This window comes from Gossypium hirsutum, chromosome D11 (genome assembly GCF_007990345.1).
Source record: "Gossypium hirsutum isolate 1008001.06 chromosome D11, Gossypium_hirsutum_v2.1, whole genome shotgun sequence".
Lineage (NCBI taxonomy): Eukaryota > Viridiplantae > Streptophyta > Magnoliopsida > Malvales > Malvaceae > Gossypium > Gossypium hirsutum.
Window position 1 is genome coordinate 31,040,845 of NC_053447.1, and position 72,089 is coordinate 31,112,933.

The 72,089-nt window shown below is 33.2% G+C and overlaps 3 protein-coding genes, 1 long non-coding RNA gene and 1 pseudogene across 4 annotated transcripts; 1 reads left to right on the forward strand and 4 right to left on the reverse strand.

Moving 5' to 3' along the window:
- Positions 1-29,296: 29,296 nt before the first annotated feature.
- LOC107891836 (protein BRICK 1) lies at positions 29,297-30,078 on the reverse strand. The gene is made up of 2 exons (XM_016816757.2): positions 29,710-30,078; positions 29,297-29,633 (listed from the first exon to the last, which is right to left on the reverse strand). The coding sequence occupies exons 1-2, from the start codon at positions 29,840-29,842 to the stop codon at positions 29,509-29,511; spliced, it is 258 nt and encodes an 85-aa protein (XP_016672246.1). The 5' UTR covers positions 29,843-30,078; the 3' UTR covers positions 29,297-29,508.
- A 482-nt stretch (positions 30,079-30,560) lies between these two features.
- LOC121223070 (uncharacterized) lies at positions 30,561-33,907 on the forward strand. The gene is made up of 2 exons (XR_005920422.1): positions 30,561-30,990; positions 31,360-33,907. It is a non-coding gene; the product is annotated as an uncharacterized lncRNA (long non-coding RNA).
- Positions 33,908-43,086: 9,179 nt separating this feature from the next.
- LOC107891835 (probable cytosolic oligopeptidase A) lies at positions 43,087-50,475 on the reverse strand (annotated as a pseudogene).
- Positions 50,476-51,904: 1,429 nt separating this feature from the next.
- On the reverse strand, positions 51,905-57,044 carry LOC107891834 (serine hydroxymethyltransferase, mitochondrial). Its single transcript, XM_041104035.1, has 15 exons — positions 56,485-57,044; positions 56,349-56,399; positions 56,142-56,228; positions 55,714-55,835; positions 55,501-55,577; positions 55,224-55,348; positions 54,199-54,291; positions 53,970-54,062; positions 53,668-53,865; positions 53,415-53,585; positions 53,151-53,228; positions 52,915-53,026; positions 52,733-52,843; positions 52,298-52,464; positions 51,905-52,126 (listed from the first exon to the last, which is right to left on the reverse strand). Exons 1-14 carry the CDS (start codon positions 56,572-56,574, stop codon positions 52,319-52,321), a joined length of 1,554 nt encoding a protein of 517 aa, XP_040959969.1. The 5' UTR covers positions 56,575-57,044; the 3' UTR covers positions 51,905-52,126; positions 52,298-52,318.
- Positions 57,045-62,796: 5,752 nt separating this feature from the next.
- Positions 62,797-63,613, reverse strand: LOC107892625 (protein MAINTENANCE OF MERISTEMS-like). The gene is made up of 3 exons (XM_016817689.2): positions 63,557-63,613; positions 63,113-63,443; positions 62,797-63,050 (listed from the first exon to the last, which is right to left on the reverse strand). The coding sequence occupies exons 1-3, from the start codon at positions 63,611-63,613 to the stop codon at positions 62,797-62,799; spliced, it is 642 nt and encodes a 213-aa protein (XP_016673178.2).
- Between the last annotated feature and the right edge of the window lie 8,476 nt (positions 63,614-72,089).

Consider the following 72,089-nt stretch of genomic DNA (forward strand, 5'->3'; position numbering starts at 1 on the left):
AATAAGTGAGTTTGAAGCATTCAAACACGGATTTGTTACTCCATCATAGACTCTTTTAGCATCAGCAATAGCTTCACAATTAGAATAAAATTCAATGAGTGCACCACCAATTAATTGATCAAATTCAAATCCATATTTGATCAAAATCCCGTGAATAAGCCTCCCTTCACGTAAATCAACAAACCTGCTACAAGCCCTTATAACAAAATCCAAAGTGGTGCCGGCCACCACAAAGCCAAAATCTAAAATTTCTTTTAGATACTGGAAAAAAAATACATGGGTGCCGGCTATGCAATGGCCTACACCAAAAAATTTATTTTTTAAAACACTTTTCCAATCATTAGGTGATTTGTTTTGGAGATTGAGGATATATGTGTCAGCCATGGGGTGTCCAAAACCCCTCAACACTATTCATTTCAGATCATTTAGGTGACTGTTTTTACAGTTGAGCTATTGTTGTAAATATTTTATTTTTTGAGTTATTTTGACAAAATAGCTTCCTCTCCGAGTTTCTCCTCATTGATTTTCCATTTATACTAGAAAATAAAAAGCTTGTAATGGCCATGGATTTCTCCAAAGAACGTGAAAACTTCATTTGAAAATGACCACATAAAATAAATTAACTAAGTTTGAGCTTCAAATTTTAATATATATCATTTTTGTTAATACTTGTTATTTTTTTCAAAATACTTGATAGTATTTCAATGATGCAACTATGCCTCACTAATTACTCCATTTTTATGAAGAAAAAAAGGGTTTAATTAACCGTGATGAACATTAAGTCTTAGAACAAAGTTGATGTTGACATAATAAGTTTTTTGAAGCAAAGTAATTGGAAAATGCTTTAATTCTTAATGGAAACAAAGGTTTTTAACTTTCTAACAACTGAAAACTAGCAAAAATAATGTAAGGTTGATTTGCTGAATGTTGCATGAAAGTGTAGACATGCATCCAAACAAATGGGTTAAAAGGAAGGAAAATCTAAAGCTACAATGAAGAACTGATAAAGGAAAATTGAGAGGATAAAGAGTACAAAAAGTCCTTTTCTTATTGATCAAAACGACTAGAATCGAACTCTTCAATGAAGACAACCTCGTATAAGCTTTGGAACTACCTTCTTAATCTACCCCACCAACTGTAAACCCCCATTTTCTGTTGATCATCCCTCCTTTTAATTCCCCCAATCACCTTATCAACTATAGTTAGAAGTTTATTAAGGAAAAAAATCACATTATTACCCTACTTCTGTTTGTTAAATATGTTATTTCAGTCAAATTTGAGAAATAATCTTCTAGTTAAACTCTATTTATTTGTTTCAATGAAACTCTGATTAGTCTAGATTATTTTTTTATTATTTGACCTATGAATTTAGCCTATAAATAGGCTTTTTTATAGCCTTAGAAAATATACCCATTAGAGATTAAAACTCATAACACTTTTAGAGAATTTTGTGTTTATGTTTTAAGGGTTCTTTGTTTTCTAGTTTTTGGGGTTCAGTTTTATCTCCATCTTTTATACTATTCGTTCTTTTTCCATTATAGTAAAATTATTTTTACCCGTGATTTTTTATCCTCTTTGAAGGGGGTTTTCCATATTAAATTTGTGTGTTCAATTTCTTAATTTTTTCTGCTATTTTTTACTTGTTGCTTAATCGGGTCGATCTCCAACAAGTGGTATCAGAGCTAGTTCAATTTTTTGTATATCAGCCCGTTCAGAGATGGTAGCAACAATGTTTGAAATTGAGAAGTTCAATGGTGTCACGAATTTCAATTTGTGGCAAATTTAGATGATGTCAATTTTAGTTTAAACCGGCCTAAAAAATGTTGTTACCGAGAAAAAGCATGAGAATCTAAATCAAACAGAATGGGAAGAGCTTGATGAAAAGACCTTGTCTACAATTCAGTTGTGCCTCGCGAATACGGTATTGCAGAAGGTATTGATGGAGAAGACCTCATCCACCTTGTGGAAAATGTTAGAAACTCTTTATGTGACTAAGTCTCTGGCTAACCTTTTAGTGTTGAAACAACGTCTATTTACGTTTCTTATGAACAAATGTGAGCTTCTTATAGATCACATTAGTCAATTCAATACTCTTTTAAATGATTTAAAGAATGTTGAGGTTCAAATTGATGATGAAGATCAGGTTATGCTATTATTGTGCTCTTTACCCCATTCATACAAGTCTTTCAGGGAGACATTGATTTATGGCAGAGACAAACTCTCGTTCAAAGATATGAAGGGTCATTTGTTGAGTAGAGACAAACTAGACAATGAGTTTTGTTTAGTTAGCAAGGCATATAGGCAAGCTTCTATTTTGGTAGCATCAAAGAAGAGAGACAAAAGGTGTTGTTATTGTTAAAAATTAGGTCACATCAAAGTAGATTGTTATAAACTACAAAATAAGATAGCTACTAAGAGTAATGAGAAAGATATAGCTAGTGCTAATTTGGTCGATGAAAGCGGTGATAATTTCTTGTTAGTGTCAACAAGCGATAACTCCAAGCTTACGTCCGAGTGGATCCTAGATTCGAGATGTTCTTTTCACATATGTCCCAATAGAGAATGGTTTTCTACATACAATTCGGTTGAAGGTAGAGTTGTGCGTATGAGAAACGATTCATCCAGTAAGGTAATTGGTATTGGTATTGTTAAAATTAGGATACACAATGGGACGATTAGGACACACTCAGATGTCAGGTATCTACCTGATTTACGAACGAATCTTATCTCATTGAGTATTTTAGAGTTGAAATGATGCAGAATCAACATCGAGTTTTTTCATCTCCTTAAGTATTTTAGAGTTGAAATGATGTAGAACAAACATAGAGTTGAGCAGCATTAAAGTATCTCGTGGAGCTCTCGTCTTGTTAAAAGGTAAAAGAACTGGCAATCTTTATATTCTGGAAAGTTCTACAATGACCGGTGAAATCGGACATCCCTCATCCGTTACAGAGTCGAAGTCAACTCGTTTGGAGTGAAGGTAACTTGGTCATAGGAGGGAAAAATGTATAATCGTTTTGTTGAAGAGAGATTCTCTTTTGGATGCAGGTTTTGAAAAGTTAGGGCACTATGTTCGTGAAAATTAGACCCGAGTTAGTTTTGATTTGGCAGTGTACAAGTCAAAGACTAAAAGTCTTCTAGTTTCTAAGTACAGATTCGACTCAGTTAATTCGCTACATAGTTCAAGATAGCCCGTGGCGGGCTTTGGCAAAGATGGGGTTGTGGAAATATGAGTCAATGTGGAGATTTATTAAGTATGGCTCCTATTTCAGTTAAATTTAAGAAATAATCTTCTAGTTAAACTCTGTTTATTTATTTCAATCAAACTCTGATTAGTCTAGATTATTTTTTTATTATTTGACCTATGAATTTAGCATTTAAATAGGCTTTTTTACAACCTTAGAAAATATACTCATTAGAGATTAGAACTCATAGCACTTTTAGAGAATTTTGTATTTATGTTTTGAGGGTTCTTTGTTTTCGGGGTTTAGTTTTTATCTCCATCTTTTGTACTCTGCCATTATAGTAAAATTATCTTTGCCCGTGGGTTTTTAACCTCTTTGGAGGGGTTTTTCCACGTTAAATTTGTGTCTTCAATTTCTCAATTTCTTTCGCTATTTTTTACTTGTTGCTTAATCAGGTCGATCGTCAACAGTGTTAAAAATGGATCATAGATATGGTTATCCTCCTGCTACAGTGATTGATATAAGAGAGGGGCCACTAAATTTCACTAAAGGGCTTCAATACATTAACCTTACATACACTGTGACAAAGAAGGTAGAAGGGAAATGGATGAACCAAAAGGTGGACTTGTTGAATAGGATTACTGGGTCTGCACCAAAGTGCATCACTGCAATCATGGGGCCTACTGGTGCAGGCAAATCCACTTTCTTGGATGGTTTGGCTGGGCGTATTGCTAGTGGAAGCCTTAAGGGTATGGTGTTTTTGGATGGAAAGCCAATGAGCCCAAGTTTGATTAAAAGGACTTCAGCTTATATAATGCAAGATGATAGGTTGTTTCCGATGCTTAGGTTTATGAGACCCTGATGTTTGCTGCTTATTTTTTACTCGGACCCATCTCAAGAGTCGAGAAGAGGCAACGCGTCGAGAAGTTGATTGATCAGCTTGGATTGACAATAAGTACCTTTTCCAGTTTCAACCATGACTCTATGTTGATCTTATTAGTAGCCTAAAAATTAATTTTAGAAGGGTTAATGTAATATTTGCCTCCTAAATTGCACTAAGTTATCATTTAGGTACTTAAAAGAATTATTTATATCAGTTTGGTATCTAAAGTTTCCAATCTTGTATTGCTTTACTTGAGTCGTTAACATTGTTAAAAAAAATGATGTGCCATGTAGAAGAGTCCGAGGTTTGGGCTAAGGCACGATTTCAATAAAAATTTAAGTTCAGGCTCGTTTTTAGCCTCGCCTAACCCGCCAAAAAAGTTCGTTTCATTGTGAAAAAATTAATAAAATATTAAAAATATATTTTAGTTGATATTTTATATAGTTTTACAATTAATTTTTTTAAAATATTTTTATTATTTAAATTGAATTCGGATCGAGCCGGACCGGGATGCAAAAATTCTTGGATTGGGCAGACTACCCGACTCATGAACAGGTCTAGCGCCACATTACCCATATGGAAAAATAAAAAAGTTATTAAAAATATACCTTCGTTTTAATATATTTAAAATATGAAAGAAACACAAAAATCTCAAATTTTTTGTAAAAAGCTTTCCAAAAAAATAAAAATATATTTTCCTTTTTTTTAATATACACATTCCTTTTTAAATATATAATAAAAAAAGCAACATTTTTAAAAATAGTAACTTTTTTTAGAAAAATCTAAAAAAAATTAAACATATCTATTGAACATAAAATTGAATGTAGATTTATGTATTTTTTTTAATAACCTTGAATGTCTTCTTTTTCAAGAAAAATCGAATTTTTTAGGAATAAAAATAATTAAAAATAGCCAAAACAAAGTCAGAAAATAGTTTATGGTCATGCACATTTTTACTTAAATATATATAACATATTATATGCGTATATATATCATATATAGATACATATATTAAAAGTACCTTTTTTTAAATTTTTTTATTTTGTTTAAATTTTTTTGTTTTATTAATTTTTTACAATTTTTTTTAAAATTTTTTCTCTTTTTTGTATTATAATTTGTCGTAATTTGATACGTCAAATTAAGCTCTCTATTATAATTAACGAGTTTATTCTTGAGTAATATATTTTCTTTACTTTTGACGATTTTTAGTTCTTAACGTTAATAAATTATTTTTGTTAATTTTAAATCATTTTTTAGACCCAAATTAGTCAAACACGCCATGGGGAACTAACGATATGATTGAGTGGTGTAAAAAGTCGAGGATGGCCCGAAATCAAAGATATCACCTCTCGGAAGGGGGTATTGCGATACTGAGTCATGGAAGTCGTGATACCCCTGATAGTGCTGAAGAGTAGAAAATTGAAGTTATTTCCAGTTATATTGCGATATTGAAACATCGAGGACCCCCCAATGTATGACTAACGTGGGTGTCGCAATACCAAAGCCTGGGTATCGCAATACCGATGCCTGACAAGGAGAAAAATGACTTAATGAGGTAGTTTTTGTCCAATACCAACACCAATCAAAATACAACTTCCAGGGGCATTTTGATCCAAAATTTTAGGTTGTAATCAGATGTTAAAAGCCACTTTTGGCTATGAACTAAAGGGAGCTACTTTATTTTTGTTCCATTATCTTTTTAGCTTAGGGTTTAGTTATTTTCTTCATCTTTTTAAGGTTTAGACTTTAACTTTTCTGATTTTTGGTTAAGTAGTTAGTTAGTTAGTTAGTCAAGTTTACTATAGCTTGGTGTTAATTGCTATTTAGTACCTTAAACTTTATTTGCATTTGCACTTTAATCCTTAGTTCTAATATAACTCAACTTTTTTGTATTTTTATCTGATAAAAATCTTATCTTTTGTGCTTTTATTTATCACAATTGTTGTCATTGTTGTTTTCTTCAAGTTTTTGCAATAAAGCTTGTATTTTTATCAACTTTCTTTTAAGTTTACTTTGATGTTCCTTTTGCTTGAATGTTGGATAGTTGCTTGTTTAGGAATGAGTATGAGTAGCTAAATCCTAGGTGGTTGGTTGATGAAATTTTTATTTAGTTAATTTTTGGTTCAGAGACTAAATTGCAAAATCTGGACTAACTTGAATAGATTTCATAACTTAGGATTGACGTCCCTAAGGGGAAATTTAGATGAGTGAGATCGAGGGGAGATCCCATTGGACACCAATTTGATAGTCCTGAATTAGTTTGGTAAGGTCAAGAGATAAACTGGACTAATTTGTCTAACTTGGTAAAATTGAGACGAAGAGATAAAATTAAGCCAATTTAGAAGTGCAAGCGATTTAGATCCCTAACCCAAAGGTTAATTAATAGCATGTAAGTCAATCAACTTATGTCTGTTATTGATTTGTTGATTTCGTAATTTTACTTGTTTTACAATTTAATCATTTTTTGTTTTAAGTAATTAATTAACATAATTAACCTCAATTATGGTCTGCCTTAATATGACACTTAGTGAGTACTTAGGTAGACTCCTTAATTGCATGCCAATTGTTTAGGGATCACTTAATCCCTGACTCCTGTGAGTTCGATCCTTAGAATACTTGGGTGTTTCATTGAACATTACAAATATTACAATTGACATGTACACTTGTAGCATACCGCACTATATTTGATTGTTTAGTGTTGATTCTTTGTCCCGGTACATGCACACCGGTGGCGGAAGTGGTCATATTATATATTTAAAAAGGAAAGCTTATATATTTAAAAAAGAAAATATATTTTTTTAACTTTCTGGAAATTTTCTATATATTTTTTTATTTTTTCAAAAATTGATATTTGTTTATGCTATTTTTTGTGTTTCTTTTGTATTTTATATATTTCTAAAAAGAAGGTATATTTTTCAAATTTCTCGAACTTTTATATATATATTTTTTTATTTTTTTTAAAAAATTGAATGATGGTGGAACAAATTTGCAACTCCACCAGCAGAAAGGGAGTGTTTTAGTTAAAAATTGAATGTTTTAGCTAAGCTGTGGATATGAAGGATAATAATTGAATGACAGTCAATGTGTAATTTAATGGTTGTTAAGGTGGACCAAATGCTTAGTTTTATTCTGTTATGTGTAAAAATTAGATATAAATATGATGGTTGTGAATTGATTATTGGAACTTTAAATCTAATTTTCGTGGACTTCCCCTTACGCAACCCAACACCCTTTTACACTTTTTTAAGACATTTTGAATACATCTATTAAATTACATGAAAAAGAAAACCTTAATTATATGATTATAACATTTGTATTTTTGCGTATGATGTCTATCAGCTTTCTTTTTAGTAACTGATCCAAACTGAATCTAACATTGTTATTATTATTATTATTATTATTATTATTAGGTTTAATTCAACAAGAAGTACTTAAATTATTAGGTTTGTTTGAATTAGATATTTAAATTATATTTTAGTCAATTAGGATACTTAAACTTTGATTTCATTACTGTAATTAATACATGTTGTCAATGTCGTTAAAAGATGTGTTAACCAATTAAATTTTGCCACATCATTATCTTATTAAAATATAATTAAATAAAAATTTTATTTTAAATTTTAGATTAATATTAAATAATAAAAAATTTTACCTCTCCCCTCCCCCACCTTATCCATTGTCCTTCCACCGCCACCCCCTCGGCCCCAACCCCATCCCTCTCCCTCCCTCTCCCCTATGTCCCCTCCCCCTTACCCTTACCGTCCCTCTCCCTAAAATGAGGAAAAAAATTCAATTAAGATTGCAAACTACTCAAATATAGGATACTCAAATTTAACTTGTCCCTCAATTTGACCATGATCAAGCTAAAGTTAAGCTCTTTTTTTTAGACAGAACCTAAGTACCTACAACACCAAATTCTCACTAGCACCAACAAATAAACTACATACCGCATTACAGGGTATTAAAACGAGGGCTACTCATGAGCATAGAGATGCCCTAAATATTTGTACTTTTAGTTACCATACATCCCCCTAATGTCCGGAAAAGTAGCAACTTGGTTGAGCCATGACATAAAAGAAGGAGAAACCACTAAGCAAAACAACCTGTGTTGAGAATATGTGAGTTGAGAAGGAAATATCATGAAACTCCATAAAAAACCAATAGATTATATAAAATGGGGGAGAGAGATGGTGGGGGTAAGGGAGGAGAGGGAGAGGGATGGGGGAGGGTTGGAAAAATCTAGTTCAAAAACGAGTTTTTTGCACACCGAAAAATAAAAATTTTCAAAATCGACCCGGTTTATGATATTTATAGCAATAAACTCTAGATCGAAATCATATATGTGTTTTCCGATAAACAGATCCTTTCCATTCACGACTTTCAACCAAACAATCTTCTCCGCTATTCTCGTACCACGAATTGCTTCTAGTGTAGACTCGAACGATTCAAATCAAACACAAAACTACAAATAGTTTCTTTTCTTTTGGGGTGAAAACAAAAATTCTCTTCTCAAATAGAAACTGACATAATCGTTATTTCGGAACATATATTTAATTCTTAGTAAATAAAAGTCTTTCTATTTTCGGGCAAAATAACGATATCCAAAAGTTGTGTGTCAATAGCTCTACTAGTGTCATATATTTATAGGGAAAGAAGGTAGAACCATTGTTGAATTGTAGAAGTTTATTTCAACTAAAAAACGAAATCCTAGTTAACTAGTTAAACTAGGATGTAGGGGGCGACAATGTAACACACCCAACCCGTATCCCTCACTGGAACCGGGTTACGGAGCATGATACGATCTCTCCTCAGTATGGTGAGTTGAGTCGTAGTTGTGCCCGATCGTCGAACGTAAAAGTATCGTTCCAATTTGCTAGCTAAGAGAGTAATTGATTAAGTATGTAGATACGAGATGGAAATAGGTTCAAAAATGGCTAGGAAAGATAGGGATGGAATCGGCTAAGTAAGGAACAGAAGGATTCAAATGGATAGTGAGAATGGGATGGAAGATAGGCTTAAGATTCAAGAGTGAACCAACATTATAATGAAGTGCTGGCAGAAAACTTATATGATCTTAAGGTGATTCAGGTTATGGAATTAGGACCTTGACCCGTTACCTAGAGAGGTAAGAACCAAAGGTATAGTTTGGTCAACGCCACACTACGAGAGTGATGAGTTCGATAAAAGACAAGGGTTGACGCCACTGACTAGCAGATTAGCCAACTAAGTCTTTGGACAAAATTTGAGAGAAAGAAATCTCACAAAAAATGACAGAATTTCATTCAAAGTTTCAAAAGTCCATACAACTAGAAATTAGCTAAGTATTTATAGTAGAATTCCTAAGGTAGCCAAATAGGCACTTTGGGTAGCCAAATGGATAGCATGTATTAGCTTAATAGAGCTGGAAACTTCCTTGAACCTTCCAAAACGTCCATTGATGCTTCCTAGGCCAGCTTGATTAATTGAAATGAAAAATGAGTTGAATGGAGCCGAATGGACTAGGCTAGACTCGGCCAAGAGGTGTGAAAAGGCTTTAATGTGCTGCCTTGAGTATTTGAATAGGCTTGAACTCTTAAATATCAGCTTGGGCACTTCAATGGTCTTTGGGTCTGAATAAACGAATTTGAGCAGCCCTTGAGTGTGAAAGGAACCTCTAGCAAGTGTGAAAACACTTAAGGCTGTCGGAGAACATAATGGCCAGCTTGGGAAAAAGGAATCAACAGTTGGTTGTGGCTAGGGTGAGCATTTGATCGAATAGAATCGAATCGAATCGAAAATTTTTGAGTTAATCGAGTTTTCGAATCTCATTTTATCATCCAAACTTTATTTGAAGTTTTATCGAATCGAATCGAGTGAGATAGAGTTCGAATCGAATCGAATATATTTGTTCGAGTTAAATTTAAAAATAAAATAAAATTAGTGTTGTTTATTTATATGTAATTTTTCAAAAAATAACTTTCTTTAAAGTTTTTAAACATGATCATACAACAAAAAATTGAAGTAAATAAGTGAATAAATAAAAGCAACACAACATCAACCCAAATAAACAACATGATTCCAAATAAACAACAAAAATAATACAAAAAGATTATAATAAAAAACATAAGTAAAAGTCCAAGTAAATAGCATGAGTCGAAATAAACAACAACATTATAATACAAAAAAAAACATAAGCAAAAGTCCAAAATACAATAGAAACCTACACCAAAAGAACACAACAAAAGTCCAATTAACCAACAACAATAACAAACCAAACCAAACTAATAACAATAACACATCAGTTCAAAAACCATTATAGAAACATTTAAGTTTTTTCTTGTGCTTCAAACACCGTTGATAATCTTGAAACATCTAGTAAAAGTATTGAATGAGTTAGTTAAATAATAAAAAAAATTTGCAAAAATAAATTAAATAAACATTTAACTTTATAAACTAATGCTAAGTATGTTACCTTCTTGATTTTCGGGTATTTTGGATAAGTCTAGCAATTTTAAAAACAAAAGTGTTAGTTAAATTATGGGAATGCTTACTAATATAAAGAATACAAAAGCTTATTTTATAAATTAAAATTTATATATTACCATCTTCCATTGTTTGAAGTTCATAAAAATAATCTTCAAGATTGATGGCATCATTAGATTTCCGAAGCCAATCTTGTGTGCAAACCAAAGCTTCGACCATGAGAGGAGTTAGAGTACTTCTAAAACTATTGAGAACACGTCCACCCGTGCTAAATGCACTTTCTGAGGCAACTGTTGAGATAGGAATAGCAAGAATATCTCGAGCCATTTGTGCAAGAATAAGAAATCTAGGACTGTTCATTTTCCACCACAATAGTAAATCAAATGAACTTAAATTGTTTACTTCTTCATCCTCACCCAAATATCTATCCAACTCAAATTTGCTTTCTAATACAACTTGTTTCTTCTTCTTAAAGTATTTTTGTTTGGCCAAGCCTGTTTTCATTTCTGACTGATCTATTTCCATTGAACTGCAAAGATTTGTCGAAGAACTAAATCTACTTTCAAGCAATGCAAATCTTTATCAATCATTTTCATAATGTCATTAACAGCATTAGGAAAAACCAAGTTGACCCCAAAGTCCAAAAAACTCATTTTACATTGCGAATCAAAGATGACCGCCAAGTAAACTAGCATGTTGATCTTGTTTCCTTCACCCCAATACTTATTATATTTCTCTCTCATTTTGGAAGTCATAGAAATTATGTCTAGATCTCCACAATCTTGCCACCCATCAAAAAGACAATGCACATCCGTCAATACTTCAAAAAGTGAATAAGAGGTAACATGCAAAGATCCGGACACCTTCAATGTCAGATGATAAAAAGGCTCTAATACTTTTATAATTCTTCGAACAATTTCTCAATCATCAAATGTAGGAACTCCATCTTTAGCAGTAAGGTCAAGAAAAAAATTATGGTCATCATGTACATATGATTCAAATGCACGCTCATATTTTTCGGCCACCATCATATATGTTGAGTTCCATCTAGTAGGCACATCTAAACATAATTGAGCCTTACTATCTATCATTTCTTCTTTTACCCGTTGGTTGAATTTTGTCAACCTCGATGGTGATGCTCTTATATACCTCACAGCACCTCTAACTCGATCCACAAACACAAAAGCATCCTTAATACCGTATTGCACAATGAGATTAAGAATGTATGCAACACATCTCATATGAATAAATTTTCCATTTGCAACAGAAGCATTTCGATGATTCAATTTCGTTCTCAAATATTCAATGGCAATACTATTGGCGGATGCATTATCAACTGTAATAGTGAAGACCCTCTCAATCCTCCAATCTCGAAGACATTTTTCAATGGCTTGACCTATGCTTTCACCTCTATGAACGAATATTGGGCAAAAATTTATAATCCTTTTTTGCAACCTCCACTCATCATCCACCCAATGTGCTGTTAAAACCATATAAGATATCCTCTGCAATGAAGTCCAAGTGTCTGTCGTCAAACAAACTCTACTTATATCTTTTTCAAAAAAAAATTTCGTCACACTCTTCATGGAGTTATATAAATCAAGACAATCCCTTCTAATTGACCAACGAGATGGAAGACTAAACCGTGGGCATGCTATAGAAAGAAAGTATTTGAAACCCTCTCCCTCTACAATTTTAAAAGGTAGTTCATCCATAATTATCATACGAACCAATGCTTTTCTAACAGCATCTTTATCAAACACCCAAGTTGATAAATTCGTTGTTTCTTGGCTAACCTTCACAAATGTTAATTTTGATTGCTTCGAATTAGAAGTATTACCTCGAGGTCTTTTTAGGCATGCTTTCAAATGGTTATTCAAATTCTTTGTAGAACTCGAAGTTGATTCCATTGTGTAAGTAACATCACATGCATTGCACCTTGCTCTCTTCTCCCCCTCTTCAGTCACAAATTTGGTGAAATGGTTCCAACAAGCTGCCTTTGGAGTAATCTTTTTTCGAACATTTTCCTTGGTTGTTGTTTGATCATCTCTACTTGGGGAAGAATTTTGTGAACTTTGAGTTGAACCATCTCGCTTTGGATCACTCATCTACAAGTAAACAATTATATAAAAATGTGTTGCAATTAGTAACCATGACCAAAAATTGGTTTAAAATCAAACTTAATAAATCGATTAAATTGAAAATTAATTAATATAATAGTACAGCAGCACAAATTAAACAAAAAAAAAGTATGTTAAACTACATCTTTAAAAAATGGTTAAATTGTTTTATTTTTATAATTATAAATTTTTGAATATATAAAATAATAACTAAATTGGAATTTTTTTTAAGAGCATAATAATACAATACAAAAGAAGAAGAAGCCAGATGTGGCCAGTAAACAAATTAAAATTAAAAAAAGAACCCCTTATTGAAGAAAAAAAAGTTTAGAAAAAACCCCATGAAGATGAAAGTTACAGCTCATTTGACTGTCAGCAACCCTTATGGAATCGAAAAGAAAATTAAAATATAATTTCAAAAATACATATCTGAATAATTATAATTAAAATTACGAACTAAATACATAAATATATGCAATTTTATATAAAAATAAATTTGAATATAGCTCACGTTATTGAATTTAAACCTATGATATTTATGCAAAAAAATTGTTAATTGAGTTTATCTATAGTCACTTAAAAAACTTCAACTGTTGCATTTAAATGATGAATGTTACAAAAATATATATTATTTTGCTCGTTTTTCTAACATATGACGTATATATATATCTGTAATCTAACTACAAATTTTTTGAGTAAGATGGTAATTTTATCCCGTTTTCTCATTTTAAAATTATAAGAATCAAAATGCATTTCGTGTTATAATACAAGGGCTTGTACAATATTTTTACCATAAATTAAGAAGGAACAAATACAATCTCCTAAGAGTTAAAAATGAGCAACCAAAACTGGTTATAAAAAGGGGGTTCTCATGAATGGAAATGGCAGTGATTTTGAAGACTAAATATCCACTTAGGTACTGAAGAAAAGGGGTTGAAAGAAAGATCAAGAACAACCAGTGATTTTGAAGAATTAATACTGTTGAAAGATGGATCATCTTCTAAACCACAAGCTGACAAGTGCAACTCTAACAAATATGGAAGTTTGAATGTTACCTGTACCCAATCAGTTGCTTTCGAAAGATTCACAGAGCTCAAATCAAGGTATTGCAAGGAAGAAAGTCTAGAAACCCATTGAAGGCTTTTGACCGTATAAATACAGTGTAAGGAAAGGAATAAAAGTTAACATACCTTTGAAATTCAAAGGTAGAAGACGTAGAAGCACCGCTCTAAGCCTCTAACCTCTGATTCTGGAATTGGGTGGAGCCGTCAGCCGTGGAGGACCGGAGGTGGATCGGTGGAGGTGAAGATTTTCGAATTGGGAAAAAAAGGGAGGAGGGAGGGCACGGGCTTAGTTAGGGATTTTGGAAGTGACTTTTGTTTTAAATATTAAATGTAGTGTATTTTAAAAATAAAAAATAAAGTTTATATTCGATTTATTCGAATTATTCGAGTTCAAAAATTCAACTCGACTTGAACTCGAAATTCCAAAAAAATTCGAGTTGATTCGATTAACTCGATTCGAATAATTCGAAATTCGAAATTTTTTTCAATTTTTTCGAATTGAATCGAATTTCGCTCACCCCTAGTTGTGGCTTTTGCAATGATCGAACCATCATCTCACTTGGAAGAAATAAATCAGCAGCTCACTTGTATTTATGTCGTCCCAAGCATGTACCTGCACCTAATTAATTCAGCAAATTAATTCAATTAAGACATAATAAATTCGGCAGCTCAAAAGACACATTAAAAACAAGTTTTAAACTAGGACAAATTTATAACATGTATTTAAGCTAAGAGACCAATTAAATTCAGCTGTAGCTAGACATATTAAAAACATGTAGTAACTCAAACACAAATTAAATTTGACTGCACCTAGGACACATTAAAAATATGTATTAAACTAGGACACATTTAACACTCTAATTTAACATGTTCAGATTAAAGACATATTTATTAACACTTATTTATTAACTTAAACTAAATTAACTATAATTTATTCCAGCAACTAAGTGAGCTAAAGTGAGCTAAAATTCAGCTTGTAATAAGCTACACGGAACAACCATTGAGCTGGTCCAAGCTCTCTCGTTGTGTCCAGCCAACGTCTCGCCCCACACTTGGTTGACTAAGACCGATAAGGCCTCTTTGAATAGCTTGGATCGAGCTCCTGTGATAGGACCTTGTGGCAGCTCCAATGGGTCCTTGTTCGAGCTAGGTGCACTCTGGGTTGTGGCCGCATCAGAGCATTACCGGAGTTTACAGATCAAACAAACAGAAATTTCAAACATTTCATATCATCAAAACAAGTCATCAAAGCATCATTTTAATCCAAATTATAAACATACTAAATCCAAATCAATTTGCCTAGTTCATGAGCACTTAAACATAGAATTAAATTCACATGCACCTATCTAGATTTAGTTCAATTTATCATGCCATAATATGGCTTCAAAAACAAACACATATTTATATGTATAAAAACAACCAAAATTAAACTTATAACCTCATTTACAATCAAACCACAAAATAACTATTATTTAGGCACCCTAGGTACATACCGACGCAAAGGATAAACATCACCACATTTGAGTTCGGGATCGTTGTTGGACCAAAAGTTAAGTACCTAACCTACGCACAGGAAATAAAACCATACGCTGAGTATAAACTTAGTGGTATTTTTATAATCCGAATATTTAAAGATAAGAAATTACAAATATATAATTGAAATATAAACACATATTAATATTTAATTATTAAAACAACCATATCATATTTCATTTGTTTCACAATTATCTCAATTCTCATACTTGCTATATAAATCGCTTTTCACAATTTATTTCACATTCCATTATACAATTGCAATATCCATTCCATAGTCATTTCATGAGTATATAACTCATATATTCCATATATTTGCAACATATTTCACCTTCTATTTTCAATTCACTATTTCACTTCCATTTCTCATACCATACCATTTCAATATCAATTATAGAACTTTATTATTTATTTACCCCTATTAACACGACTCAGACTTGGACGGATACACGGATCCAACCAAAACATACCAGTTTGGCACCCAGTGCCTCATCGGATAATTCGAAGTAATAATTTGACACCCAGTGTCTCATCGGTTAAACCGAAGTGAATTGGCACGCAGCGCCTCATCGAATTAATCCGAAGTAGTAAATTGACACCTAGTGTCTCATTGACTTGCAGTTGAAGAAATCTCTAAACTCTTCCAGTCCTATGGCATGCCATCTATATCCGACTCAGTCCGATACAGTTAATAGGGTTTCAATTCATTTTTCAAATACAACCAATATTCATTTCAATTGAAATAATCAATATATTCAATATATATACCAATTCAATCAATATAAATTCAATAAATTCATCACATACTAAATCAATCCATTTCAATTGCAAAACACAATAATTCTCACCTCAACACTTACCATATACATTAAATTGAATGATAACAATTAACAACTAAATTCGGATTATGGAAATACAAACCAGAAATTCCGAGCTATTCCTCGTCGACTTTATCTTTCCCCTTTTTAGTCTAGGATTCTGGTACGAAGTTAGCTATGGAATTAAAACAATTAAAATTCATCAATACAATACAATACAATTTCATATTGCATATTGCATATTTCAATTTTTACTCAACATTTGTCTAAATTCCAATTTAGTCCCTAAATCGATACTAATTTTATTTCTTCACAATCAATTCTATATTTTCATTCAATTTCCACTTTAAACTAGATTTAACTCTCTAATTTCACTTAAATCCCTAAATTTTTAATTTTTCACAATTTAGTCCCTATTACTCAAAATTTACAATTTATTTTACAATTTAATCATTTTTCATTTCTAGCTTAAAAATCTATCAATTTAATCTCTAATACTAAAATTATTCAACATTAATAACATTTAAAAACTCAATAATTTCTAAAATTTTGACATGGGTCGGGTAGTATTTAATATCAGGATTCCATAAACATAAAAATTAAAAGAAAAAGGGACTAAATTGACTAACCAATTGAACTTGAAACTTTGAAACCCTAATTTTCTCCTTTCTTTCTTTTTCTCCTGCTTCATTTTTGCTTCTCTATTTATTTTTCTTTTATTTCTTTGTTTTATTATTATATAATATAATATATATAATATATATACTTAAACATTAAGATATAATATTATAATATTATAATATTATAATATATATTTTAAATTTAAATTTTTTAATAATAAACACTTATGTCGCCTCATTTATAAGCAATGGCATAATTGCTTCTTTAGTCCTTTTACTTTTTCTTTAATCTATAATTCAACTTTCACCCTATATGCAATTTAGTCCTTATACTTAATTACTTTTAATTCAAGCAAATTCACTTAATCGAAACCTAATTAACTATACAAATAGCTTCGTAAATATTTATTAAAAATATTTACGAGTTCAATTTACGAGAACAGAGTCCCGAGAATGCACTTTTTTTAAATTTGATCATTTTTAATTAATTAACCATCAAAGCAGTAAAATTTCTTAACGAAACTTTAATACTACCTTAATGACACTCCGTAAATATTTATAAAAATATTTACGACTCAGTTTAAAAAAATAAGGTCCCAATTCCTTATTTTCTAAAATCACTTGAACTTAATAAATCACTTATATAACATAAATTATCAAATAAAAAAACTTTTTAAAAATCACATTTGACTCGTAAATATTAAATGATAATATTTACGAACTTACTCGTCGGATTTGGTGGCCCCGAAACCACTATTTTTGACACCAATAAAAAACAGGCTGTTACAGACATCCCTAGTTAATGATACTAAAGTTTGTCATCCCCCTTGTTACATAAGGGGCTTTTGGGCCTTTTCCATATCGAATTCAATTACAAGTACTTTTCGGACTTTTTACTCAATACTTTATAATTTGATCCAACCCAATATTTGTTTTTCTATTTCCAAAAAATAAACTTCAATATATTTCTAATTAAATAATTTTCTCAACCCAATTCTAATTCCGTTAAATCATGACAACTTTACCGTAAAAGAATATATGAGAAAATATATTTAATATTTCCGCATTCAATAGTTCATTATGACCAAATGATTTATTTTCATTTTCGAACTTCATTTAATTCAAAAAATATAAATTCATTTTTCATTTTCATTTTCATTTTCATTTTCATTTTGGAGAAAATCACATTTATTTCCAAATGATTTCATTTCTCCATTTTCATTTTCATTTTGGAGAAAACCTTAATCATTTCCAAATGTTTCTTATTTCTCCATTTCACCATTTTTGTTCATTTGATTCAACATGAAATTCATTTCTAGTTTCAACGAGTTAGAAGAGGGACCGATTGGACATATTCAATTAAGGCTCAAATGATTTATAATTAAGTTCCAACTTTTCGCCTATTAATTATAAACTTATTTAGTCACCTTGTCATATTGTGTTATTCTCATAGGATATCCTTAATCTCTTTAGGATAATATTTGTTCTCTCAATATGATACTATTTTATCTCATGGTAATCATTACATCTTCCTTTATAAAAAGTTAATTACTATCAAATAGTAATCAAGTCATTCATCACAAAGACAAATGATCCATGGCCATGTTTACTTTTCATCAACCATGTAATGCCAATTAGAGGATATCATTTACCCATGTCTCGAGTTATGAATTTCACTATTGTGAATGACGCCACATACTGCAAAAGTTGTACACCAAACGCACTGACTTTCGTTTCCTTATCTATCCGAACTCAGGCTTTTACTTACATCAAAGTGTATGAGTCACGCATACATAGTCTGTCATCCACTTAGGATTTATGTATGCGACATTATGAACATCACAAGTGAATAAATCATAAATAGATTCAAGATCTATTTTTCTTAGGTCCTGTCCAATATACTGTCAGTCCAGTCAGTCACATCTATGTCTCTATCTTCTGGAAGTCATTTGCTCTGATGCCCAAGAGAAATTATATCCACAACTGGACTTGATAAACAACATATCAGTCTTTAAATTGTTTTGCTCATTACCGACTAGATTAATGATGTGTTTAGGTTCATCTACTAATATAAGTTATCTTTTCGTATTACGATACGACCACGTAATACCACTTAGTATTAGTTTAAAATTAGACAAGCAATGAGTAACGTTTGCTTCTTTTTTTTGCTTTGCGCGCAAAAATCATATGAGGGCAATTATACAAAGTATATTAATGTAATCAATGGATTTATTTTATTAACTAATCTGTTTGAAAAAAATTAGAAGTTTACAAATGAATATACTACACTTAGGACACCAAATCCAACAAAAAGAATGAGGGAGAAGAGAGGGGGATGGTGGGAGGATATTTTTTATTTTATTTAATATTAATATAAATATTAAAAATTTTTCTTATTTAATTATATTTCAATGAGATTATATTTTAACCAAACCCATTAAACCAACACTCAAAGCAAAAACAACTCTTGTAACGCAAACTCAAAAACCCAACGGAACAAGTTCACCATACTAGTGAAACAAACTCTCATCGGCACTACAAATTGAAAAAAGGAGAAACCAAACCCCGTACTGGATCAATTTCATGCAAGAAAGCAAAAAAATGTAATTAAAGAAGAAAAGGCAAAACAAATAGGAAGGAAATAGAGAGGAATGACAGAAAACAAAATTTCAAAAGTGGATGTGGAAGAGAAGGGAATTTTGATTGAAATTTAGTAATTTAAAACAATAAGAAACTATCTCAAAATGCAGCATAAACAAAAAGAACATTCTCCTATTACTTTCGCAGAGATTTGAACATAAGACCAGAGGGTATACAAAAGATTAACCATTGAACCACTAGGCTCATCATTATAATCAATTGAGTGAAAATACTATATAAATCAGATGTTCAAGAATAGGATTTAGACAAAGGTAGCAAAACTCAAAAGAAAGGGTTCGAACCCAGGACCCTGCACACTCAAACATAACAATTAGTCACTAAACCAGATCAATTACTTTTCAAAATTTTCAAAATCTTAGCTCAAAATCAAAATGTAACCACTCTTTATTTCACCAACTTAATTTCTTTTGGCTCGGTTTTTAGGATGTTACATTTAATATGACCCTAATAACACTTCGTAAATATTTAATAAAATATTTACAAGCTCGATTTATAAAAACGAGGTCCCGATACCTTATTTTCTAAAACCACTTGACTTTAGAAAATAACCACTTAAACTTGACTATACGACTAATTAACATAATTTATTAAATTGAAACTTCAATAATATAATACTTGACTCATAAATATTAATTAATAATATTTACGAACTCACTCATCGAATTTGTGATCCCGAAACCAATGTTTCTGGCACTACTAAAAACGGATTGTTACATATTTTCGTTTTATTGCTAGCTGGCTTAAACATTCAGAGTTTAGGGATGTCGTGATTAATTCATGTCGGGTTAACAGTAATATATTTGAGAATATGTGCATTTTACCAAATTGGTGAAATAATGGAATACCACCGTGTCCAGTAACTTTTTCGTTCGTAAGGAAAGGCATTGAGGGATTTAGATTGTATCCAAAAATCTCTAGAACTAAGTAATTCAGTACGGTTAAGACAAAGGAAACTGAAATTCGACTAGAGATAGAAAATATCTTAAACCAATAAGAGATATTATGGTTACAGAAATCCCGGTGCATATGGCTTGTAAATGGGGATAAGAACACTAAATTTTTCCATTGTCATACCTTGAGAAAAAAAAAAGCAAAACAAAATCGATGCTTTGAAAGTAGATGGGTTTGAGTGGTGTTTCAATGAAGATCAACTGGAGAGACTTACTATTGATCATTTCTCAAAACTTTATACTTTGGATGATTATCGATTGGAGAATATCCAATTAAGGGTTGTTTCCCAAAAATTTGTAGTGTTAGTATAGTGGAGCTATCTATTGATGTTAGTGTAGAGGAGGTCCGATAGGCGATTTTTAGCATGGCTCCTCTTAAGGCAGTTGGTGTGGATGAGATTCGTGCTAAATTTTACCAGACGCATTGGGATATTGTGGATTCTAGTGTCTATAGGATGGTAAATGAGGTTTTTTCTCGGGGACTCTTGGATCCAGCTCTAAACAAAACTCTCTTGGTCCTCATTCCAAAATACAGTGATGTTGATTTAATAAGTCTGTACTGACATATCAATTTATGCATTGTTTTGTACAAAATAATTACAAAGACAATTGTAATCCATCTTCGGAGAATTATACAAGATCTGGTTCGAAAGAATCAGTCGAGCTTCATCACCTCACAGAACATTTTGGATAATATCATTATAGCTCAGAAGGCAATCCATACAATGAAACAAACCAAGAGTAAGAAGGGTTGGATGGCGATAAAGGTTGATCTTGAAAAAAACTTACAACAAGGTTAGATGAGATTTCCTTCAGGATACTTTATCTGACGTAGGCTTGTCGGAGCTGTTGGTACGGGTGATTATGTTATGTGTCTCGTTTACCTCAATGTAGCTTCTTTAGAATGGATTTCTTTCTAATTTTTTCATTCCAACAAGAGGCGTTCGAAAAGGTGATCCTCTATATCTTTTTGTTTTGTGTATGGAACGTTTATGCCATCTAATTGAAGCAACAATTGATCAGAAGCTATGGGAACCAATTATGCTTTCTCGTCGGGGGCCAGGTGTGTCACACCTATTTTTTGCAAATGATTTAGTGTTGTTCTATAGAGCTGATGATTCAAGAGTCGATTGTCTCAAGCATGTCTAAGACACCTTTTTTCATTTCATTGGTCATTGTGTTAACAAGCAAAATACTTAGATTTTCTTTTCATCTAATGTTAGGGACGAGGAAGCTAGTGGTGTATGCTCTGAACTTGGCCTTACAACGGTCAGTGATTTGGGGAGATACCTCAAAATGCCTTTATTTCAGGATAGAGTGGAGGTTAATACATTTCAATTAATACTGGATAAAGTTAAAACTTGACTTTCTGGGTGGAATGTGCGCAAGCTATCATTAGTAGGTTGTTTGACATTGGTAAAGTTTGTTTTGCTGTCGATTCCTAATTATTTCATGTCAATTGAAAGAATTCCTGTCACTATTTATAATGAAATTGAAAAATTAGCTTGGGTTTTTTTGTAAAGGTCTTCCACTTCTATTCGGAAACCATCTCTAGTCAACTGGAACATTAGTTTCGGTCTAAAGATAATAGTGGTATGAGAATCTGAAGTTTACAAATTCAAAATAAGTTGTTCCTCATAAAGCTTGGCTTCAATCTGATTGCAAATCCTGGTGCATTTTGGGTTATAATTTTAAGAAATAAATATAGTAACCATAGTTTTGTACCTGGTGATATTCGACGTAGTAACCCATATTACTTATGGAGGTCTTTGATGCACATTTGGGATGAAGTCAAAAAGGGTATTATCTGAATTATTTGGGCTGGTCACCTAGTCAATTTTTGAAACGATGATTGGGTGCAAGAGATTAGTCCTCCACGATAATTCTATCTTGGACCTAGGGAGCCGGATGACAAGATTTTAGTACGTGATATGGCTCTCTTGGATGGAATCTGAAATATATAGTGGTTATCTTCAATTTTCCCCAGAGGAATTTTAACACATATTCTTGCACATAAAGCGTCTACTTGTGGTGCTGGTTTGGACTTTGTTTCCTAGAAATGGACATCGGCGAGGAAGTTCTTTGTCGCGGAGTCTTACAAACATCTTTTTATTGCGAAAGATTCAGGACCTTTTAGGAGTGACAAGCTAATATGGAAGATTGTGGCCTCTCAACGAGTGATGATGTTTTTGTTGTTGATTATTTGTGGCTGACTACTTACAAACGAGGAGCGTGATAGATGAGGTATGACTCAATTTCCATTTTGCGAGCAATGTGGTGCCATTTTGGAATCTACATTGCATGTTGTTAGGGACTGCTCATTTGCACAATCAGTTTGGAAAGCAGTTGTCCCTATGAAATATTGGAGATGTTTTTTCAATTTCCCTCTTGAAAAATGGATCATGTTGAACTTAAAGAATGAAGGTAATTGTGCGTATGGTGGTGGACAATGGGAGGTTTTTTTTTAGATTGTTTGCTGGTTCATTTGGAAAAGCAAAAATGATGCCATCTTTAATCGAGCGAACATGAATGACAGAGATATTATTTCCTAAGCTATTGCATTGACTGAATCATTGCAAATAGGAGGGGCAATTGAAAGATGGGCGTGCAAATCTATGACGGTGAATAGTTGGCAAAATACGACCTTTGGATGGATTAAAATTAATGTTGATGGATCGTTATCAATGAGCGGTTTAGAAGCAGCAATTTGCAGTGTGGCGAGAGGACCAAGCAGTGGCTAGTTGTTTGGTTTCAAGATGGCAATAGGTATAACATATTTTTCAAATTGAAGCCAAAGCAGTTCTTGAAGGGCTGAGACTAGCCTAGGATAAAGGTTTTAGACAAATCAAATTGGAGAGTGACAATGCTTTGCTTGGAGAGTGACAATGTTGTTGAAACTCAGATGATTAACGACTTGTGTTCCATAGATTGGAAAGTAAAATTTAGGAGTATTCGTAGAACTAATAACAAAGTGGTGGATCACCTAGCCAAGACAATTAGTGACGATATTGATCATTTAGTGATCCTCAAAGATCTACCGTCCGAAATTAATATTTTTTTAGAAAAGAAAATCCGTTTGAATGTTCTTGTGGAGTCAAATAGAAATTAATTTCTCTAATTTTTAGGCTTTGCCTATTTTTCTTTCTACGAAAAAATAATAATAGCATTAAAGATTTCAAATTTTTAGTAAAAAATTTAAAAGAATCGATTTAATAAACTCTTTAGATATTAGATTGGCATATGACAGCAATATATTCAACCAAATGTCATTGAAAGAATTATGTCAATAAACTGAAATTATTTTTTTATTAAACACTTAGCAATAAATAATATAAACTAGTTTAGTACATTGTTTATATAAATTTTTTGTTACAAAAAAATTGTAAAATTATAAATAAAATTTATGCCTTAAATATGAAATTTAAAAAGATAAAATTGTGATAACATATAGATTTATAATTAATGATTCACAACCTTATAATTGAGGACGAAGTCAGAAAAATTTTTTAGATGTCAAAATTGAATTTTAATTTTTAATAGTTTATATTTTTATAATTTTTAAAAAATTAAATTAAATTTTTATCATTTTTAGGGAACCAAAGTATAATTTTACCTTAATAATTTTAAATTTTAAAATTTTTAAAAGGTCTAAATAGATAATTTTTGTGGGCTGACAGCCCCAAAATATGCCACTGCTTATAATGTATAATAATATAAAGATTAGTATTAAAATGTATTAATACAACAGTGAACGAATATAAATTGTCAAATTATATAATCTGTTTGAGATAATTATAATAAAACTAATTAGAAAAGTATGATAATAGGAAGTAATATTCAAAATTCGAGTAGATTTAACTAATAATAAAATAAAATAAATTCTTTCCCAACAATATCTTCTATATATTTTACTAAAAAATGAATTCAAAATATGGTAAAAACAATTAAATAAGAAAAATTAATTATGATTTGATAAAATTGTAAAAAAAAAATTGTAAAATTTTAAAAGATATTTACAAATCTTAGCCATTAAATTAAAATTATTTTGCAAATTCTTAAAATTACTGTAAATTTGTTTAATTAATTAAATAAAGGCTTTAAAAAGTATTTTTTATAAAATGTGTTTGTGAAAAAACAATTTTTTAAACCATAATTTAAAAACTTTATTATTCACTTAAGTTGAATTATTCTATTATTAAAGAGTATTTTCAATAAAAAAATTGAACATTTTTTCATAAGGGAATCTTGAAATATATTTTAATACAAATATATTTTTATTTAAAAATTTTCAGTGTAAGATGACGTGAGTTCGAGTGTGTTGAAGCACGTTTATCTTCCTATTCAAGAGTTGGTGAAGAATTATAGGTAGTTCTAAGTTTTATATTAAAAAAAACAGTTTTTAATAAGTTTTTTTAGAAAATATATTTTTTCGTTTATGTTTTAACTATTTTTAATTTTTTTCTAAAAAGTAGTACACTTTAATAATTAAGAACTATTTTTTACAACATTTCATAACAAAAAAATTAGTATAAAATTTTGTTACAAACAATTATTAATAAAGCCAACATATTTCGTTCAAAAAAAAATAAAGTCAACATATTATTTCAAAAAATGTTATTATTGATAATTGTGATGATATTATGAGGAAAGTAGTTCCTTTTTTATTGATAATTGTTATGATATTATTAAGAAAGTAGTGACTTTTGTATTATGAGATATATAATTTTTTAATGAAATAAAATAAACTCATTGTCTGAAAAAATCCCTTATTTTTTAAAAAAAATATTAAGGACTAACACAGTAAATTTACGTTACAATTTCTTATGTATAAAAGAATGTTACCTTTCACTATCTTTGCAGATACTAAGAAACGGCGCCAGAAAAAGAAATTTGATTCTAGATTCCGGCACCAGAAATAAGATAATGGGCCGGAAATAGGCTAACCAACTTAAACACTTTATCACGGAGTTGACTGATCTATTTGACAAAACAAAGAGTCCAGTTTTCAACTATACATACATAGATTAAGCATGTCTGTTTCAAAGATACAAATTCCTCTGGGTGACGAGAGTTTATGAGCTTATGAACATGGCTGTGATATAGACAGGATGATTTATCAGAGAAAGGAAAAGGGCCAAAAAGAGCCGGTTATCCTCTACAACCAACAAATATACAAGCCAAAACCAGAAGGATGAAGACGACAAGATGTCATTTTGTTTCTGTTTATTAAATATTTGCATCATTCTTCAACATGTCAGCATAGAAAAACTTTGGGATTACCTCCTCAGACACACTTACCTTCAAATATTCCTCTGGCTATCCCTAGGTAATGAACTCCAAAAGAAAACATGGAAAGAATCATTAAACGCGTTTTCTTCGTCTTCGTCACCATCTCTTTCTTCTTCTTCCTCTCTTCTTTCATCCAAGAACAACACTTTTTTGTTCGCGAAACTTCTCATCCTGCTTACAGAACCTCAGTTTACCATACATTCGGTTTCATCATTCACTATGGCTTTCCTGCACCAGGAGCTGTTATGCGAACTGTTATACAAGCTTATATTGCTTGGAAAGCTTATAAACTTCCATGGCCATTCAATGTTCTATTGATTGCTGTCGACCATTTCTATTTATCAACCAAAAAAGACCCTTTCTATAAGGAAAGCGTCTGCTCAAAGCTCTTGTTGATTCCTTACCAAGTAAGTTATGCAGACATCTTTGCTTTCATAGCTCGTTTTGCCTTGTTACATGGCTAGTTGTTATTTAGAAATATGCTATTCATGGTATTCCTTTGGGATAGAGTTACGAGATGTTTTGATTTCAACAGACCAATTGGAACACAAGTTTACTAGGCTCAATCTTGGTTTCCACTTTCGGTTATCCAACGGATTCTGGATTTTTTTTTTTGGGGGGGGGGGGGAGAGGTTGTCATTGTATATGGAATTAAGGTCATAAATAAAATTATTTTTGCTGAATATGTACTGTCATCGAATGAAGAAACAAAGTAATAGCTTTGAACTTATGATATTTTATCTTCCAATCAACTAAAAAGAAATGTTGATTTTTGGTTTTCATCGCAAATTTTATTATTATTTAGATCAATAGGACAAAATAATCAACCCAATGTTCTTTAATTCTAGACTTAAAAAAATTAAAATTGACAGGCGGGACTAACAAAGAATTGTATTTACATCTTAATAGAAAACAAATCAAGTATGCTGATTATAGGAACCATCTTTTTCTGTATTATTATTCTTCTTTAAAGTTTTAAAAAAAATCTAATCAATCATCCTAGTTTTTAGCCTTGTCTGATTGGATGTATACCCTAAAGAATCTTCATAAACCTGCAAATTAATTTGTTCTGCTAAAATTTAATCTGATAATCGAGTTTACTAGTCGTCCTTGACGTGATTCGTAAGTGACAGAAGCAAGCTTTTGTGCATTGGGTAAATTGATTAACTAGAGACGACCTTGAATACATTTCGACATCATATGGCATTTTCTACTTTGACAATCAACTTGGAATCTTTATCAAAGTGTGAAAATGGGATTAGGTTAACAGATGTGTATGAGAGACAAACCTAAGGGTTTGTCAAAATATTTTCAAGGAATACCAAGTACCAACCGTACAGCCTAGTTCCAATGAACTTGGATGAGTATTGATAACAAGTATATGTTCGAACATGAGTATACTCAATTTTTTATATATTTAGAAGACCAGACCTCATATGGAAAGGCCAGGTGGGAAGCTAAATCGTAGAGCTTGGTAGGCTTATGAGGGGCTGATATACCTACAATTGCACTTGTCTTTTAGAAGTAGTATAGCTGCGAGGCTTAACAGACTAAGAAAACGGTGGACGGTTCCCCTCGTTGGGTAGAAGGTGGCTGTTAGATACATCAGCTCACAAATTCCTTCATTGTTATTGCCGCCCTGGGTTCGATGATCAATATTTCAGTTTTGATTTTTTATCTTCTGCCATCCCGGACCTGGTCTTCAGGACCCAACACAATCTTATTATTTTTATACGTATTTCCCTCGACAGATGCAAAAGGTGTGGATACATCCTATCCACATACAAAAGCTTACCATCTTCCACGCATTACCACTTTGGCTGCAGGAGGGGAACGGTTTAAGTGAAACTATTGCCATCGGGATGTTTACCCAAGAGCCGTAGTCTTGCCCAACCATAGCCTTTCGAAAGGTATATTGCTTTATATTCTACGTCTTATTCACTTTGCCTACACGCATACAGAGGTTTGAACCCATTCAAAGAAAGTAAAATAGAATGAATAATAATGGGTCGTTGGCTACGTTTGCAAAGATCTTAGCAGGAATGACCAAATTAAACATGATGACCTATGATCAAATTTAAGATACCAATTACAACATCTTGGTTCATCTAAAAAAACTAAGAAAGATATACCAGACCTATAGCATCACTAGTAAAATGTAAAAATCAACATTAAAAATTTTCCTTTCAATGAAAATTCAGGATGTTACTGATTTCAAAGACGAGAAAAGGTTTTACTAAAACCATGATCTGAGGGACATCCCAATCCTCCAATCTCTAAATAACAGCCGTTTATTGAGAGGTTCTTTTCACTAACATACTATTAATGCTATTTTCAAATAAGGAATTGACAAACTATTATTCTTCGTTCTACTGCCTACCCCCATTCTGAGCCATATCTATTTCTACCCTAGAAAGTTGTATGATTCATGTGTAATATGGTGATCAATTTATTTTAACTTCCAGGGGTATAAGGAAGCAACAATGAAGTTGAGGGGTCACTACCAGATTCTCTTATCTCACTTCCTGGACTTAACTCCATTATAAGTTGTTTTTTACACAAGGTTCTATATTGTGCCGCCAAACTAGCTATTATCTGTTTCATATTATGAAGATAAAGGCTAGTAACTCAATTCTCATGATATTTCTTCCCCAGATGCTAAGGATGCAATCCTCAACTTGAAAACGATCTCCCATCTTGCTTGAAGAGCTTGAGACTAGCCATCAAGAACGAAACTAAAATACAATTTATGACTTCAGAAAACAATGGAGGCATTTAAAAGAACCTGTACTGACATGTTGCAGTGTGCGTGTTCTGGAAATCAAGCAATATTGCTGCGTATGGATCTACTGTAGCTATTGCTGTTATTGGAACATTCTGGTTTGCCTTTACAGACAAAAACTAATGACTAGTAGAAAACGTAATGGAAACAATTCTCAAGGCAAAGAGTAATCCATTGTCATGAATTTAGTATCAACTAACTGCATTCTGAGTTTTGTATAAAGGTTAGAAGTATTTTTCTAGCGTGTACAATGTTCTGACAAGGTGGATTGATTTACCTTACCTACTTGAAAATGCAGATGCGGTGTTGCCCACAACTAGCACAGAAGTCTACGAATCCAGGATACCTCAACTCAAGAATTTGAGAAAGTGGTAAAAAGTCTTTATTCACAAGTCGTCATCTTAGAATCCACCATTTATGGCCACAAGCAATATGTGTTAAAGCTTATGCAAACTGATAACTGATTCAATCTATCTATAGCTAAACCACCGTATCTTGATTATGGAACAGTTCAGCAACTGATGACTTACCATGATATAGAACTGACATTGCACTATGAATCCAGACTGATTGACTGAACACTCAACTGCGGGGGATATTAAAGCAATTGCCAACATAACATGTTTAAATTGACATCAATTAACATACAAGAGACCTTTTGAACATCTAAAACTTATAACCATTTTAAAGATGAATGAGCTGATGGCTAAAGGAGCCAAAAGAAGCCATTTTAGTTATTCATTTAATACCTTTAAGCAGACTAACTAGCAAGTCAGGCAAGAAGTAAAGTTTGAGCAAAATAGATCCAAATTCAGATTAAGACGATTTTACTTTTAAACACAACCATGCAGCTAATTGACAACTATTTTTTTCTAAGCAGCTGAAATATTGAAACAAGATTGACAAAAAATATACAATCAAGGAAAGGATGAATGAAAGAAAAATTCAACAGCAAGATGCTAATGTCTTACAAATATGACAGATTCGAAAGAAACGAAGAGCAAAAGTTCACTAATCGCCAAGGTTATTATATAGACAAACAGAAAAAGAAGAAAACTTTGTTTTCCTACAACGTCGAAAACTAGGAGAGGAACAAAATCACGACAAAGATATGGAAACAAATACAACTTTTAAATATGAATCACGTACTGAAAAGAGAAGGGTTAGCGGACGCAGTTCCAACTTGAACTTCAAGAAGCTCCAAACGACGTTCCAGGGTGTCCAGTTTCTCGTTCAAGGATGCTAATTTGCTCTTCGTTGTAGCCTCTAGAAGCAACCAAAAAATAATTAATAATTTTAAAAAGAAAATAGAAAATTGAGCTTGAAAATGAAAAAGAATTACCGAATTGGAGGAGAAATTCAAAGAGGCGACGAACATTGAGGGAAATGTGAGAGATGAATTCGCGATTCTCCCAATCGGCTTGGACTGCTATCCCTACGTTAACGGCGTTCGTTATCCCTCCTGCTCTTGCCATTTCTTCCCCTTTTTTCCCCTAAAGAGATGCCGATTTTTACAGATCTTCTTCGCCTCGCCTATTTCAGGCTTTTTCCTTTAAATTTCTTTTAAGAAAAATAATAATAAAATTGGTCCGGGTTGGTGGGTGGGTTGGTTTGGGTTAGTTGTGGTTTTATAATTGGCCATTTCACACTCGGAATTTACTCGCTTTTGTTTTGGAAAAAGAAAAATTAGAGCTATTAAATTGTGTAGGTGTGAGAGCCAATCTATTCATTAAAATAGGCTTAAATGTTCACTTCTCTCTGGTGTCTGAATTTTTTTTCCATAAATTAAATTGGTATTTTCTTTATAACGTCGTTAAATTAAGGACAAGTGGCAGAATAGAATTGTAACACATAACATTAATTACATTAATAATAAGTTAATTTTGTATTTTTAATGTATCTATTTTTGGTTAATTTTTTAATAAAAAACTATTAAACTTATGAATTATCATTTAAATCTTATCAGGGATGAAATTGGAGTGCCAAAATTCAAAATCAAGAAAAACAAATTAAATCAAATTTATGAGATTGTTAAATTCTATAAATAGGGAAAATCTAATTTTAGTTGGCATAATCTTAGAGGAATCATGCTAATTTTAGTCGGTTGATTCATGCTGAATATTGCACTTGAAAAGTGTATAAATACTTGTATTAATGGCTTGGAAAGATACACTTGAATTTACACTTAAATTTCATCCAATGTCTGTAGCTTTTGAGCTTACTGTCAATTTCTTTCTTTTTCTTTCTTTTGGTTCAATTTTTTGTAAGCCCCTTTTTCTTTTCACATGTTACCATTACACACAAATCCACTTTTAAACTCCGATTGAGTATGATTAATTTCATACTCAACTAAAAACCTAGTTACTATTCTTATCGAGAATCGTGAGATATGAACACATACTAAAACCTTTCAAACACGTTATTTATTATCTTTCCGGTATATGGGATAGTCACAATTATCCTTTAAAGTTAATTCAATTTCAATTCAAAAAGCACGCATTGAGTTGGAGTTGTTTGACATACAGTTGGGAAAACGAGCCGGTCGTCGAGTTCCCGTGAACAAATTGGCGTGTCCAGGTGGGTAAGGGTTTGTTGGACCTCCGTCAAAGGAGATAGTGATTCGGTAAGACCGTTAATTTGAGTTGGCCTTTTCTAGATTGCAAGGCTATCGAGATCTTAAATTACAGACGCGTGTTACGTGATTAGATAATCAATAAGGGTTGGTTTGTAGGTTATATCAAAACCAACTACACAAGGAAAAGTTGGCGGTTAAGGCATCTTTGATTGTTATAACCAACTTATCATTTGGAAAGAAAAATATACTTTCAAGGATCAATTCGATTTCGGAGCATACTGAAGCTTAGGCTAAGCATTAATATATTTGATTCACCAATTTAATTTAATTTCCTTAATTTTATTTTGCAATTATTATTATTATTATTATTATTTTATTTTCTTTATCAACTAAAATCCCTATTTTATTTTTTTGCAGCTCTGCAACTCACAAATCGTGAGCACGATAGCTGTCTAGACTTAGAAATCTGGTTATGTAAACTGAAAAATTAGGAGTCCCAATCATTATTTATGGGATCGACTCTACTACTTCATACTACTATTTAATTAAGTCAGAGAATAGAAAATTATATTTGGTGATTTCAACGCCCATCAAACATCATGATGATGTCATGATCTAAAAAATATTAAAAATTAATAAAAATATTTTCAAAGGATTAAAATATAAAAAAAAATGGTATCTTATCTCTACTATTCCTCTCTTTGTATTCTACAAATGGTGAAGCCGACAAGAGGTCGTCCTTCTCGTTTTGTCTCCAACTCTGGTTCCTCTTCCTGTTCTTGTTCAAAGTTTAGGTCTAGCTCCCGCTCTTATTCCGATTCAGACTCCAAATCCAAATGGGGATTTTTCCTAATATGAGTAAACAGTAATTTCGTGTCTGTGATGAACTATAGCTGAAATCCATGATTTTGAATATGAAGTTTATTACATTTTCAGTTTGTTAGTTTTGTTTTTTAATATATGAGTTTTTTTTATAAGATTTGTATATTCGAGAGATAGGTACTGAAAGTTAGTAAATGAATGATCTACATCATGATAAGAACTTGGAAACTTGGCTTATGGTGTTCATGGTGTTGTAGTTCACCTAGTTACTTTATGTAGTAATTTAACTTTATTGAGTTATGGTTGTTTGGAAGAGTTGGAAGGGTGAATTCTGACAAAGAGTTGCTAATTGAGTTGGAATCCAATATATGTATTCAAGTGTCGATGAAAGTTATGGTTTTTAATATATTTTTTTAGATTTTTAATATATTTTTTAGATTATGACATCATTAATGCCACATCACAATTTTATTCTACCACCTATTTTGAATTTAACTATAACAATCCATTTTTTAGTGGTACTAGAAATAGTGGTTTCGAAATTTTATTTTTCGATGATCGAGTTTATCAATATTATTATTTAATATTTATGAGTATATTATAGTATTATATTAAATTTCAGTTTAGTAATTTTAATGAACGAATAGTTAATTAATGTACAAGAATTAAATTGTAAAAGTAGTAAAAGTTAATTGTTATAGATTTTTATTTGTTAAAAAACCTATGTACCAATTAAACTAAAGTTTAAATGGCAGTTAGAGCATTTTTAAAAGCGGTGGAAGGTTAACTGCTTTTTATTAAGAGAATTATGTGTTAAAATATTAATTAAACTATTATTATATGTTAATAAAAAAATGGCATCATCATCCATTCAGCGTGGGTTTGGATGGGCGATTGGGTGAAATTCAGTGCGTTTAGTTTATTTTTTGTCTCATGCTACAGTATCGCTACACTATCTAATATCACTGCCATCGCTATTTTTACACTAACCGAAGTAAACTCACCGCCAATTCAAACCCACCCTTAGTTTACTTCCTTCGAAATTTCAAACAAACACACCCAAGAAACCATTTTTGGAAGCTTCATCATTCAGGCCAAGCTTCTCATCCTCGCATGGTAAGTCGTTTGAAGTCATTTTTCGTAAATTTTGTATTTTTGATATCGTGATAGCTCAATTTAGCTAATCTGTGTTTTATTTTTCAAAACTTTTAAAGTTTCAAAATGTTTCCATTAATGAATTCTTAAAGTTTTGGTGTTAAAATATTAGTTTTTAAGCTTAGAAAAAAAAAAGACTAGTTTGTAAAGTTCAAGTGTTACTTTTTTAACATAAGGGCTAAAATGAATAAGTTACAAAATTGTCAGGAGATTTTAATAAAAATAGAGAGTGGAGACTAGTATAAGGTTGTAATTGAAATCAAATTGTAAAATGAAGCTCAAATGTGTAAGTTATGATAATTTTGATTTTAGGGACTAAATTGAATAAAGTGTAAAATTTTAGGGGTTTTGTAAAAATTAAATTAAATAGGTTCATGCATATCATAGATTTTCATTTAAATGTTTGACATTGATAAATTAAAATGAACGATTATATAGATCAAGAATTAAACTAGGCAAATGATATTTGAGAAAAAAGCAAAATTATGGATTAGTCCTCGACATCTCGTTTGTTGTTGTTTTAGTCAGGTAAGTTCATATGGAACTTATTATGTTGATTTCACTTATTTACATAATATATATAATATTGTTTGTATATTGAGTTGGAATTAAATATAGTTACTTTTGACATTAGATAGACTAAATTGTAATGTTTGAAATATAGGACAATTTTTAATAAGTACGGGTTACCGAATAAATGTGAAATATATACATATGATTGAATGATATGAAATTGTATGTATGACGATGTTACATATATTAAAATGGTACGAGTATAGAATAAGGCTCAGACGTATTTAGTAAATGACTAAGGTACGAATGACAAACCATTACGATTTTAAAGGAATTGGGTGTTAGTCAGGGACTTAGTTATCGATGGCTGAGATCCAGCATGTGTTGTGGATACTCTACAGCTTGTGTGAGCAATACCGAATAACACTTATATGAATAATCCCGACCTACATCTTATGCGAGTAAACCCAAATGATATAGTTCCGGTGCTAGTTAGGGACTTAGTTATCAATGGTTGAAATCCAGCAAATGTTGTAGATTCTCTACAACTTGTGAGAGCAGCATCAAATAACACTTATATCAACAATCCTAACCTACAACTTGTGTGAGTAGACTTGAATTGTATAGCTTGTGTAAGCAAAATGGTTTTGTGTTTACGAAGTTAGTTTATTATAGTTCTACAGGCAAAAATGGTAATAAATCGAAAAAGAAATGGTTGGTGAGATCGATTATAAATTTAGTTAATATGTTTATATATATATATATATGTTGGAATAGTATGGAACAAATGATTTGGTGGTACATGTATGAGATTTGAGCACTTTGATCTTATTATGCCAACGTACAAACTTGAGGTTGTTTTGTGAACTTGTACAAGAGGGCTTAAGGATGTCAAAAAAATAACATGATAAGCATCTTTGTGTTTTTATTGATTAAATTGATATAATTTTAGGCAAGTTAAGTTGAATTTTGTATGAACTTACTAAGTATTCATTATGCTTACCATTGTCTTCTTCCTTTTGTAGTTTGCTGATTATGGAGTGTGTTGATCTGATCACCTCGGAGCTTATACTATTCATCTCTTGATTCATTAGTCTTTTGGTTATGTTACACTCAGTTATATGTGGCATGTACTTAGGAGTTGTCATGTTAACTTATAATGCCTAATTAGTTTGGAATGTTAGTTGATATTAATCTTGGGGTTGTAAATGTCAAATTGTATATGTACTTAAGCTAGTAGTATAATGTACTATGTGTGATTAGTATCTATCATTACATATTTGAATATGAATTGGATAAATGAAATGATGGAATATTATGGCTACATGTATGGATGATAGACTTGAAAATTTATAAGTAGTTTTGATGTAAAATGTTGCCAATTGTGACATATTGGTTAGTTGGTTGAATAGTGACTTGTTTGGCATGTTTTTATGCAGGTAAAACATATGCAAATTGTACCAAAAGACTTAGTTGAAGGGTTGTTGTGCATTAGGTACTAAAAGGCTTATTTTACGCTAAAATAGGTTTCTCATCCCAATGAAAACTTCTTCTCGTCGCAATGCCGAATGATAGATTGTGTTGCCACGACATCAAGTGGTCCAATATCGTGACATGACATACTATTTTGGCAACGTTACAATATCAACCTTGAACTTTTGAAACTTTACAAATTGGTCCATGTTCGATCCCGATTCAACTTTAAAGCTTACGTAAGCTCGTACAAAGCTTGGGAAAGGTTTTAAATTGTATTGAATGACTTGAATGATTGAATTTAATGATTTTTTACTTGAGTTATCAGGTAAATGTCTGTAATTGTTCTGTTTTGTACTGTGGCATTCTTAAACACAGTCTCGACGATCGGGACGGACGAGGGGTGTTACATTAACGGCATTACAAAAAAGTACTGATTTAGTTTATGGAAACAAGGTTCGTGAACCAATCTAGAACAAAAAAGCTTAAGTACCAATCTAGGAGAAGTGGACAAATTCAGGTACCAATTTCATATTTAAGCCATTAAAATATTATTATTTCATTAGATCATCCAATTTTCATAAGTTTTCATGTTGAACATTGTAAAAAAAAAGTTTTGCAATATGCGTATACCATTATATACTTTTATCATTTTACTCACCATCTTTGCAAAATTTTATCATTTTGGTCATCTGCCTTTAATTTATCATTACACTTATCTTAGTCACACAACTTTAATAAGTTTTTTATGTTAGTGATTAATTTTTTTAGAATTAATTTTAAAAAAATAAACCTCATTTTTTTCTGGAATTAAGTTATTCAACCGTTGAAATGAAACCTAAATTTATCACTTGTAACTTAATTTTATGTTCAAACTCATATTTAAACTCAGCTAATTTCTTATTAAACCCCGAGTGGTTCCCTTTTACTAAAAAAACTAGAATTAATTATAAAAATTAAAGGAAATTAACAAAATAAAATTCTTTTTCCCATAAAAATTCAATTCCTGTAAAACTTTAAAATTTTCCTTTTTACCGAGAAAACTAGAATTAATTGTAAAAAAGAAAAAAAAAGAAAAGGATATGAAAAACAAAAATTGGTTTTCCTATAAAAGCATAATAACCGAAATAATTAATTCCCTGTAAAAATTAGATTTTTCCCATACTAAAAAAAACCTAAATTTAATTCTTAAAAAATAATAAAGAAAATTAAAAAGATAAAATAAATGGTCAAAATGAAAACTTAGTAAAATAGGATGATTAAAATGAGTATTACATACTAAATCAATGGTGGATTATTAAAATGATAAAAGTATGTAATGACAACGCCCATATAACAATTTTTTTTTTCCGAGTGCCCAAATTAACACTTAAGAAAGTTGGGTGACCAATTGTTTGGTTTACTTTATTTTATAAATAAATTATATTATTTTAAAGATAATTTTGTTTTTACTTTTTTACATGTTTTATATAAAAAAAATAAGGAAAAAGAAATATACAATTTAAACTCAACACACTAAAGTTTTAAACATATTCCTTTTGTCATTTCACCTAAAATCTCATTTGTTTTTATATGAAATTTTACTTCTCATTTCAACTAAAATCTCATTTATTTTTTATATCAAATTTCTATACATATATTTGTTAGATAATGCTATTTTTTAAACTAAAAATTCATTTGTTTTTTATATTAAAATTTTATAGTTATATTTATTAGATAATTTTATTTTTTCACCTAGGTCAAAACATAATTTGAGATGTTTAATTTAATCAAATTCCTTTTATATTTACTCATATTTATAATCAGTTCATGGTTTGGAGCCTTAAAACATGTGATTGTCTTCGAAAATAAAAGATGCCCGAGCAATTTGGGTTGACCCAAGAAGAGAATTAAGAATCAATGTTAGATAACAGGTATGCTACGCCAAAACACGGGCCTTTTTCACGGCCATTCAACAGGCACTGTCTTTTAGTTATAAAACCTTAATTCAAAACATCTTCTTGAATCAAAACAAGCTAGTATCTTAGATGTAAGTCTGAATTTTGTTGTGCAGGATCCAATAAATGGTAAGCACAGAGCATACTTTCAAGACCTAAAATTTATTTATGAAATTCATGATTCTTCTTATCCTTGCTTAAACCCGGAAAAGAAAGGAAAGAGTTTAAAAAGCCATAGTATAAGAAAACACACGGGAAATTTTATTAGATGGAAACTCGATGCCCTTACAAGATGAAATACATCGCCTTTTACAGGCAAAGGAGATAAGAACAGACAAACATAGTTACAGTACAAACTAGATAAAAACAGACAAACACAGTTACAGATTAAACTAATAATGCATTAATACAGTACATACTCATGACTTATAAAGGAAAAGCAATAAAGCAAAAAATTCTTTCTATTTTTCTAGTGGCAAGATGCTTTAACTGTTAGCATTGGAATGAGGAAACTGTGCACTGTCCATAGAGCTTTCGCTGTTGCTGTCAATATCTTGACACATATCCTTGTACTTATCATCTTGAACTTAACTGTTATGGAGTCTTATCCTTTCAATCTCAACTTGACTGCAGCACATAAGATACTCTTAGGACCATTCAGTGGGATCTGGAATATCATCTTTATATTCTTTAAGTGCTTGAAGAAGTTGTTGATAATAAGGGCCATCTAGTACAGTGTCCCATGGAGCATTAATATGTGGAGGAGGCTAGATTTCAAATGGGATAACTCGATTGAACTGGCAAAGATATTTCTGCAGGTTTATGTATTCATTATCAGGGTGCGTGACTTCATCCGAATAGATTCTATGAATCCAAGCGGTTGGAAAGGAACCTAGCTGTGTAGCTCGTCCACATTGCACGAAATATTGTGGTATATAGAAAATGATTACAGCTTTATGTCTAGGAGTTCTCATTTGTTCATTTGTAATCATGTTCAACCATTAGTCAAAAGGATGGAACCAACTTAAGAATGTGAAATTTTTTGATATTTAGGCTGGATATTTCCATGAACTGCATTGCACAGGAAATATTTGAGGTCTAAAACAGAAAATTGAATGGATACATGGTAAAGACGAGTAAAATACCATAAAAACCATTTCAATTCTTCTGGAACTTCAGTGAAATAAGTCCATCGGATAGGATGAATAAAAGGATAATCAGGGTGAACACCAAAGGGTTTGAGGACGAGACCTCCAAAGTTTTTGAAAACTTGGAGTTGATATTCAAACATCATGTCTCGGGTTTTTTGGTGGAAAGTTTTTTCTTCAAAAAGCCTCATAACCTCTGAAGGAAATTCTGGATTCAGGTTGGGTGGAATGAGAAAGGCTTGTACAGAGTTTTTTGAAGAAGATAATGCTACTGTTCTGTACATCATTATGGGCCTGGGCTGGGAAGTTCTGAGTGCTATAACCTCTTTTGTTGGCCTGGTTAAAAGATCTGCCAAAACATAGGTATTTCTTTTAGTGTGTTTAACATCAAAGGAATATTTAGAAAACTATTTAGCCTATCTCAAGAGTTGAGAATGTGGAACAGTTTTCTGTTTGAACTTGAGCATTTGTGGAAATGAAGACATGTCCATTTCAATTAAGAAATGGTATTCAATTAGATGGAATTCAACTTTTGAAATACCTTTCTTAACTGCAAGGATTTCTTTGAAAGTGGAGTGGTAATGAAGTTCTGCATCAATAAATCTTCCACTTTTAAATCCACCTATATGTCTTTTTCCTTCAAGTTCTTCAAATAAAATGGCTCCCTAATATTTATCACTTGCATCTGTTTGAAGAATTCTTTTTCCATCATAGGGGATCTGTAATGCCGGTAGATGTAATTTTTCTTTCAGTATTTGGATGGCTTTAGTTTGTGTTGTGCTCCATGGAGGCGGATTTTTCTTTAACATCTTGGTGAGAGGGTTAATATATCTAGAGATTTTAGGGATGAAATCTCTAAGATAATTAACAAATCTCAGAAATTGTTGGATTTGCTTCTTGGTTAAATCTACATCTGGAAACTAAGGAGTTTTTTAGCAATATGTGGTCTTGAAGAATATTTGCCTTCTATTAAATTCATTCCAAGATATTCTATCTTTGATTTGTTGATGTGCATCTTCCTTTCAGAAATCATAATTCCATTGGAATATGAGTTGACTAAATTGGTTGAGTAATTCAAAATAAGCTTCTTCATCTGGGCTGTATAAGAGAATGTCATCAATACAAATCAAGGCACTATTCATGATTGCACGAAAAATCTTGGTCATGGCCTTTTGAAATTTGGATGGTGCTGTTGTTAGTCCAAAAGGCATCACTTTCCACTGGTAGTGTCTGTTTGGAATACAAAACCCCGTCTTTAGCCTGTTTTCTGGAATGACTCTTCATTGCCAAAATCTAGCTTTGAGATCAAATTTGGAATAGACTTAGCTTTGACTAAATTGGAGAATAATGCCTTCTTATTTGGCGAGGTCAAATTTGGAATAGACTTTAGCTTTGGCTAAACTGAAGAATAATGCCTTCTTATTTAGCAGTGGGAATTTACATCCTGAAGGAAAAGATTAAAGGGTTCATAGTTTACCACCAATCTAAGTTTTCCCCTTATTTGTTCAGACCCTTTGTTGACATAAAATGCTTCATGCGCCCATTGTGAATCTTAGGGTTCAATTAGACTTTGTTGTTGAAGATCTTCACATTCATTTTCTGCAAGACGGAGATGTTTAGGATTCATTCCTTGATGACTGGCTTTTGTGGGATTTATGTCTTCATTCTTCTTAAATGGCAAAGAGATAAAGAAATCAAAATTTTTCCACAGAGGGTTTGAGCATTTGGAGAAAAATTTGGTGTGGGAATTTGCACAGGTAATGTTTTTGAGTTTCTGGACTATTTGGGATATCTTGTGTAACTAGAAGGTAAACAATTTGGGTATCTGCACAATGGTTGAAATTGATTTTTATATCTAAACCCATATGGAAGGATTCTTAGACGTTAGGCTTTAGAATAAATATCAAAACCAATGACAATATATTTTCCTGGAAGCTTGGATCCAAGAATAGTTACCTTAACGAAACATCTAGGGAAAAATTGTATGGTGATAGGCTTATTTTTCAGATAAGTTGTAAAAGGATAATTTGCTGCTGAGTTGAAAAATGTTGTATGAGGTATCCACCATTCTGATGGAAGAACATCTAGGTTCATGATAGTAGCAGCAGCTCCAGTGTCAAGAAATGCAATAACAGTAATAGGCTGACTGTATTTGTCTAAATAGATCTTCACTGGGACTTGGGGAACTAGTACAGTATCCTTTGCAATAAATGATTGGTGTTGTGTTTCTTGGGCCTGCATGGGATCATCATGTAAATGGATGAGTCCAAAAAATCAGACTCATTGCTTGGAAAATAAGTTAGAATAACACATAGGGTCTTTTCTGTTGGTTCATCATCTATTGAGAAAAGAGATTCTAGATCATCATCTTTTTTTTATTTGAATTCCAACTTTGTTTTGGATCTGTTGGATCATTTTTGCACCTTTTTTTTTGTTATTGGTACAAATTTTTTGGCAAAATGCCCCTTTTTATTGCAAATATAGCATCTAGATGAGTTTGTACCTTGAAGAGATTTCTTCCTTTTCAAATATCTCCACTTTGGCTTCCATTTTCTTGAAGTTCTGGAGGATTTGTTGCATTGGAAGATAGATCTCTTGAAATGTCTTTTCTTTTTGGTTCTACATATGTAAGAATAATCTTTTGGGCATTTGAACTTCAAGTAAGAATCATCACAAGCTTTGTCAATCCTTTTATCTCCATAAAGATAATCTTTAAAAATCTTCCTTCTATTGCAAATATCTTCAAGAGCAATAAAAACTTCTTGTTGAATTTCTCCAACTGTAAGACTCAGAATGTCTTTGTTTTGTCTCTAGAGAGCTTGATTTATTGCAACTTGTAGGGGATCTGGGATTGAAGCAAGGATTGCTGGTTTGAGATTACTGTTGAGTCCTAATGAGCAGAAAAGTCGAGTCATTATTTTGAAATGTCTTGACCGGTCTTTTTTGCTATAGGAATAACATTTTCTTTTAAAAAACTCTTGTCACTTCAGATTAAGTAAATCATCTGGATTGCCAACAAAATGTTGAATGATTTAGATTGGAGTACTCAGATCTTGAAGGACCAAGAACTGCATCTGTGAATTTTGATCAATTGAATTCCACAAATCTCTTAACATTCTTGTAAACTTGGAAACATATTCCAAGAGAATGTTGTAGTTACTTTCTTCAGTAAGCTTCCGGGTGTCAAGACAAGAATGAAATTTTTGAATTCTGGCTGGCCATTTTTTTGGTGGAATATTATCAAGTGTGAAGGTCATTCGACTAATGGATGGTCCTTTTGTGGTTCTTAAAGCTTGAAATGATGATTCTCCTTATTGAGTTACATCTGCCATTGGTTCATCATCAGAAATGACCTTAACCTTTGGTTGAGCTTGGGCAATCCTTTTAAGATTTTCACCTGACTTATCTTCTGAGGAGGAATCTGAGGAGTCTGTTGATATTTCAGTAGATGATGACTCTGTTTGAGAATTGTTTTCTTCTTATGATAGCTGAATAGCTGAAATTCTTGGTACCAAATTGTCTTGACAATCTTTTAAAAAGGATAATAAATGATTCGTCTGATGTTGTATCATCAAGGATCTGGAAGTTTGTTTCGGGGGAGGAGAAGGTAGGGGCAAATCTTCAATTATGGGTCTCTTTCCCAATTGTTTGGAGTCATGTTGGGAAGATTCTTCCTCCTGAATCTTCTTTGTTTCAACTTCTTCTTCAGCTTCTTTCTTTTCTTTCTCCATTTTCTTTTTTATCTGCATATGAAGCTCATGGAGACTTAGTGTTTTCTTTTCAGGGACTGCAGGAAACTTAATGAAAGCTCTGTCTGATGGAGAACTGTTCTGTCTGATTGAAGGAAATAGCAAGAATTCTGTATCAGAATCTTTAGGACTCGTTTTTAGCGGAGGAATTTATCATATTTCCTTCAAAGTTTTAATCTGATCTTTCAGCCTTCAAATTTCTTTATCCCTTTGTGTGATATGGGAAAAAAAAATCTTGTCCTAGAGCAGCCGTTTCTCTAGCAACTTCTTTTAAGCGTTTCTGTAGAAGGGCAATTAAGTCTTTTACCATCTTGGAGTTATCATCAAGCTTAGCTTCAACCGTTGAGACTTTTGAATCCAGATGGGAGACTTTAGAATCTAGTTTCTTGAGAACCCTGTTCTGTGCTATGGCATTTTCGATTTGCCATTTCAGGGCAGCTTCTGCAGCACTAATTTTTGTGGGTTTGCCTAAGTCATTAGCTTGAAGTTTGGAAGGAATTTTAGGGGTATGGGTTTACCCCTGTTGGGTAAATTCTTGTAAAGGTGGAAATTCTTGTTCATATGATGTATCTGTAAAATGATACATACATACTGAGGTAGGCACAGGGATTTCTTTTGAACCCATTTACGAATTTGGTTATAGCACGGCTGGGGGAAAGGGTTTTTTGGGTGCAGGAGGAGACAAAGGTTTTCAAAGAGCTAGTGGGTTAGAGTCAGTTAGTAATATCAGGTTTGGTTGAGGAATTTTTGTAGAGTAACCAACAAGGTAAAGGAATTTACCATTGTCTTCTCTTAAAGGGCCAATGGAAGAGTCTCCGTTCACGTATCTTTTGTAAAACTCGGATTGAGAGGATTTCCTTTTTGACTTCTTTTTACCAGATTTAGATCCGTTATGATCCATGCTATCTATCCAGGCTTCAAAGCGATCATCTGCCCATAACTCACACGTACAGTTAAGAGCCCATGGACAATGTCCTGTTTTGAGATCTCTGAACATATAGTGTGGTTTTCCATCAGCAGTAAAGCTTTCAATAAGCTTTCTTTCTGAACCTAATTCACAGAGTCCTCAACAGCAGTCTGTATTACCTGGAATATATCCTTCCTTGGGATCTGGTACTGGTTGCATCATTAACATTGTGGGAAACACAGGTGTTTCTGGGTTCTGCAAGTAACTATGATCAAATTTAATTTTTGTAGTTCCATCCCTTCTGGAAGTGATCTCTAATTTTGTTTGAGAGTTATCATATATCTTAAACAAGTATAAAAAATGGAATATGGGAAATGAAATAAGGATAATTTACAGCAAAAAGAAAAGAAAGAGAAATCCAAGTACTGTATGCAAGCATATAAGGGAACCAAAACCAGAACTTATTTCACCAAACGAGATGGCAGGAGAAAGCTAATTCAAGATTAAACATGTTAAGGTCAAAAGACATCACTAACACCTATCCCCTTCCATAACTTGGGAATGGTTGTTTCTTTGTTCTTTCTAGGGCAATAACTAGCCCCTCCAACTACAGACAGTTTAAAAAGCTTAACATAAAAGGACTGGTGATTTATAACAGAAACTTAAATGACCATGTCTCCTTGGTAAAACCTTGAATGGCAACTGAAAAAACCAGCTCATGCTCAGGCTGCAACTGGTAACAATCCATTGTGCCTGAGCAATGCCTCAGGTGAAGGTTCACGTCCACGGAACTCAACAAAGACCTGGAGCCAACATCATTTCATGTTAAGAAGATTCAAGGGAAGCACCCTAGATTTACAAGTTTCAGCGTCTAAAAAATGCCTTAACAGCAATAAGGATAGAGAAACAAAACATGGGGTGTCTCTTATTGAGAAAAATTATTGAGAAAAAGGGGAAGACACAGAAAATAAAATGAAAAATTTTTCACAATCAGGAATGTCAATTTACAATTTGCATATACTAACCTCCGATGGTGCTTTTCCACCTCCAAGAGCAAGAATGGTCTCTCGGAACTTGTGGCCAGTCTCTTTAACCGCCTGTGGAAAACAATTAAACATAGCAGATCATGTTTTTTATTTTTAGAAAAAAATATACTCATCATAACAGGATCATAAGTTTTGTTTTAGAAAGCTCTGAGTCTGATGCAGAGCTTTTGAAGGGCAACACAGAGAAGCACTGTATCCTACACAATCAGGAATCAGCATAGTAGCTGAGGATATGCATTCAATGACTTGTGCCTTTGTAGTGTGATGAACAGTTTGTTGAATCTTTTACAATAAGCTATGGCTCTCCAACTCTTGGCACAAACATAAATTCTAGCCAGGTTTACACAGAAAAGGAGGGGGTGGGTGGGTTGAAATGTATGAAATGATTTTACTATATTTGATATACACAATTCTTCGAGAAAATATATATAAATAAGTAAAAATGCAATTCTGAACAGCCCTTTCAAGCACCATACCTTGGTGTTGTCCAGTCCTACATCCTCAAAGGCTGAGAAAGCATCTGCAGACAATACTTCTGCCCACTGCAGAAATAGGCATTTCAGTTTCAGTTCACATAGAAAAGGGAAAAGGAAAGAAAGGGCAAAACAAGGCTACAAATCATGGCCACACTTGATAAAATTAACAGACAAATACAAGCTAGGCTGCAATTTGGTCATAGAATGAAAAGGAAAGGGGAAAGATCATAAGTTATTTTGTTTAGACAGTCATTCCAATTGCTGATGCAACATTTCAACCACGTTTTTGTTGTAGTTCCCTTATGGCCTAGATAAAAGATAAAATATACCTTGTAACTGTAGTATCCAGCAGCATATCCACCTAATATTCACAAAAAGTCTAATTAAAAAATGCCCATGGTGAAGTTTGCACCACATTTCTAAAAATGACATAGGAAGAGGGTGGAGAGAGGCGGGAAGTGGTGGAGCCAACCTGCAAATATATGATTGAAACCACAGAGAAACCTATCTTCTGGCAATGGAGGGATCACTTGTGTTTTTCTGGAAACTCTCTGATCAACATCAAAAACAGATTCTGACCCATCAGGGATGTATTTTGTATGCAGTTCCAAATCCACACTAGCAAATCGAAGCTGGAAACAGAAAACAGTTAGAAATGAACTGTCAGTAATTCAAATACTAGAACAAACACTAATCTGCTTCACCAAAAATTACATGTACTTTCACCAAAAAAGCAGACATCATACAGAGTCATGGAGTTCCCAAGAAACATTTCATGGTGTAATTAGTATTAAAAACAAATGATGAAAAAGATATAGTCATTGTGTCTATTAAAACCATCTTATATCAAACATTTCTGTATACCTGCATTTCGTAGACACAAAACACCTTTATAGCTTAAAGAAATGGATACTCATACAAGATTTTACCCATTACTAAGGGAACCTTTTACCTATCTAAAGGCAACTACATGCTATATCTGTAGCCGTAATGGTTTATATTAAAGGGAAGCACAAGCAAAATCAGTCCCACATTGAGGTGGGAGAGGGTAGGAGAAAAAGATAGTTAAGCATGTTAGGAACAGACGGCAGAGGGGAATGTTGAGCTAATAAACCCTCACAGTGTACCATGCATACATATAAAGAAGCAGGCTAATCCTCAAGAAACACATTGTTTCTGCAGGAATATATACACCAAAACTGACACAAGGGCAGAACAAGTTCAACTGACCTGACGAAGACTTAGAGAACCAGCACGGAAAGTCCTTTGCAGCAAGAAGCTTCAAATATACCTCTTCAGGGAGACTCTCTCCTGTTTCATAATGCTTTGCAATGCTCATCAATGTATCCCTGAAGCAACAAAAGACAATTTAAACAAAAATCTACTAAATGAAAGTAATAATTGATTTGAAAAACAAAATGCAAATGAAATAGTGGCAATAACCAAAGATTAGGCTATAAGAAATATATTCAGACAATATTTAGAGAATGCGGAAATTCAGATGCTTGTATGTTTAGACAAAATATTTAGGTCAAGCAGTCATGATCCAGAAGGGTCAAATAGATGTCTTTTCCTAACCTGTTGTGGCATCATAAGCATTATGATAGGATGCAAGATGATTAACCACAAACACATTAGTAAAACTCTAAAGAGTTGCAAAAAAAGAAAAAGAAGAAGAAGCAATAAATCACAAACAAGAAGCCATATAACAATTCGCTAGTATAGAAGCTTCTTTTCTAAGCTCGGGCCTCTAATGAATGCTTTCGACATGCATGGCACATTCAATTTTGGTTCTTTTAGCAACAAAAAGTATATTAATCTGAAGCAATCCAAAAGATAGAGATTTTGATTATTGGAGATGTTAACCTGTGGTAACACCAATTCTCCATGAATTGGGAGGGCAACTCAACAGCATCCCACTCAATTCCTCGAATGCCAGCAACCAGACCCTCATCTTGCTTGGTCAGCATATGCTGAAGTGCATGGCCGAATTCATGGAAGACAGTCTCAACCTGAAAAGAGAAATGACATCAGTGCATAAGGAAGGGCCAAACCGCAGCAGCCACTTTGAATATCCAGATGCCTTGCATATGCTTTTGCATCTGCCACTATTGCAAAAGTAATCAGTGAAACATAAAATTATAAATATGCAAGCACTGTAAGAATTAAGCCATAACCTCTAGAAGTAAAGATTTAAAGTCAGCAGAGCATACATAATATTCATGCTCTCAGCCAGCATCTGGCCTAAGTCTAACAATAGTATTATTCGAGCTTAGGTTCTCCTAGAACCATGCAGTTCAACAACAGATGCATGTTCTTCTTATGTATATTTGTTCAAAAGAATGTACTAGATCCATGCTTTTAAATCTAATAGGTTCTGAACAAGAAAAATTCATGCGTCATGCCCTTCAGGAAAGAAGGTTGTTTGAATATTGTTAACTATAAAAGTATGAGCTATGATAACAATAGATCAAGGAATATCACCTTGGAACGTTTAGCTTAAATGTAAGAAGAACAATGTTACAGCACATGAGATTGTTCTAACAACAACGTTAATAGTAAAAGCACAGTATTTAGGAGGCCCAAATTGCTTTTTTTGGCGATAAGACCAGAAGCACTTCTAGGGGTGGAAAGGAATTGGGTGAGGCTGTAGACAGGGAGAAACTCTAGGCTTCTGGACCTCACTGTTCACTGTTATCAACCTAGCTTCCAGTTCCAATCATTCAGAACACAAGAATTTATGAGCATTAACATTATACTGAAAACCAATGTCTTCAACTTACTTCATGGAATGTCATGAGACTTGGCTTGTCCCCAAATGGTGGTGTTTGATTACACACCATATGGGTAATAGGCAACCTTGGTGTGGTACCATTCCGTGACATTACACGACTTCGGGAAACAACCTCATCCATCCATGCACCTTCCCTTTTCTCTGATGGACGAGAGTATGGATCAAAATAGAAATAGGCAATTGGACTACCTGAAGAATCTTTGACACAGTAAAACCTAACATCTTTGTTCCAAACCTTTTAAAAGAGTAAGAGTTAGAACGACGTAAAATCAGTATTCTGTGTAATGGGCAGTGAGAAAAAGTTGAGATGAACCAAAAAATTATTTACAGGAGCTAGACCATCAGCTGGCTCAATATCAATCCCGAAAAGGGTCTTAGCAAGTTTGAAGAGGCCATCCATAACTTTTGAAAGTGAGAAATATGGCCGGAGTTCTTCCTGTACAATTTTTGCATCAGGAAAGGCATAAGTTTTCTTCACATAAAACCGAGGTCTTGAAGCTATGGTTTAATTAGCAAAATAAAAAGAGAGTGTCAACCTCATTAATGTTGTATTTTGACTCACGAAGCCTCTCACTCCAGAAGTTAATGTCCCAATGGCTCAAATTATCAGCTTCCAAGGCACCTTGACTCTAGGAGTAACTTTTTAGGTCTTCAATATCTGTAAGGACAAAAAGGGATCACAATTTACCCATGTTATTTCATTTGTTTGTGGTAGAAAGAAAATATAGGACAGGAACTGTTTAGGAGAAATATGAAAGGCAGACATAGTGAGCTTCGAAAGATTGAGCACATAAAATTGCATCAAAGAATTATGCCATAAACTTGTAATGAAATATCTAAGGTGAATTATGAAAGGCCATATCAGATAGCAAGTAATTACAAAATTAATTGCTACAAATGGAGTTTACTCATGATAAGCTAGTGCATTAATGTGTTCTTAATTACAAAAATGGTGTTTGCAAGAAAAAGAATTGAACTTCCAAGGATCAAGAACAAACTATTATACAAAACAAGTCCTTATCACATATGCATATTCTGTGGAGAAAGTTCATTTTCTACCCTACACGAAACTATTTCTTGCATAATACCTTGGACAGCAGCATTCCAGGAAGCACTCCGAAGCTTTTCTAATAGTTCCTCAGCTTTATCAACAGTAGCCATTTTGGTTGCCATGCTTACCTGATCAAATAGAGTCAGCTTATGAAAAGGATGCATTCTTGTAGATACAAAGGATTCATACCTCAGCATAGTTATTGTAATTGAGAAGCCTAGCCTTTTCCATCCTAAGCTTCAATATCTGATTGATGATTGGTGTATTATCCAAATCACCACTCGATGCTCGAGTTATATTAGCACGGTAGACTTCCTCACGCAAAGCACGGTTACGTGCATGTTGCATAACAGCAAACAAACATGGAGCATCCAATGTAATCATCCATGGCCCGTTCTCAGCGGTAGCATTTTCGTGCCCCTAGGTGAAAAGAAATAATATACATGGCAGGAAACAGAAACTTTAGACTTGACAATAGAAACCATTGAATGGGAAAATACACTGAATTTTGGAAAAGTGTACCTTAGACACTGCTGTTTGTGCAGCTAACCCAAGAGAAGTTGCAGGCAAACCCTCAATTTCTTTCTTATCCGTTATTAGCTTTTCAAATTTCTTTGTGGCATCCAAAACATTCTCGCTAAATTTGTGAGACAGCCTCTCCAGCTCCTGTGAATCAGCTCACAGTAACTAGATTAGAATAGCCAAAATGAATGAATATGACATGATTGATCATAAATATTTACATGATTATTTTCAGATTCCCATCCTTGCTAAACTTTACAGGAGGAATTTGCTTACAAGATGGGAAAAAGAATGCTAAGAAACCAGGTACCAAGAACTTCAAAAGGAACTATCGTTAACTACTTGCTCCTTGTTTTACTTGGCACAGAAATTGGCTTCAAAAGATAAAAATAGTAAGGTATTATGACACCTAGTAAATTTCTGTTTAACTTCAAAACTAAATATTAACAAACCTGTTCAATTTTGTTAAACTGTTCTCGTTTATCGTCTTCAAGTGAAACACCATTAAGAACAGCTTCCTTAATCTGGGCTGCACACGTTTACAGAAATAAAAAGATTTATTGGGTCTAACACTCATAGAAATTAAAAGGAACGGAGAAAAAACAAATAAATTACACTTTAGCAGTCAATTACACCAAAATGAAATAGGAACAACAATTCCCAAACTTATTTGACATATAGATATATAAATAAAGATTCTTACTTTCCACAATACGTTTGCGAGCTTCACTTAGTGATTTCCAATCAGGAGATTCTTGAATAGCCTTGAATGCATTGTAGATGGGTTTACTTTGTCCAACTCTTAGTTGGAACTTCACTTCTTCTGGCTGTAAAGAAAAACTAAGCATAATAAGGGCCAAAAAGTTGGTTTAAAAGAGACTACACAGTACCGCATATTTAACTAAGGTACAGAAACAATAGGATTGATTTGAACAAGACTTCCAATCAATTTTCTTGAAAAGAAATAAGAATACCACTATTCTGGAGTCTCTAGAAAACAAACTAAGCGCCTAGTATATCATGTGAGCCTATATCATGAGTTATGCCAAAAAAAAAAAATCATAAACATAAAAATCATGACTTCATCTAAGAGAAGAACGTGATAGATAATAGATGTCTAAAAGATTGATGCTAAATATTTTGAAGATTTCACCCAAAGATTCCTTCAAAATTTTCTTAATGAAATTCTTATACATATTGTACATTGAATAATTGAGCTATCTGTTAAAAAAGAACACAACGACAAGAATGTACCTGGACTTCTTCAACGGCAGCACGGAGCTCAGCTGTATCTTTAACAGCCTTAAGATGATTAACTATTCCCCACACAACAGTCAACCGATCAACAATCTTTTCCAATGGCTCCACCAACTTCGGCCACGAAGGCTCTACTGTCTTCTCCAATTCATCCAAATCACTCTCCTACTCAACAAGCATAATTATATCAAAACCATATACAAAAATCCAAAAAACCCATATACCAAAACATGATCTCCACAAAGAAAAGATCATAACAACCAAAATTTTGAATTTTCAAACAAGGCCAGTGAATGATCCAAAAAATAAACAAAAAACAGATACCAATCACTAAAAAAAAAGAAACTCAAAAGTCAGAATCGGAAACAGTCCAAAAGATCAAAAGGGCATACGAGTTTCTTCAACAAGGCACGAATCCCAGGCCTAACATGCTTGGCTTCAACAACATCAAAAGGAGGAAAGTCAAAATCTTGCAAGAGAGGATTAGACTCGATGTTGTCATCAACAGAAGCTGAAGAAGCCATTGAAGGAAGAGAGAGAAAAGAGCAAGCAGAAAACAAATAAGAGGCAGATAGAGAATGAGAAGAGTGATGAAAACTTGGGACGGGGACAGATGGAGAAAGAACATGAACAGCAAGGAGAAATGTGGAAATTAAAGCACAAACTATGGGGTAAATGGGGAGAAGATGAAGAGAAAAGGTGATTTTTTATTTATTTATTAAAATGGCTAAAAGGCCAAGAGGTTAGACTGAAAGCCCAAACAAGGGGGCATGACCCAATTTGATCTCTTAGGAAAATTGCATCCTAACCATTAGGGGCATTGGAAAAATTTACAAAAATAAAAAATAAAAAACATTTGAGAAAAAACTCAAAGATATTATTAGGATGGAATAAAGTAGGAATTTAATGAATATTCGATAATAGTAAAATAGAAATGTAATAGTTTTGTGTTTTAATTTATTAAGTTAAGGAAAATGCAAATAATAGGTTTAAATGATCTTATTTTAAAATAAAAATTGGTATGTTATGCTCTCTATTCAAGCTTCTCATTACGTTAATTATCTTTAGATTATATTCTAAGCTTTTGTAATCTTTGCCTTTTTAGACTACAACTGAAATTTAACCATTATTGTTGGTAATGAAAAAAAAGGACAGGTGTCAAAGGACTGAAATTGAGATTTGACCATTTTGGAACTAAAAATAGAGGGACCACCATTGAAATTTTATCATTATTTTTAATAATGTAAAAAAAAAGAGTAAGGATAGGTGTCTTCCTTTTAGTATAGATAATATATTATTGAAAATTTTAAATAATTTATATTCGGTCGTATATAAAATTACCATGATAAATTATTTTAAAACTTTTCATATAATTTAAAAAATAATACTAAAATAACATTGGAGACTTGAGCATTTAGAGAACCAATTGGTGCTCATTATTTCTTATTGTTTGTTAGAGTTTTTTTATAGAAAAGGCGCAATGCTTTTATTTTTAAAGAAGAGAATAGTAGCTGCAAAGAGGTTTCAGTGAGGAGTTTGTCTTGGACAAGAAGCTTATCTCAACTGGGAGCTATTAATTCCACGTTGGCGTACCAATGGAGTTGGATGGATTGAAGTCAACTATTGGTTCAGACATTTCAGCCATTGGTGGTGTTTTGCGTGATGCAAATGCTGGTTGGGTTGTTGATATGCTAAGATATTAGGCAAAAGGCAAAAGCAAGGGCGCTGCTGGACTGTTAATTGAAAGGTTATAGGAGGGTTGTAGCTGAGAGTGATAACTATATGCAATCAACAAGCTGCCGCTAATGGAATAGCTAAGATCAAACTTATCCATGAGTTAACTACACATCTTGGGCAATTAGTTTAGACTTTTGAATGTATCTCTTATATTATGATTGCCTCTTTAACAATATTCAAATTAAACTCAAGTTAGGATATAACTCGAGTGTGTTCCAATATAAGCCTGGTGAGCTTGGGAAATCAAAAGCATTAATGAAATTGCATATAAGTAACGACTCTTCTTGAAAACATCAGAGCGATACTTTCTCCGTTGGCGTGGGGTTATAACAAGCATATTTGTTATTCATACATATGAACTTTGCATTTACCATAGAAATCAAATTCTAGACAGTAATATTATATCTCAAAGCAAAGTTTGATGTTTCATATCATAAATATGCTTTCATATATGTATGTATACACATTTAGTGAAGATGCAAACCGAAGTTTTCTCATTAAGACCCTTGAAAGGTTAATTCGCATTCTACACAATTTGGCCTGCTAGTAAAGTTTTATTCCTGGTCCGCTTCCACTACTAATAAATCTCATGCATACCTGTGTCCAAACATATGAATAATCAGCCAAAAAACATGACAAGACGAAGAAAAGAACCAAAATAACATGTCTTGTTGCAAATATGGAAAACATAATTGGGTTTTTGATGTCAACTAATTTGCCTTATCAAGATTTAAGAGATGACTTAGCAAGGTGAAGTTAATAATATACCTTCGAGACAAGGCTGATATCTTAGTTCTTGTACTTCATGGTTTCCTTGTCGAACCCAATTGTGGGGAATTGCTTTGCATACTCCTCAACATCTTGGCGGAGTTTTGCAACCTCAGATTGAAAGTGAGCAGACTGCAGTGTGGCCACAAAGTCTTTCAACTTTGTCCCTGGATTACCCAAAATCAACAGCATGCATCCACAAATTAGTAGCACGCTATACTATTTGGACTAGAGTGTCAGATATGGGTATGTTCGATTTTTCTTTAAGATTTTCCTTCAGAGGATCGTATCCCCATAACTATGTTCACAAATGTGTTGAACACAGGTGCTTCAAAAAAGAAAAAGATCATCGAAGCAACATAGGTAGAATAACAAGCATAAGGCAAGAGACAGAGATAGAGGCTAAAATAGGAGGGAATAGAGGCTTGCAAAAACCTGTAGTTTCAGCCTTGATTTTAACTGCCAAGTTCACAGCAGCATCAAAGTATTCTGCTACCTTGACAAAGTCCTCCTCAACAAATCCCCTAGACGTAAGAGCCGGAGTTCCTGATATGCAACCAGATTTGTCAGAATAAGGTTATTCATGTGAGCACAACATTACTGGTAAAAGCCTTTACCCATCCTGATGCCACCAGGAACCATAGCAGACACATCTCCAGGTACAGTGTTTTTGTTTGCAGCAATATGAACTGCTTCCAATACCTTTTCAACCCTGGAGCCATCAATGCCCTGTAGAGACCATTCAATAAAAAGCATCTTACTAATGAAGAGCATTGTCTTGCACATAAGAACTTTTAAAGAAGATTTATTAATGTCTCTAAGTGGCCTGAGGACAAAAATGTCTGTCTCTTACCTTGTTCTTCAGATTAACCAAAACTAGATGATTCTCTGTTCCACCAGAAACAAGTTCGTATCCTTTTGCAGCTAGAGTCTGTAAATTGGGAAGATCTTGGTTGTTAGAACATTGGGCATTTAAGAATAGAGAACCCCATATGTTTATTGTTTAAAACCATCTAACATGTCCCTAAGAATGCCTCCTGTCATACTGGCTCATTCTAACAAGACATTTTCCATGCTTGGTTGCATAACAAGTTCTTCAACATCTTGTCAATGGTACCTGTGCAAACTTCGAGCAATTACTGAGAACTTGCTCTTGGTAGGCCTTGTACTCCGGAGTTGTTGCCTGTTTCAGTGCAACTGCTAGACCAGTAATTGTGTGGTTGTGCGGACCACCTTGAAGTCCAGGAAAGACAGCCTGATTGATTTTGTCTTCATAATCATACAGAACCTGCAGGGAAAAAGAGCACTAGTCTAAATCTTTGTGCCACTAACATCTTTGAAAGATGCAAAGTTTACTTTCAGCAGCTTACCTCTTTCCCTTGTTTGTTAATCCCTTTCACTCCCTTTCTGAAGAAAATCATGGCTCCACGAGGCCCACGAAGTGATTTGTGAGTTGTGGTGGTAACAACATCGGCATACTCGAAAGGTGAAGGGATAACACCGGCTGCAACCAAACCACTGATGTGTGCCATGTCTGCCAACATTATTGCTTTTTGCTTGTCACAAACCTGGTTATTGTGTAACAAATGCGACATTCAACGGGGTCTAGAACATGACGTATGATGAATTGACAACTCAACCAAATGGCTTAAGTAAATCAAAAGATGGTTACCTTTCGAATGCGTGCATAATCATACAGACGTGCATAAGCACTGGCACCAGCAACTATTAATTTCGGCCTGAAAAGAGTTGCACTCTTCTCCAACTGCAATTAAAAACTTTGATGTCAAGAAAATATTCTACCCGGAATCCAATCACACGCTGAAATTTTATCCGTTTTGAACGAGAAGGAAAGAAAGAAAAACTAAGAAGCTAGCACAGTTTGAAAACTGATAACATACCTGATCATAGTCGATATAGCCAGTGTTTTCATTCAGCCGATATGGCATTGTCTCAAAAAATATGGACACAGCAGATATCTTTTTGGTGTCCGTCTAAGCAATCACAAATGAAACCATGTAAGTTTAAAGCTGCAACCAGAAAAATACTGATACAAACAAGAAGAGTTCTTAAGGAACTGCTTTCAGTCATTTAAATCCACTTAAGCATCAGAGTATAGAGATGTGAATACATTGGCAATAAGGTGACACTTCCAGAAGAGAAAGAATGTTACATGCTTTATCATACTGCCGCACAAGAGATGAAAGATTCAAAAGCAGACCTTCAAATCTCAACTAACAGGCAAAATATGAGTGACGGTCTCAACTAGACAATCTGTTTCGGGAGAAAACTCGGAGAATATTACATGAGACTGGGACTTCGAAAGAGAACCATAAAAGTTTAAATGAGACAGAGAGAGAGTAAAGCTGACTGTCCAGCTTGGTGTTCTAAAACTTGTACTAGGTATCTGTTCTCAGAAATAACAATGCAAATGCATGGAAAGAAATCAAAATTGGGGCATAATTTCTTAATTATCACTACTATCTTTTAACTCTGTCCACCATTTTTCAGAAAACCAAATAAGAAGAAAAAGACATTCGGGAACAATCATCCATCCTTTTTAAGTAACTCCAGCAGTGGCTGAGGCAGATCCAACTGATGTTTGAATAGAATAATATCTAGCAATATAGCTTTAACACTTAATTGCTGATTGAGTCTTAGCTCAATTGGCATCGGTATTGTTGCCAGTGCAAGAGAACGTGGGTTTGGGTGCGCTGAAGCGCATTATCCTCTTTTTTAAGGGTTGGGGAGGAACTATGGGTAATTCTAGGCATTGTATAAAAAAACAAACACTAGGAATCGTGATGCTACAAGTTACTCAAAAAGAAAAAAAAGCTTTAGCAAAGTCATAGTGTACTTAATTACCGTCAGCAAGTAAACGAAAACATGTCAGTGAAACCAAATTACCAATGGGATTTTGGAGTACCTGATAACCATGAGAGAGATGACCACCATGGGGAAGATCAAGTGCCATAATTCTGTCATGAGGCTTTAAGAGTGCAGTGTAAACTTGAAAATTGGAAGGAGAACCAGAAAGGGGCTGCACATTCACTGCCATACAACAAAGTTCGATGAACATAGAAACCATGTCAGCAACCAAATGCTAATAAGGCTCAAAACAGAAACAAAAGCTCTTCCCAAAACGTGAAGCATCAACAAGTAACTAAATTTATAGCCATAATAAAATTAGACATATCTCTTACCTCCCCATTTTTCAGGATCTAACCTGAATGCTTCCAGAGCACGCTTCTGACACAATATCTCTGCCATGTCGATGTACCTAAAACATGAAACTTAAAATCACTCAAGCATCCAAGTATAACATAAATTTACTGATTCTGGTCAAATCAAACACCCAAAAACAATATATTGGTAATTGGTAGAATCAAAAAGAGCATGAAGAAAGATGAACTTACTCATTCCCTCCATAGTATCTAGCACCGGGATACCCTTCACTGTACTTGTTGGTCATGATAGACCCAACTGCTTGCATCACTGACACCGACGTGAAGTTCTCCGATGGAATGAGTTCAAGTCCCTTTGAAAACCAAACATGTTTTATTTCACTTAATTTAAAAATCTTAAAAACTTTATAATTTTAGCATGTTCATGCACTTAAATAAGTATTTCCTGATCATCAACAGTACATGTGATCTTAGTTTATCAATCAGTTTACAACAGAGTAGCCTAATTTATCTATTATCTGCTATGAAATTCAAATATGACTCTTAAAGTATTCTTTTATGCATCATTATTGAAATTCTTCTTTGAAAAAAAATTAGTTAACATGATATAAATGTGAAGGAAATGAAATTGAAAAGTTGGAACTTGGATAAGAAGGTACCTTCCATTGGCGCGCTTTTTCAAGTTCGATGATGTCAGCAATTTCAGGATCAACGGTTTCAAGTGGAGCATTCAGTTGCTTTGGCCACTGTATAGAAAGAAAGATTTAAAAATTTTTAATTGAATAGTTAAAGTGAAATAAAGAGAGTATTTTCAATCTAAAACTAAATAAACTGAAACTAGAATTCTTTTAAAAAAAGAAGTTTACAGTGACGCCAGGTTTCTCCTTCTCGTACACAGCTTCATTTGGCAAAGACGACTGCACTCACCAATTAAAAAAACAGATTAAAAAGGAAATGATTGCAGAAATTCCGAAGAAGAAGAAATGAAAGAGAAGAAGAAACCATGTAATAGAGGGAAGGGGCATTGAAGAAAGGACGGAGAGGCTTGTCAATGGAAGAGGAGAGTCGTCGAAGCGCCATTGCCATGGCCATTTTTGTTTTTCTTCTTGTTTTGGGTTGTGGAAGAAGGTAGTTAGTTGAAGTGGAGGTGATTCATATATGCAAAGCTTGTTTGTGGCATTGGGTGTGGGTAAGCTATTGGTGGTTGTAAATGGAATGACGATTTCTATTTTTATTTTAATTTTGTGGGTTAAAATATTCGGGACTTGGCTTTATTTTGGTTGCATCTCTGATTCTAAGACACTGTCCCTTGTCTCAATGCAATAATGCTGTGCGTCTCTAACGAGTAAGGATGGTGAATTGGGGGATGGTGATGAGAAGAAAACTAAGCCATGAAGGGCTTATCCAAACTCTCCCTTTCTTAGCCACAGAGATACATATTAGCTGATAAATATCTCAAACGTAAATTTGAGAGAGAGGGATTTGGCCACCGAAGGTCTGGACTGTTTCTCCTACAACTCTTTTGTCATTTTCGCCAACAATTTTGTATACCAATGTTAGTTGGACAAAAAAGCCTTACAATTTAGAAATCTAGAACACCATTGGGCTCCTAGTCGGTTTGTACAGTTAAATGTCAAACTATGTCGTTAGGCCCAAACTGAGTACTGGCGAGGCGGGCTTATGGCCACCTACACTGCACTCTAGATTTCCCCCCTTTGTCTTCTTGTTTAACCATCCATTACAGATCTAGTTTTACACAATAATTTTCGGCAAAATCATCAATCAACTATCAGTAAAATTTTATAGTTACACAATTTTAAAATGTTACAAAATAATTATCAAATTATTTGAAAGTCTTCATTTAAATCATTAGGTTATTAAAATTGTTGTTACATGACCATCTCTTTTCACATCTCTTGTCCTAATCAAAAGCTCTCTTTCTTCTTCTCTTTTACATTTAGTTTTTTTTTTCATAAAACAATTTTAAATGTCACGATACTCCAAATCAAAATTCAAAAACCTTTCTTCTTCGATTTTCAGCACTAACCGTCAATCAATTTGGATCTATGATATATTTTTCTACTCATTGATGAGTACTAATCTACCTACTGATTGTCAATTTGTTGCTTGGAGCTTATTAGTCGAATTTTAAAAAAAAAACTTAATAACTCCGTGACTTAAATAAAAAATTTTGAACAGTTCAGCCACTTAAACAAAAAATTTCTAATAATTTAATGATCATTTTGTAAGTTTTTGAAATTTAGTGACCAAAACGTACAGTTACTAATAATTTAACAACCTTGGATGTAGTTTACGCAATCTCTTTTTATAATTCTGATAGGTGGATTATTATTTAATAATTATTTTAATTTAAATTTAAAAATAAATTTATAGATATTAAATAATACATATTTGATGCAAATCATGCAACATAAATGGGTTTTTTACAATAATATTATAAAAAAAATAAAAATTTACGAAAATATTATAACTTTTTTATTTACCAAAATATATAAATTTTTTTATTTACCAAAATATATAAAAAAAACTAAAAAAATCAGATCGATGTGACAATTAACTTGTCACGCCAATGGTATTGGCGGCACCAAAGGTGCCAAAACCATTGGCGGCACCAATGGTGCCATACTAATTAGCGGCACCACTCGTATTATAAATACGACCTCTGTCCAGCTGAAGAGAGAAAAATCAAAAGAAAAAAAAAGAAGAAGAAGAGTTGGCGCGGAAAAGAAGAGAAAAAGAGAGAAAAAAAGGAGAAAAAAGAGGTATTTTTTTAAAAATAATTGATTATATTGTTGTTATTATTTTGTATATTTTGTAATATTTTTTGTTTTAATTTAGTTATTAAGATTAATAAAACTCAAAATAATAGTATTAGTTAGTATTATTGTTGTTGTTGTTGTTGTTGTTGTTGTTGTTGTTGTTGTTGTTGTTGTTGTTGTTAGTATTAAGATGTTATTAATGTATTAAGATGTAACTTAGTAATATTATTGTTAGAAGAAAACTAGTATTATTATTATGGTTACTTATTATTTTTATTTATGAAAATAAACTAGTTAGTAAAAAACTAGTATTATTATTATAGTTAGTTAGTTAGTTATTATTTTTAGTAAAATTAATAATTTTAGTGTGTATTATTTTGTGTATTATTTTGAGTATAATTTTTTTTAAGTAATTCAGTTACCGTTCAAGATTTTTTATGAGATTTTGTTTTTTTTATTTGACAGATTAAATATTGAAGATGGATGCTAAGTTTCTTGTATGCGTTTATTTCGATGGAGTCATATTGATAACAAGTGTTGGATGCGTATTTGAATGTCAGCAACAAATAGCAATGAGATTTAATAGAAATGTATCGTTCGATGAAATGAAGGCAAGGATTAATGCAAAAATCCATAGACATTGTGGGAGAAGGATATCAAAAATTTTCTACAAGTTTCCAGTTTCGACAAATCCGGTCAAATTCGTCGAAATGGAACTTGTAGACGACGAAGACTTGGAGACAATGGTCAATCTCTACTGTGGGAATAGGAGTGAGAAGAATGCACCGATTCACTTATTTGCTGAGTTAGTTGGTATGGAGCAAAATGCATCTGATGAAGAAGACGGGGCTGAAGAACCGCGGATGGTGGCTCCAATATCATACGTTGATAATGAATCAACTATGGGTGGGATCGGTATTGACCTGAATAGTACAACCGATGTTGACATGGTTGGTGGTGAAGAAGAAGGTGCCGGCGAAGAAGAAGGTGCCGACGAAGAAGAATGTGGTGGCGATAATTGGGATGAAGAGGTCGATAGTGACGCTGATCCCGATGTGGACGATGTACCTGATGATATTGACGCTGAAGATGTCAACAATGATGAAGGCATTAACGCTTCTTCGGTCTGGGAGCAGATGCGGCGTATTGTGATACACAATAATCCTGAGCCACACACAGCGTATGTATCTGAGTTTCCGGAGTACCCTGAAATAGTTCATTCTCACGGGCTAGCCGTAACATCTGATGATGATGAGTTATTCATAGGCCAGAGATTCAGCTGTAAAGAAGAGTGCGTATATGCCATTAAACGGTACAGCATGAAGATATCGGTGGATTATAAAGTCACCGTCTCTACTCAGACAATATATGTTGGGGAGTGTTGGAAGGCAGCGGAAGGCTGCAATTGGCGGGTACGAGCCGCATTCATTAGAAGTTCTCAGATGTGGGATATACGAAAATTTGTTGGTCCTCATATATGCACATCAACACGTATGACAGAAGATCATGGAAAACTTGATTCGAAAACTATTTGTACGTGTATCATGCCAATGGTGAAGGATATACCGACCATTAGAGTTTCGGTACTCATTGCGAAAATGCAAGCACGATTCCAGTATCGAGTTTCATATCGGAAGGCATGAGTAGCTAAACAGATGGCGATGGAGCAACTGTATGGGGATTACGATTCATCGTATAACGAGCTTCAAGGTTGGATAGCTGCTATGCGGGAGTACGTACCGGGGACTGTGATTGAGTTGCAGACAAGTCCATATTACGGCCCGGATGAGCAGTTACAGCCGGCAAAAAGGATTTTCCATCGGATGTTCTGGACGTTCGATCCATGTGTGCGGGCATTTCCCCACTACAAGCCACTTGTGCAGGTGGATGAGACCTAGTTGTATGGAAAATATACACAGATACTGCTTCTTACAATTGCTCAAGACGGTAACAGAAATGTGCTCCCGATAGCATTTGCTATCGTAGATAAAGAGAACATGGAGTCTCGGGAATTCTTCCTCACAAATCTGCGGAGGTATGTTATTAGGAACGATAACATTTGCATCATCTCCGATAGAGGGAAGAGTTTAATTGCAGCTATTAGGCGTTCCGGTGTGCCATGGAGATCCGTTTACTGCATTCGTCACATTGCGTCAAACTTCCATAAAGAATACAAAAATGCAGACTGGAAGAGACAAGTCGTGGCAATGGGTAAATGATAACCTTATCTTTTCAATCTAAGTTGTAATGTTTGATATTATTGACTTACTAGAACTTATTTTTCGTTAATACGTATGCAGCGTACGAGTTAAAGCCACATATTTTCCGGCAAAGAATGAACCGACTTGAGAGTGACATGGAGGGGCAGACAAACACATCTTTCCGGCAATGGTTGCGCACAATGGAGCCGTGGCAGTGGGCTTAAAGTTTTGACGAGGGCTTTCGTTATGGCCACATGACCACAAACTTAGTCGAGGGGATCAACGCTGTCTTGTTGAAAACACGTCATCTTCTGATTGCATCGGTATTTTCTGCTACTTTCTACAGGTTGGCTACATTGATGCCAAGAATGGGGGGCAGCAAGTCGACCAGATTCAGGCGGGACATGTGTTTATCGAACATGTGAGGGATGCAATGGTCGTAAACCGTCGGTTGGCAAGGTCAATGAACGTGGAAATATATTCACGATGACTGGAAACGTTTCGAGTTACTGAGAACATCAGTCGTCGAACTAGGTTCTACGGAGTTGATCTCCAGAACAGACGGTGCGAATGCAGAAAGTCCGAAACACTTCATTATCCCTGTGCACATGTCGTGGCAGCGTGTGCTAAAGTCAACCTTGATGCTGAACAATATGTCGATAATGTGTACACGCTGGAGCGCACATTGCGTGTCTGGGAGAATGAGTTCCCCGTCCTGCCGGACCTATCTACGTGGGAGGTACCGCCGATCACTTTTGAGCTTCTCCCAGACGCAGGGCTACGGAGGAAAGCAAGGGGTCGTCCGCAGTCAAGCAGAATCAGTAATGAGATGGACATTAGGGAGAAATCTGACGGAAAGCGTTGTGGAATATTTAGGTTAAGTGGTCATAGCCGGAATAAATGCCCTAACTGAAACTTTCATGTCGAACAGTCGTCGGGATCGGGGCGAAATTGAGCTACTGACCCAAAATTTTTATGTATATTGTTATAAAAGGTAATTTTAAGATTATATCGATTTTTTTATTCGGCTTATGCTTACGCTTAAATTGTATCCAAATTGTAACATTACCATTTAAATTGTAACATAAAATTCAGAAGTAAGCAATAACTAAAATACAAATATGGCATTTATGGAAAAAGTGCATTAAACCTAAATTTGATGGTTCGATGGTGTTGTCCGGGGGGTATACCTACGCGGAGGTCAACGCTCACGGCCTGGGCGACGACTAACATCCTCATCGTCCGCAGGTGGGGGCGTGGAAAACGTAGAGGAAAGGTCTTGTTGGTCGTTCGCCGCCGATGAACTTGAACCATCATGAGTCCTATAATGCTGCGGATACGTGTCGGACGGGCCGGGCATGCTGTACTGCGACCGGGGGGATCCAAATAGTTCAAATTCATAGGTGTATTCGCCCTATGTGAAGCTCGGATAATATTCACCGCCCACCGAATCCAGACGATAGCCATGTGAATCCATATTTAACTGTGATTGTTTGGGATCTGGCTGGGGGTCCTACTCGGGCTCTGCCTGTTGCGGAGAATAATATGCCATCGGCTCTGCATCCATCGCGCTCGCTGCATCCGATCCCCAAACTTGCTGCACGTAGGGGGATTACAGTCGATTGTTGCGTCTGATCCCCAAGCTATGGTACTATTGTGCATACTCCAATGATGGTTGCAGGTCGGTAGCCTTAACCATGTGAGGAATTCGGCGCAATCGATCGTTCCATAGTGCGACGTATTTCCGGTGATATATTTCCCAGTCCAATTGAATTCTTCCTCTCTTTGTCAAGCCGTGATCATCCCCCAACTGGCACGGCGGATCCGGGATAGGTTGGATGCACCCAAACTGCCGAAGCACTCGATCGCCGTGATACCACTCGACGAAGTTGAAATTTATTATTAGTGTGTTAGTACACCATATGTGGGAATCAACAAGTGCGGACGATGGTACAACATTCAAAATTTTCGGCCTCCAGTACGGCATCCATATAAACTGCATGAGTAATAACATTGTAACGAGTTAGACCGATAACATGTGAGTAAGATATAGAAATAGAATAGATGTCATTAATAATAGAATAGCAGCTTACCCCTTCTCGGGCATGCTGTTCAATCTTAAGGCGGTATATCGGGACATCACTCGACTTCCCGATGCCTAGACGGGTCGTCCACCTACAAAAATTAGTACAAGGTTTAGGGTTGGTAACATTACCATATATATTATGCGGGACAAATAATGACAATTTGTAATATTTTTATCACCTGAGTGGCAGTGGATACAGATAGGGTTGGTGAGTAACGCGTGCCAAAAACGACATCCGATAAAGCGCTCATGACTGCAGCAATATGAGGCAACCGCCGATGTCTTTAACTTGCGGCTCTGTCGCCCGACAAAGCTCCCGGTACAGCATCGCTAGAATGGCAGAACCCCAGCTGTACGATCTAGCAGTGGAGAAATCAACTAGCAGGGGCAAGTATGACAAATGCACAATGTCGCCGTTTGCATCAAGCATGAGTGCTGCCCCTATCATATGCATAATGTACGCTCGAGCAGCGCACATCAGCTCACCTTCACTGGCGATCGCTGATATCCACATATTTTGGCTTTTAGCCATGTAAATTTTATGCAAGAAAAATAGTTATCACCATCCTCTGGTGACTCTCCTAGGAGTTGATAGCAAACTGCAGCCGGATCGGTGAATGAAAATACTCCCGTTACGGGACTCCCGTCAATTGGGAGCCCAAGCTGCACTGCAACATCCTCCAAGGTCACCGTGCACTCCCCGCACGGAAAATGGAAAGTATGGGTCTCCGGACCCCACCGCTCTACTAGCGCAGATAATAAATCAAACCGCAAGTCGGAGGACCGGATCAATGCTATTGACCCAAATCCAGCTAGCTCCAGGTACGGCATAAATCGTGCATCCAGAGCTATCTTTAAAGCACTAACACGGCCCCTTAATACTCGGAACGAGTCCTGATAGTGTAAAATTACAGAAAAAATATTACGATAACATAATTTATTTGTATATACTGCATATATCTTTTTTAAATAAATAGAACTCCTGATTAACAAATAATAAATCATACCGCGTTATTAGCCGCATCAGATATGTGTCTAATATCGGTTCGTATCAATTGAGCCATTGCGATGCCTGCAAGTTGAAAAAAAAAGTTAGTAAATAAATCTTACTTTGGCCATTTATTCATATTTTTTTCTTCGCATTTTATTACTTTAAAAAATATCATAATTTCTAATTTTATAATTTTACATTATTTCAGTGCATAATGTTTGAAATTTATTACTCTAGTGTGTTATTTAAATTAATTTGGTGTAAAAAAATAACCCTTACCCCTGCCCTTTGCTCGTATTATTTTCTCGATTTTTATTACTTTAAATAAAATTATATTATTCTGGTATTTTATTGTTTTATATTATTTCAGTACATTTTCTTTGAAATATTTTGTATTAATTATTTCTGAATTTTATAAAAGTTAGTAATACACTCTTACTTCTGCCATTTGTTCGTATTTTTCTCTCCGTATTTTATTACTTTAAAAAATATCATAAACTTAGTCTTTTATAATTTTACATTATTTCAGTGCATCATGTTTGAAATTTATTAATTTAGTGTGTTAAGGGGGAATAAAAGAAAATAATAAATAAGCATGGATTAAAAGGTAATTAGCCACATATTTGTGCCGCCTTTTTTTTCCCTCCATCACCCTTTTTTTTTCCTCTATTATTTTGGTAAATAAATAAAAAGTTTATAAAATTTTGGATTTTTTTTTGTAATATTTTGCTAAAAAAGCCACAATAAACCCTTTCCCCTGCCCTTTGGTCGTATTATTATTTTTCCGATTTTTATTACTTCCAATAAGACTATATTATTTTCATATTTTATAATTTTATATTATTTCAGTACATTTTGTTTCACTTATTTGTATAAATTATATTATTGATGTTTTTAAAAAAAGTAATACACTCTTACTTCGACCATTTTTTCGTATTTTTTTATCCGTATTTTTTTTAAAAAAAATATCGTAATTTTTTATTTTATAATTTTACATTATTTCAATTTATTATGTTTGAAATCTATTACATGTGCATTTTTCGCATTTTTTCCGCATTTTATTATTTTCGATAAATATACAATTCCCATTTTTTCTTTTCGTATTTTATGTTTTCTTAAACATACTTCTTTGTCATTTTACTTTTAATGCTATTTTCCTAAAATTTTAATTTCAAATTCCTAAATAAATTTCATAAAAAAAATCCCTAATCAACATACAATGTACATACCATTATTTTTTCTTTCTAAACATATTTCATAAAATATATATGCTAAATAAAATAATAAAATAACTATAATGAAATAACATAAATTTTAAATACACAAATATTACAAAAAAATTAAAATTATAAATAAAATTTCCTTTTTTTTCTTTTTTTTTCCTTCCTTCCCTCTTATTCTTCTTTTTTTTTCTCTTCTCCTTTCCTTTTCTTTCCTTCTTTCTTTCTTTTTTCTTCTCTTCTTCTTCTTTCTTTCTTTTTTTTCTTCTCCTTTCCCTTTCTTTCCTTCTTTTTCTTTCTTCCCTCTCCTTTCTTCCTTTCTTTCTCTCTTTCTTTCTTTCTTTCCCTCTCCTCTGCCCCCCACCACCAACCCCCCTATTATTAACTGGTGCCGCCAATGGTATTGGCACCATTGGTGCCGCAAATGGTTTTGGCACCTTTGGTGCCGTCAATCCCATTGGCGTGACCAGTTAATTATCACATCGATCTGATTTTTTTTGGTTTTTTTTGTTTTTTTGATATATTTTGGTAAATAAATTTTTTTTATATATTTTGGTAAATAAAAAAAAGTTATAATATTTTGGTAAATTTTTATTTTTTTATAATATTCTTGTAAAAAACCCAACATAAATCTATAAAATATAAATTTTGTTGAGACTATAAAATATAAATCATAATAAATTATATTAGACCACATTAAAAAAATATTATATTTATTGCTTCAACATACTTTAGGTAAAAATATTGTTTAAATTCGATTTGAAACTCCACTAAGTCTTTGTAGCAATGCCTCTTCGTGTCTCTTCGTGTTTCATTTGTACATTTATGACTCTACCACAAAATAACGACATCAATAAAATATATAGAAATAACATATACCTTAAGACATTATCTTTGTGCCAACAAGGCAAAAGTATTGCTCCATCTCTAGAAGGACTTGTTCACATCCTTTGTAGACCTAATTTCTTGAACTCTTTTGATTTAAGGATCTCAATCTTGTGTGCTAGGGTGTCATGCTAGCACATTATTAACCAGAGTTGTTTTGCACAAAACAATCTCCCTGTGAGCTCTTTCATCCCTTTTTTCAAAGCGTCAACTATGACTTCAAAAGCATATATATATATATATGTTTTAATAAGCAAGTCCAACCATTGCTTTGAAAGCACCCTATAATTTCACCATTAAGTTCTTCTCCTATAGTCCAATTCTTTGATGTGACCCTCACAATCTTAAAGCTTTCTCAAATAGCTCCTATGGTTATCTTGAGTTTGGTAACTTTGTCTTTCATTATCAACAACATATCCCTCAAAGCACTAACCTTCTTAACCCTCCCACAAGTGTTTTGTAGGATGTCTTAACCCTTTACCAAAGACGCCATCTCAAAAAACTCAACATTTTAACTGAATCACGAGTTCTAATACCAATTGTAATAGGCTTGGATTTTAATCGAGCAAACCATACAACCATAATCAAGGAATTTGTTTTCAAATTGCCTAAGTCAACCTAAACTTTCAAATTGAGAATAAAAAAATCTCTAAGGCACTATAGCTAAAAAGCCAATAAGGCGAAAACAATAATAAAGTAAAGCACTTCTAAACAATGCTCTCAGTGTATTTAATTACTAATTGGCGAGGGATACAAATGAATTCAAATGAGGACTTTATCTATAGTTGAGTACCCTTCAAATCACCCGTACAAATTCAATTATTTCAATAAATAAATTTTAAATCTATCTACAAGCTAGAGTTTTAAGGAATTTAAATTCTTTATTAATCTTTATCCTTAAAATTTAAGTTAACTTATGACACATTTGGTTCGCTGGAATGGTTGTAATGAAATGGTCATTTTGTAAGAATGAAATAGAGTTGTAATAGAATAAAATGAGTACAGTAATTGTTTGGTTGGATGGAATGGAATGGAATAGAATGAATATGGTAAAACTATTCTTGTGTTTGGCTTAAGGAATTAGATTTTGTAACAACACAATAAAAATATTGAAATCACGAATATGCCATTTAATTCTTTTAAAATATTGAAAACATCAAGTAATTATTAAAAAATATATCAAATGTCTAATATATCCTTTGATTGATTTATTTTTTATTTTATAAAAATATAAAAAAAGATGCATTCATGTTTATCATTCCTCTATACATAACAACCGATTAAACCTTGGGAATATTGTTAAAGGAAAATTGATATTTTTTTTGTAAAATTTTTAAAAACTCAAAAATATAAAGAAAATGATACATTCGTGTTTATCATTCCTCTAGATATAACAATCAATTATATCATGAGAATACGAGTTTAGGTTTAAGGTATTAAAGGAAATTTTATATTATTCTCCATTTTCCACTTCTTTGAGACTTGGGTTTTTACTCCATTTTTCAAACTAGATCTAAAGCTTAAAGACTCACATAAGTTTTGATATGAGAACATGGAGCTTTCTAGTAGAATTTATGAAGTATATTGGAATTCTATTAATCAATCAAAAGATTATGACACAAAACAACAAATTAATGCAATTCAACCATAAAATTACATGGAAATCATGTATGTTAGGAATGAACAAGGTAAAGTTTCTTCTAAAAATAAAAAATAGTTTACACAACAGAAAATTTCTGAAGCAAACAATTATGGTTCACCAGATTACAATTTGCCGAAGAGATGAGATCATTGATTGATGAATTAACAGTTGCAGAGTAAGAAGCATGGACTTATCTAGACAAGGTTTGCCTAAAAATAGTGTTGAAAAAAAATCTATTATGTGTTTCAGATATAGTTACAAATAGATCTTTATTCACAATCTCCACCAAGCCTTTCATCTCCAAATGAAAATTCTTTGCCAAAAAAGAAACATCATAAAGTAATAATTGAGGAGATGTGGATGAAAAGCTATTTTCTATTCTTAAAACCTTGGAGCAATCTAATGGGCTAGTATAGAATAATGTAATAAGAAGTTAGATGAAATAGGAACACTAAACATGATTAACCCATTATATATTGTTGCTTGTACTATCTTTGTAAATGTAAATCATATAGAAAACAATGGACTGCGCTTTCACAAAAGCTTGAAGCAGATAGAATTGCTTGGATTCAAATGATAGCGAAAAAAATGGGTTTGTTTTGAAAGTTTAGAATTTATTTTTAATTTCAAGTAGTGTTAAGATACTTAATTTCAACTAATCTGGTATTTTATGGTTTGTTTTAATATTTTATAAATTTACTAGTTTCTCTATTATCTGTATTCTTTTTCGAGAATTTGGTTTTAATGATTAATCCACTGTACAAATAATTTTTGTTGTATTTACTTACACAATGTTAAGTGAAAAGCAACAAAAAGTAGTGAAAGTTGTTGCATTAATTCTTATAAAAAATTCTTAGAAATAAATGAATAATGAAGAGATCATATACTAATTTGTCATTGAATGGTATTGCATACATAAACGAAATTCTTAATGGTAATCCAATGCATTGCCCAAGAATTTTAAGAACGAATAAACAAGTAGTTATACATATGTTTGATAACTTCAAAACTAACTAATGGTTGAAAGATAGTCGTTATGTGAAAGTTGAAGAAAAAATAGCAATTTTTCTCATGACATTAAACAAAAATGTAAGAATTCATGTCATAACAAGAACAATTAATCGTTCAACTCAAACAATACATTTTTTTCTTTCATGATGTATTGAATGTAATACTTCCTTTTTCAAAAGAAACAATTGTGCTGAAATGAGCAACCGAAGTAACAAAAGACCAACATCACCAACGACTGAGAGACATATTTAAGGTGGTAAATCAACCCTTTTACAATAATATATTATTTTTATCATTGTACTAAAATTCTTTCGTTAATTAAAAGTAGAGTGCTACTGGTGCAATTGATGAATATAACAACCCGTTTTTCAGTGGTGTAGGAAATGGTGGTTTTGGAACCCCGTTTTCTAATGTTTGAGTTTATAAATATTAATTAATAATATTTACGAGTCTATTATAGTGTTATATTGATTTTCGGTTCAATAATTTTGTTGAACGGTTAGTAATTAAGGTACAATGACTAAATCGTAAAAACTGTAAAAGTTAATTGCTATAGATTTTTATTTGATAAAGACTTATTTGGTAATTCTCCAAGGGTTTAAGTGGAAATTATCCACTTATTGAAAGTACTAGACGGTGGATGCTTAATTTTTAGTGAAAAATGTGTTAAAAATCATGTTCAATTATTATTCATTAAAACATTAAAACATAAGCAAAAGGCCATCTACATCTTTTTTTCTCTCCTTCCACTGTTTTTCCATTGATGAAAAGTTAAGGAATTTTGGCCAAGCTTTTAACCTTGCATGATCAAGATTTGAATCAACTGGAAGTTAATCGAAGAAAAGAGAAAATTGAGGATTAGTCTCTGACATTGCACTTATTGTTGTTTTGGTCTGGTAAGTTCATATGGTATAGTTATATATGTAAATGTAATGTATGTGTTTGAATTATGAATTTATATTGTGAATGTACTTTGAATTTTATACAAATTGGTACAAAAAGGTGAGAGATGGATTGAATTGTAAAGAATTGATCTGATATGTTAAATGTGTCCGGATGAACGTAAGAAATGATAGGATAAAATTGACATGCCGATAAATTTATCTGCATGTTGTACGGGATAAGTGACAGAGATGATGCAGAGTATATTGATGTATGGGGAATCCACTGATTATGTTGGAATCCTAGATTTGTTGTGGATAACCAAGTTATTTCTCTACAGAGATCCCAATATGGTGGAAGGATGTAATATTTTATGACATATGATGCCTACGGGCTTTGCACTTCAGTGCCCTGGTACGGTGTAATTATTGATCTGACAAGCTATCTGGTGTAGTTTAGTTACCCAAGTATATATATCTGTTCATTATAGTTCATCGGGTTAACTATTAATAAAATAAAAAGAATAACAGAATGATAGTTTGTGTTGCGATTGAAAACGACTATATGTGATTGGAATGATGTAATGATGCATATGTTTGATGATTCTGATAGAATGAAACTGAATTAAATTGTACACCTTGAACTGTTATAAGACTCGTAATTGACAAACTCACCTTATTGTTGTGAAATATGAAAATACGAAAGTTTGTAGTTATCTAATTTGTTATGTTAATTATGAATTGAGCTGAGTTTACTATTTTAAAACCTATGAACTTACTAAGCATTTGAAATACTTACTTTGTTTCGTTTTCTATTTTTGTAGTGGTCATTTTATGGAACACGTTGGTCGGATCACCTCGGAGCTCTCACTATCTAAATTTTGATTAAGTAGTCTTTTAATCATTCTGCACTCGATTATGTAACATGTTTATAAGATTTGTATTGTGTATGTGCTTATTTTGAATGCTCGTGAGTTTGAATCTTGAATGATGCTTGATTTTGGATGTTTACATGTTATGTTTATAAGTGAGTATAATGACATTATGATAAGTAAATTTTGAAGCATATTAATGACCAATTTTGAATGTGGAATGATTGATCTAATGTGATGAGAATGGCATGAATTGCACATGTATAGTGTTATGTTTGAATGCCAATTAAAATATTATGAAATTGTGGATTAAGGAATGGGTGATTTGTAGTATATTAGTATGGTTTGAGTTGATTTTATGCAAGCTGTAGTGTGCCTAAGACACCATTTGTGTTTGATTTTGACTTTAAGCATGAAAGAGAACCAAAACATGATATTTTTTACCTTCTAGTAATAAATATCGATACAATGTATAAAAGTATTGGTACATTACCAAATATCATTATTTAAAAAATGAAATAATGTTAAAATAATATTGATACCTCACCTACCTTTAAATGTAATAGTCAATTTGGGTTAATTTTGCATTTAAGGAGCTTGTTTTGTAGGCAATTTAAGATTTTATTTTACGTTTTCAGTAATTCGGCCTTAGGAATAAACGTTAATAAAATAAATGTATTTTTAACATATTTTGTAGGTGTTGTGACCCAATAGGTTGAAACCGGCCTTAGGTTGTGCTAATTAGTTCAATTGAGTGTATAGGATAAAGATATAAATACCCAATTGATGTAGAAGAAATGGTCGATTGATGCACAAGCTTCTTGGGACATCTTGTAGATATAAAGATGTAGCCGAATCAAACCATGTCGTATCTGACAAAGTAGATAGTAATGTTCCAACTTTCAACCAAAGAGCGAGTTATAGCATCGTTGTTCTGCAAATGCTTGAAAGTAAGGTAAAAATGACTTCTTTAGTATGATGAATCAATAGTTTTTTAAATTTATACAAGCTAATCCTACGACTCCACAAGGTAAAAATGACTTCTTTAGTATGCGTTGGCCTCCGATTAACAAGATCAGAAAATATGGGGCTGTAAAATTTCGAGGAAAGATAGAAGTTAATCCAGCCTGAGCTAAGCACTAATACTTAGAGAGTCTTTGAAAAAATGGCTTCATGATTACTTGAGATGTGCCGTGTCTCTGTTAAAAGATGAAGCTTATCAGTGGTGGTCTACGTTGATAGCAATTGTACCGAGAGACAGAATGGACTGAGACTTTTTTATCTGAATTCTAGAAGAAATACGTCAGTAAATTGTATCTAGAAAAGAAAAAGAGGGAGTTTCTAGAATTGAAGTAGGGAAACTGATCAATGGCTGAGTATGAGCGGAATTTTTCCAGCTTAGTAAATACGTCCGCGAGATCGTACCGACAGAGATTGAGATGTGCACCCATTTTCAATGTTGATTGAACGGGGATATTCGAATGCTAGTTAGAGCTTTAGAATTGAAAGAATTCGTAGTTCTGTGTGAACAAGCTCAAAAGATGGATGATATATGTAACAATAAGAAATAGACCGAAATGAAGCTTTGGGACTCCAGTAAACGAAGCATGTTTAGACCATTTTTAGTTCCTCCACCAGAGAAGTCAAGGAAAGCTTTTAGCTGCTTCACCACTCTATCAGGGTTTTCAAGAAAAAATAAGTAGGGACAGAGTAATTCGAGATTTCAGACATGCCGGTAGACAGTGTTGAGTTAAAAGTGGGGTTTGTTTTAGATGTCACTTTATTGAACATTTCTTGAGAGATTGCCCAAGAAAGTTGGGCATTGCTAACAATCGGACTATTAGACTAATGTCTGCTTCTCAAAGAAGTAGACAGTCGAAACAGAGTAGCAACACTGGAACAACTCAAGGTGGAACCAATGACTTGACTATTAGATCTAAGGCTCAGTCGCTTGCCAGAGCCTATGCTATCAGAGCTCATGAGGAAGCTTCTGCCCTTGATGTTACCATGAGTATATTTTCTTTTATTGATGTTAATA

What these genes read in the sequence shown, in the direction of transcription:
- LOC107891836 (XM_016816757.2), bottom strand. Translation starts at nt 29,842, where the DNA reads ATGGCAAGAGCAGGAGGGATAACGAACGCCGTTAACGTAGGGATAGCA. An exon ending in TGAATTTCTCCTCCAATTCG is followed by an intron (nt 29,634 to 29,709) that starts GTAATTCTTTTT and finishes GGTTGCTTCTAG; the next exon opens with AGGCTACAACGAAGAGCAAA.
- LOC107892625 (XM_016817689.2), bottom strand. Translation starts at nt 63,613, where the DNA reads ATGGCTCAATTGATACGAACCGATATTAGACACATATCTGATGCGGCT. An exon ending in CTGATGCGGCTAATAACGCG is followed by an intron (nt 63,444 to 63,556) that starts GTATGATTTATT and finishes TTACACTATCAG; the next exon opens with GACTCGTTCCGAGTATTAAG. An exon ending in AGGAGAGTCACCAGAGGATG is followed by an intron (nt 63,051 to 63,112) that starts GTGATAACTATT and finishes TGTGGATATCAG; the next exon opens with CGATCGCCAGTGAAGGTGAG.
- LOC107891834 (XM_041104035.1), bottom strand. Translation starts at nt 56,574, where the DNA reads ATGGCCATGGCAATGGCGCTTCGACGACTCTCCTCTTCCATTGACAAG. An exon ending in CCCCTTCCCTCTATTACATG is followed by an intron (nt 56,400 to 56,484) that starts GTTTCTTCTTCT and finishes TGGTGAGTGCAG; the next exon opens with TCGTCTTTGCCAAATGAAGC. An exon ending in GCTATATCGACTATGATCAG is followed by an intron (nt 54,063 to 54,198) that starts GTATGTTATCAG and finishes TTTTAATTGCAG; the next exon opens with TTGGAGAAGAGTGCAACTCT.